Source organism: Meles meles, chromosome 1, assembly GCF_922984935.1.
Source record: "Meles meles chromosome 1, mMelMel3.1 paternal haplotype, whole genome shotgun sequence".
NCBI classification, from domain to species: Eukaryota; Metazoa; Chordata; class Mammalia; order Carnivora; family Mustelidae; genus Meles; species Meles meles.
The window spans coordinates 199,275,925-199,346,797 of NC_060066.1; the positions used below are offsets into that span (position 1 = coordinate 199,275,925).

The 70,873-nt window shown below is 50.4% G+C and overlaps 1 protein-coding gene across 1 annotated transcript; it reads right to left on the reverse strand.

Moving 5' to 3' along the window:
* Positions 1 to 2,505: 2,505 nt before the first annotated feature.
* On the reverse strand, positions 2,506 to 36,302 carry GRHL3 (grainyhead like transcription factor 3). Its single transcript, XM_046018220.1, has 16 exons — positions 36,245 to 36,302; positions 24,127 to 24,313; positions 21,036 to 21,097; positions 19,308 to 19,653; positions 18,978 to 19,051; positions 18,363 to 18,516; positions 18,041 to 18,152; positions 16,515 to 16,609; positions 14,249 to 14,407; positions 13,605 to 13,683; positions 13,350 to 13,483; positions 11,977 to 12,011; positions 10,740 to 10,828; positions 9,527 to 9,612; positions 7,011 to 7,075; positions 2,506 to 2,814 (listed from the first exon to the last, which is right to left on the reverse strand). Exons 1-16 carry the CDS (start codon positions 36,259 to 36,261, stop codon positions 2,700 to 2,702), a joined length of 1,809 nt encoding a protein of 602 aa, XP_045874176.1. The 5' UTR covers positions 36,262 to 36,302; the 3' UTR covers positions 2,506 to 2,699.
* Between the last annotated feature and the right edge of the window lie 34,571 nt (positions 36,303 to 70,873).

Consider the following 70,873-nt stretch of genomic DNA (forward strand, 5'->3'; position numbering starts at 1 on the left):
TCCCAACTCCCCGGGATCACGACCTGAACCGAAGGCAGGTGCTCAAAGACTGAGCCACCCAGGCTCCCCAAAACAAACAAAATTTTAAAAAATAGATAAAGGAATGCTCCGAGCCAGGGGTCTGGGCAGTGGGGGGGGGGGTGAAAGCTGCCCAGGTGATTCCCAGGGGCAAACCAAGGGGGAGAAGTGCCACCTGCCTGCTTCCCAGATGCTTCTGGGAGGCGCGGTGGCAGGAAGCTCAAGAAGGAAGGAAACGAACAGGTGCTGAGCACCCCCAGTGCTCCTGGCAGGGTGCTGGCCCTCTGCACACACCCAGCCATCCCATCTTCCTGCGTCGTCCTGAGCTGACAGCTTGGGTGACGTCATAGCTGTAGTGAGGCCCGGATGGATGCAGGCACTTGGATGCCTACAGGGTCCCTCGAGCTATGCCATGTGAGCCCTATGGGGGTCTGAGGCCCCAGGAGACACCAGTAATACTGATCCAGGCATCAAATACTGATATTTTGTTAATCGTGGATTTTTTTTTTTTTTTGCCTTTATAAAAAACCAAACCAAACAAAACATTGCATTGGTTTATCATAATTGCTGGCTCTTGACTCCTAAATTTTGTGCCTGAAATTTGCTGGCCTGACCCTAGTCCTAGTCAGCCCCAGCCCTGACTCCAGGCAGCGCGGTGGGAATTAGGACTACTGGCTCTGACTGTCAGAGTTGAGGGGCTCTTGGAGATACCTGTGGTTTACAAACGTTTTAAAAGTTTTGTTCAAACAAAAGTTGATGGGAAACCCTGATGTATAAAAGGCGAAAAGCTGATCTGCCAGAAGTGAAGTCAGGAGGTTCCTCAGGGTTGCAGCTATCCCTTCCCCCACATCGAAGGGGCCTCTGAGACCCACCAATCAGCTCTGGAGCTTTAAAGATGATAGTTACAAAGACCCATGTAGATCCAGGTCCCGCATTCATAGCCAAAGAAACTGAGGCCTACAGGTGGTGGTGTGCTAGGAAGCTGGCGAAGGAAGGAAGAAAAAAGGTAGGGAAGGTGGGATGGAGGGAGGAAGAAAGGAAGGAAGAAGGGATGGAAGGATGGAAGGAAAGAAGGGAGGGAGGGAGGAAGGAAGGAAGAGACGTTCTCATTTGTCACTTGTTTCCAGAGGAAATAAAAACCTTGCTTTGTAGGTTTTTAAAAACGTACAATTGACAACTTATCAGTTCTGGGGTATAAATACTCCCCCTGGACCAACATGATGTCATGACCGCAGAGCTGGGAAGAGAGGGGAGCACCCATTTCTGTAAGCCGCAGAGTCAGCTGCAGGGACTATGACTTGGCCCGGAGTGTGGGGGCAGAAGTGGCATAAGAATTCAGGTCACGTGGGGGCGCCTGGGTGGCTCAGTGGGTTAAAGCCTCTGCCTTCGGCTCAGGTCATGGTCCCAGGGTCCTGGGATCGAGCCCCGCATCGGGTTCTCTGCTCAGCAGGGAGCCTGCTTCCTCCTCTCTCTCTCTCTGCCTGCCTCTCTGCCTACTTGAAATCTCTGTCTGTCAAATAAATTAAAAAAAAAAAAATCTTTATAAAAGAAATCAGGTCACGTGGCTCCCAGCCTTGGGCTCTGCCTACTGGCCCCAGTTCTGCAGTCCTTGGCAAGGCCATCCTGGAACCTTCCTGGGACTTCTCCATTTCTAGTCAATGGTCCTAAGGTCACAACATTCAGCCTGTGGGACTGTGTGAGATCCTGACATCAGGATCCTGCTGGCTTCCGGTGGGCACCTCTGCTTCTCCAGTGCCCAGCATGCACCACCGGCCTTGGAGTCCAGGGTAAACTACCCACAGGACGAGAGGAGGTGGGCCTAATCAGCTTTCACCCTCTCCTCCTGGGAAGACTTTCACAGAAGGAACAAGTGTAGTATTTGAAGTAATACATACGTAGAATTTTATTACTAAATACCATGTGAGTATACAAAATGCATAACTGAATAACAGCTAAAAAAAAATAGTCCAAGAATGTGTAATACACATTTTTTGAAATGATAAAAATGTATCCATGAAAAATATAAAATGTTGCATGTATATACAATATATACTTCTATATATATAACATAAATGAAAATTGTAAATAAGAAATGTGTACATGAGCAAACAGGTATGGAAGCTGTTTAGAGCAGCTCTTTGTTCCAATGAATCAGCTTGATTATTTACATCTTCTACCGAGGAATTCCATGAGAAAGAGAGTGTTTCCACTCTGGTAACATTTAAAAATTGTTTGCACTGAAAATCGAGAGTTTTCCAGTTAATCGACCAAAGGCCTGAAGTTGATAGAAGAGTCAAGAATGAAAGCTGGATAAGAGTCAAGGAAGCTCTGGGAAAGAGGGTCTGCTTCCACCATCTGAGCAGCCAACCAGGAGATGGACTGAAAGGACGAGCTCTTCTGACGCGGAGGCAGGCTGTGGGGATGTTAGCCAAGATGGCGCTGACTCTGGTGGGTGGGCGCTGGCAGGAAATCCAGCGTAGATTCAAGCATGAGTTGGGGTTCAGGTCAGGACACTTCCCAGGTCCCTTCCTGACTTGGCATCTGTGAGTTTGCAATGTGAGGGCATTCAAGTAACGGCACTGAGGCACGAAGACAGGTTGTGTGCAGTGTGGGGCCACTTCCCAGACGGCTCCTTGCCTGGGGCCCACCCCAGGGGTCCCCAGGGGGTGGAGGCCTGCGCCTCACAGCTCCTTAAGGATGATCTGAATCTTGCCATCAAGCTCCCCCATGTCCAGCAGGAAGGCGACGTGGTTGCTATAGTGCTGAATGATGTTGTTGTCCATGTTGACCAAGATTCTGGAAGAGAAGAGGAGATGCGTCCAGAATGTGGCAGGCCCCTTGTTTTTAGGGCCTCTGGGTGGTAAGGATGACAGTACTGGTTCCTACCTATTGGGTGCCCCCCAACATTTCAGGCACGTCATGAATGGGCTCCTGACCATCGTGACAACAGAGGTCGAAGGCACGATCCCCAAGCGGCCAGGCCACACCTCCAATCACGGCCCCTATGGCACCAGACTGACTGGGGAAGACGCAGTGCTCCTTCGTCCCCAAGCCAGACAGAACTCGGACACGGAGTGAGAGTTCAGTCACAAGAGGCGTGGTGGGGGGACCAGCATGGTTTGGCTTCGCTAAGAGGCTGTGATGTGTCGCTCAGGTAGGCCTGCCTGAGCCAGCGGCAGGTGCCACATGAGGCCCCTCTTGGTTCCACCCTCACTAAGCTGAAACCTCACTGACAGAGCAAGAGACTCAAAGGGCTCAGCCCTCTCTCCCCACACTCTCTAGGCAGGGACTTGGGCCAACCCAAGAGGGAAAGGGCCTCCATGCTTGGCCCTCGGCAGGGCACAGGTCGTCAAAGCCACTGTGTATGCAGAAGGGCACCCTGCTGGCAGCTGATTCCCTGACAAAGGGTTTCTCAGGCCCGACCCCATCAGCGTCCCCTTTGTCATGGAGGTGGGTGTCTTCATCCATCCCCCACCACCACTAGCATTGACTGAGGCCTCTCCACCGGCAGGGCCCTGCTCCAAACAAAAACAAGGGCCACTCAGAGATCCTAGACCTTGCCCTCCAGGAGCTTAGAATCTAGTAGAGCCTGAGAAAAGGAATCCTTAGAACCTTATTACTCTGAGTGATAGATGGGGAAGCTGAGATTCAGAGAAGCAGTCATTTGCCTGAGGTCACACCATTAACAGACGGCACATCTGGGACTTGCGTCCAGACTTTTGTCTCTCTCCACTGTACCATTTTTTAGAAAGAAAAACAAAAAATCCTATACATAGAAGTTAGGAAGTGGCGTATATGAGAAAGGCAAAATCCAGGCCTGGGGAAGAGTTCAGATGAGAGTTCAGAGTTCAGTTTCAAGTGGGGCAGGAGTCGGGGGCTACGGGTCTTAGACTACTGCTCTTGACGGGTAGCCGTCTGTTTTCCAGGGGACCCCCCACCACAGGAGGCAGTAGCCCTGTCCCTGCCATCCCCCAGGTCCAGAAGAAGGAGACCTTGCTGAAGGAGTGAGCCTAAACCTCTGGCCTACATCCCGGCCTCTGAGCCGCTGTAGCCGGACGCAGCTACTTTCTGGAAGCAGGGCTGGTCTCAGGCTCCCAGGCCAGGGTGCTGACTGCCGGGGCCTAATTACAGGTTCCCACTTTCTCAGATCCCATCAGCCATTCCTTCATCTCACAGAGGGATCTCTGTCTGGGGGCTGCAGGCTGGGACAGAGGGGTGTGTGCTGGGTCAGCGGGCCAGGTTTATGTGGGTTTCTGATGGTGATATTTCCGGGGTGCTTCTGGGTGCTGGGCACCAAGAGCTTTGCCTGCATGAACTTGAAGGCGCCTCCGCCCACGTCCCAGCAGAGCTCCCAGCGGGCCCAGCGGGCACGCCTCCACACAAGGTGCCCCAGACAAGACCCCAGACCCTTCCCCCTTGAGGGCAGTGACAACTGGGCCCTAGCAGCTGGGCTTGCTGGGAACCGCTGCCCCAGAACAGGGGCCTCTTGTCCCTTGCCAACTTCTAGCTGTCTTCTGTCCTGGTTTGCCGGAAACCCTTGGCCGGCTACCAGCCAAAGAATGTATTTGTTCATCTTTCAAGCATTCAGTGGTGCTTGTAAAGCTGATTGTATCTACCTTTGTCCACAGGACTTTCAGGAGGGTTCTGTGAAAATAAACGAGGCCGCTGATTGGAATAGAGTGTGATGCCGTGGGAGGTGGTAGATGACCTTGGCCTCTCCTTTCCCAAAAGGTTTTTTCTTTGCAGACTCTTCTCATTTAAGCATCTCGGATGACCCTAGGCCTGAGGTCTTCATGGTAGGGGGTGTGTATGGGGTGTAGGGTTCCTCTGAAGGGTGGCTGAGTGACGCCCTGGGCCATGGGGCCAAGCGAATGAAAGGCCTGGCCACGGCCTTTATTTGCACATTGCTTAGCGGTCAGAGGAAAAAGCAGAAGGCAAGGTAAAATAGTGGGTGCCTGCACAGGCTTTAGACAGGTTGCTAGGTACTCACTGGGACCCTGGGACTCCCTGAACGTCAGTTTCCTCATCTCTAGAAACACAGAACTTCATACCAAACTCAAAAGGTCAATGAGATGATGTTGGAGAGTTATTCAGCCCAGCGCCTCGCACACAGAAGGTGCTCCACACATGGGAGCTATTAAAATTTGGATTTAAATAGCTGGCTAGGGCTTAAGGGAAAGATTCTGCCAGTGGGACCCAGGCATCCTTGTAGGATTTCCCCACCACACACACACACACACACACACACACACACACACACACACCCATTGCCTAGCCCCGTGGTCCAGACTGTGGGACCCAAGGGAGGCCGGCTACAAGTAGGGCTGCAGCCAGGGGCGCAGGCACTGGCATCGAAGGGGAAGTGGGGCTGGGCTTGTCCGGGCAAAGCAGAGCCTGCCCTCTGCGAGGAGGATTCCGCTCCAGAGAGCGTGTGAGCCCCGGTTTGAAACCGAAACTTGGAAGGAAAAAACACACAAAACCCTAGATACTCATACAACCAAAACCAAACGGGTCCTTTCCCAGGGGCTGCAGGACAGCCCCCCTCCCCCGTGCCCTTCTGTGGGAGGCTGGGTGGGAACCAAGGAGGAGGGAGGGTGGGAGGCCAGCCCCTGGGCCTGCCTGGATGGGGCCGCTGCCTGGGTACAAATCCTGCCTGCCTTTGCAAAGCCTTCTAAGAAGGAAAGCCCACAGACAGTAGCCACGGGGCGGTGCCCAAGCACCTTCCTGGGGCCACAGTAAGTGTGGCCAGAGTTACACTGTTGTGAGCAGGAGGACAGGGTCTGAGCTGCAGGCAGGGGGCTGGGAGTGCGTCCTCTGGGCAGGGAATGGTGCAAACAATTCCTTATGGCCTGGAGGCCCCACGCTGGGCTGGTGCAGGGACTCAGTTAGCAAGGGCTATGAGGGTCCAGCTCAGTGGCTCTGACCAGGGGACAAAAATCTGGGGGAGGGGAAGCAGTCACCACGTGACCCTCCATCTCCCCATCCCCCGCCAAGGGCTCTCCTGGACAGGTAGCCAAGGCTGCTGTGGTGGTGTTCAGCACTAATCCCCAGTGACCCACATTGCCCTGCCCTCTGGAAGGTAAAGCTTTGCTCCCTCCTGCCTCATCCAGACCTGAAGGTGGAGGCCTGTGGAGCATCCCAGGGTGGGGGTAGGGGAGCACTCCCTCAAAACCACACCCGGTCACCGCTCCCTTTCCAGACTCCTCCCCAGCCACTCCCTCCTTGGGCCCCTGACTCAACCGGAGGCCCTACTGGGCCCTTCAGCCTCCTTGCCTTTCCTCCGCTGTTCTTGCTCCCGAATATTGCTTAGAGCCTCTGAGCCTCAGTTTCCCTATCTGTGAAGTGTGAGTCATGGTGTCTACCTCGTAGCGTGGCTGTGAAAGTTAAGTGGGATATGTGTAGTCTCACATCTGCCACACGGTAGGCAGACGAGGGGATGGTAGTCACTAGGGCCAGCATTATGATCTTGGCTATCCCATGGCCTCGGGACTTGGGTCTGGCTCTTCTTCTTCTTCTTCTTCTTTTTTTTTTTTTTTTAAAGATTTTTTATCTATTTATTTGACAGAGATCACAAGTAGGCAGAGAGGCAGGCAGAGAGAGAGGAGGAAGCAGGCTCCCCCCTGAGCAGAGAGCCCGAAGTGGGGCTTGATCCCAGGACCCTGAGATTATGACCCGAGCCAAAGGCAGAAGCTTTAACCCACCGAGCCACCCAGGCGCCCCGGGTCTGACTCTTCTAATCTCTGGGCCTGCACTGGCCTCCACCTGTGGTCTCTACAAAGACCCTTCCCTCTGTCTGCCTCTTCTTTCCTTCCCGGTGTTGGTCAGTGTCTCATCTCTACAAGTGGCCTTGCCTGACTGGGGGCTTTCGTTCCAACCCCACAGCCCTTGAACTCTCCACAAAGCCAATGCATTGGGAGCTCCCTGAGCCAATATTTCAGAGGGAAAGGGGCCACGAGGGGGTCACGGGAGGGAGAGCTGTTCTGAGCACTTACCCCCGCTTACATTTCTTGTAGACTTTGTAAATGTTCTCTTCAGGGAAGCCATACTTCTCAGAGATCTGGAAGAGAGCAGTAGGGGGTTTGTTATCTGCTGCCCAAACTGGATCCATTCCAGCCTTCTATACCCTGACTTCTAGTTCCTGGTTATAAAAGTAATACACATCCCTACTGTGGAAAAATGCGAAGAAGAAGGTCACAATTGTCCATAATCCTGTTTCTCAGAGACGAACATGTGGGCGCGCTCTTGCCCATCTTTTGGCCACGGGGTAGATTTTTTTTTTATCTTCCACATGGGTAGCTTTATAGAACTTTTTTTGCTTCCCGTTGTATGTTATAAGCTTTCCCGCAACACAGCAGACCCTTGACAGACTACACGTTTCGTGACTGTACTATATCCCAAAGAGCATCCCTCAGGTTCCCCAGCCCCTGTCCAAAGCCAGTGCCCAAGGCCCCCCACTCAGCCCCTGCCGACTCTGGGTGAGCTAGCGGCAGAGACGGTCATGCGCCTGGCTTGTAGGGCTGCTAGAGGAAGGGACCAAACTGGCCCGTTTGAAACCCTCAGGGCAGTTCCCGGAGTGAGGAAGACCTCCCTAAATGGTCACTGTTGTTTTCGAAGGGGAGCCCTGGAGAGGTTCCTGTCCCGTCGTGAGGGGGATCGCCTGGGTAGTGTCCCCCTTGAGGCAGGCATGATGAACCCCATCGGATGGGTGAGGAGGCCGGGTTCCACGAGGATAAACCATGCACCCTAGGCCCAGCCAGGTCCCAGGTTTCCTGCCCCATCATATCCCAGGACATTGGTGTCCTGGGGAGCCCGAGGCTCAGAGGCCTGTGAGTGGCCTGCCTGAGCTCACGCCACCAGAGCCAGCTCACTTGTCCCCAGACAGCCGGAAGTTACCTCTGGGGCTGACAGACTTGGTCTGGTCCTAGCTCTACCACCAGGAGCGCACACTCTGAGCGAGTCCCCTTACTTCGCTGAGCCCCAGCTTCCTCTTTATAAAACGGGAGTGAGCATGGGAGGTCCACACAGTGTGGTTCTCCTCGGGAACTGAGAAGATGATGTGAAGGGCCCAGCCCAGGGTCTCACCCTGGTGAGAGGCTCAGTCAGAGGTTGCTGTCTGCTGTTAACTGCCTTGAAGCGGCAGCAAGCCCCAGACCAAGGGCTTCAGGCTGAGGTCCTCTCTGGGCCTTTTAGGAAGAGGATCAGATTCAGCTTCTCACTTATTCTCTATCCTGACAGAGATCCTTCCGAGCCAGAAAAATTCTTAGACTATTTACGTGGATGGCGATATGGCTGGAAGCTACCAGGAGGAAGATCTCAATTCAGTCTAAAGAAGAACTCAGGAACTTCCTAACCATAAGCTGCACAAAGACAGCATAGGCTGCCCTGTATGGTGGTGAGCTCTCCATCCCTGGGAGTATACAAGTCAAGAGTGGGTATCCACTTGGAAGAGCTACTGGGAACAGAGCTCAAATACAAGATGGGGACCCTTTTAGGTACAGTCCAACCCAAAGACGCTGAGTTAATGTTCAGGTAACATTAACAGACTTTCGTGAGGCCAGCTTCTGGGGCTGGTGCCAACCAAGCAGGGAGGACGATCTGTAAAGGAACCAGGAGGGTAACGCAGAGTGGAGAGAGCCTGAGCTGGACTGCAGCTCTGTGACTTCTAGACACTTGGGTAAGTCGCCTGACTGCTGGGAGGCTCTTTCCTCATGGAAATGAACAGATAATAACAGTACCCACTTTTGGGGGGTGTTAGGAGAATTTGGTGAGCTAGCAAACGCTGCATGCCTGACAAAATGCCTGGCACATAGTGGGTCTTCAGTAAAAGGTAGCTGGTGTTACTCTCTGTTCACTCTCCCTTCCCCGGCCCGCCATCTTGGAACCCTCTGGCTGTCCTGTGTGGTTCAGCCTTCGAGCCCAGCGGGCCCTGGTGGAGGCTCATGTTTGCTCAGTTCTTCGCTGAGCCACAAAACTGCTGTGGGTCTCATTCAAAGCTGTTTCACCCGCTCTCTGGTAGTTTGGGGGAGGGCTAGGGAAGGTCTCCTTGCGGAGACACCACCTTTTGCTGCCACCACCCCCACCCGGCGCCCCCCAGCCAACCACAAGCTGCAGGAATGAGGCCCCTCTGGAAGAGAAAGAAGAGTGTCTCTGGGGCCTGGCCTTTTTGGGTTTCATTCCCATTAAAACAGAAACAGGTTTGCAAAGCCAACAAAAAGCTCTGGCCTGTCAGACAGCAGCCATCAGATTAAGGAGGATTTATGGTGTGTGTGACTCCCAGGGTGGAGCCAGGGTTCTGGCTGGGAGATAACATCACAGAGGCACGCCCCCACCAGCCAGGCCTGGAGGCCCCCCCTAAGTGGGGTGGGACATCAGAAAGCCAGGGTTCCAGTGTATTCCTCCTCAGAGCCTTCCTGTGCAAAATCAGAACTGTGGCATGAGGGGTGGGGGACAGGAACACAGAATGGGGGTCTGGCCAGAGCTGGGGGCAGGGGGTCCCAGAGCCTCTTACCGCATTCCTCAGCCCTTTCAGATCTGGGGTCTTCAACATGAGAGCATCAAACACTTCCTCAGTCTCCCTCCGCACATACAACAGAACTGAGAGGCAAAGAGGTGGGTTTTAGTGGTAAGGGGAGGACAAACGAGCCTGGGAATATACCTCAGGGGATGGGAGAATCTTCAAAAATATTATTTTTTAAAGTTTTTAAAAAAATTTATTAGAGAGAGCACAGAGGGAGAGGGAGAAGCAGACTCCCCATTGAGCAGACAGCTTGATGTGGGACTCGATCCCAGGACCCTGAGATCGTGACCTGAGCAGAAGGCAGACGCTTAACAGACTGAGCCACCCAGGCACCCCCCAAAATGTTATTTTTACCATAAGGCTGATGTCTGCAGAAAGGGCAAATTCCTGCTGAGTGTCTGTACCCTGATGGGAAATACCACCCAGCTCTGCAGGTCCCACTCTCAGACTGGGCTGATTTGGGCAGCCTCGAATCCCTCCCTGCTCTGCTGCCTGCCAGCTATAGGTGACCTTGAAGACACTTTCCCATCACTGAACCTCACTTTATCCAAATGGGAAATGGAGGTGGCTCTGCCCTCTATTTCAGAGTTGTTGGGGAATTAATGACATGACATTTTAAATACCAAGTGCAAAAAAAAAAACCCCAAAAAACAAAAAAATAAGTGTAGTACAAGGCTCAATTCAAGGTTGCCAGAAGCTTTTGATCTTAGTTGCTGATTGGTTTCTTCTTGATAATCAGCTACAGCCTCCCAGAGGTTTGGGCATGTCCCCCTCTCCCAGGAAGTCACAGATTTAGGCTGTCAAAGCCAGAAAGCCAGGTATGGAAACCCAACTCTTCTCCATCCCCCCGCCCCCGACCCCAGCAGAGAAGGCGGCCACTTGCCCAACGCAATGAGCCTGTTGCCTTTGCCAGCTGCCACAGGATGCCGGTGTCCAGCAAAGCCAGAGGAGACAGAAGCCCTCCAGCTCCATGGACCTCTCTCCAAGCACCGGGGGCTTTCCCCTGACCCCCACCCCACTCTCAAGCCTTTGCCCAACTCCAGCTCTGAGGAGTAAGGGAGCCCCTTGCGCCTTCTCTGCTGGGATGGATGCTGCCCTGGCTGCCTGGGCCCTGGTAGGTGTTTGAGGCTTTGGGGCCTGTTTCATGGGGAGCTGGGGACTCTGTGGTAGGCTCCAACAACGGATGGGCCGGGAGTGAAGGTACCTCTCTGAAGATCGTCTTCCTTGGTCTTTTTGGAGGGCAGAGGCTCAAAGTCCTCAGCGAAGGGTGAGCAGGTGCGTTTCAGAGGAAGCCTGGGGGGAAGGAGGGACAGAGGGGAAAGGGAGGGGCTCGTGAGAAACCCAGGGGGATCCCAGAGTCCGAAGGGACCCCAGAGGCACAGAAGATCCCATGAGGGCAGACCCAAAGCAGTGGGATGGCGGTGAAAGCAGAAGGTTCTAGAATTGGGACAGCCTGGGTTCAAATCCCACTCACTAGCTGGGTGACTCCGGGGAGTCCCTTAGTCCCTCAGGGCCCCCATCTATCCAATGGGGGTGATGAAACAATGATAACAAGACTTCATAAAGTATGAAGTCGTGAGGCTGCAGGAGATTACGCAGACAGCTTCCAGAGACGCATGTGGGGCGCAGCGGGGCCTCGGGGAATGACGACTGTTTCACCATCAGTAGGATGGGTTTTTGAAAGAATCCACTTGGATGGGCAGTGGGGAGAGGGGGCAGGGCTACGGGATTTGGAGTAAGGCACACTGAGGTGCCAGCCTGCCAGCGCTGTGTGAGCTTAGCCAAGTCACTTCACTTCTCTGAGCCTTGGCTTCTTCATCCATCAAGGAGAGCAAAAACCCCAGCTTGCCTGTCCCGTGGGGGCTGTGGTGGGGGGACAGGTGACCTAATTTGGTATGGAAGCCCCTCCTGAAAGGCACCCCTTGTTTATGGGGGCAGGACACTGAGACCAACAACAAACGAGCTTTCCCTTTCACCCACCACCTTCTCATCCCTGCCTTGGGCCCGCGAGGCCATGCTCCCCCTCAGACAGACCTCCAGGCTGACAGAGAGAAGGACGTCAGGAGGGGACAAGTCACCAGGCCCCTCCCTCGCCTCCTGGAGTCTTGGTGAGGTGTGGACCCCCCAATCAGTCCTGCGGCACAGCGTCCCCTCCTTGCTCCCCAAATCTGCTCTACCATCTCGGAGGCTTCTCCTTTCGCTTTTTACAAGCATGTGTCTCGCCAGAGATTCGCCAACTTTTCACATAAAACAGACCCATAAAAACGTGGGCAGTTTCAGTGAGAAAGGAGCATGAATCTAGCTTGAGGGCTGGGGGCAGAGTCTCCTGGCTGCTTCCTCGGTGCCCCGGCCCTGGCTTGGGGGGTGTGCAGCGCAAGCAGTGGAGGGCCAGGTGGGGGCGGGGAGGGGGTGAGGAGGCCCCTCGCTGTCTCTCTCCGTACCTGTTGGAGCTGCTCTGACCCGCCGAGGGCACTGCCTGCAATGAAGACAAAAGACATTTTCCATCAAACGCAGGAAGATGAGAGGGGCCCTCCACTGCTGGAGGCCTGCTGGGAGGAGGGGGCCCAATCTTTGATGGGGGGAGGTGGGAGGGGAGATGCAGTTGGAATGCCTTTCCAGCTCATTCTGCTCAGACTAAGTCCTCTTAAGTGAGCTGCGATGGTGAGACGAAAGGCCGCATCCACCCCAGGGAGAACCAGTCGGGGACTTGGTGGACACAGGAGATGCCGAAGAAATATGGCAGACCCCGTGCGCCCCACCTGAACCCAGCTCGCCCAGAAGGGCCAGGACTGCACACCACCCTGCAGCTGGGAACACGTCCCCTCTCTTCCCCACGGAGCAGCTGTCCACTTGGCCACAGGGCCCTTAATCCCAGGAGAGTGGCCATCTCCTGACTTGGGGCCTCTGTCTAGGGAGAGGAACTGGGGTCATGCAGCCATCAGATTATGGGGCCACAGAACTGCTTCTGGGGCGGGGGGGGGCAGTGATGGGAGGATGGCGGACACAGGAAGGGCTTGAAGTATGTGCCACTGGCCACATCAGTACTGGCTGCCCTTTCGGTTCCATAACCTCTTATAGTTTGAAGTCAGAGCACTGAACGCATCTTGGACAGCAAGAGCTATCTCTGCAAACGTTCTCACCTGCATGGCAGTGGGGGAGGGATCCTTGATGGAAGGAGAATCAGACTGTTTATATGGAAGCAAACTACTAGCCAGGCTCACCCATCCTGATTCCCCCACTGACGTGCTGTGCGGATGGCTTCCCAGCCTGAGAGCGGCTGTAGGGTTCCTGGGCTTGGCTTCTGAAGCCAAGGTGCCTGGGTCCAAACCCTGGCTCTGCCTGTGCTGTGGGGTGTGGTCCCTGGGTCTCAATGTCCACCCCACGAATCCAGGGAGAAGGACAGCATCCAGCTGATAGGGAGGCAAGGAGGGAGTGAGAAGGTGGTGCGTGGGGGGCCTTGAGAGCAGTGCCTAGCGTGTAGTGAGCGCTCACAAGCGTTGCCATGACCACCCATGGGAGTCAGCCACCATCTAATTTGGGGCTCAGAAACTAGAAACCTCCATGAGTGCTCCAAGCATAAACATTTTGACAGTTATGAAGTCCTTCTCTTCAGTATAAAAGGTCACTAATGTACGAACATGGGTCCATTCTTTAGTCCCATGGAATTCTATAAAAGTATCTTTGTTTTGATGTAAAAAGTATCGGGACCTAAGCTCGTCTAAGTTGGCCTGTTGTGGCCGTGTGGCAGGGGGCTCTGCACCCTCTCCCCGCCCCCGGCCAGGGGCTGAGACCCTCTCTGGCCTGAGACTCTCACCCCTCCAGGACGCTGCAGGCTGGAGAAGTGCACGTTGGGGATGAACAGCACGGGCGGGGTCTCCAGGTCAGCCTCGGGCCGCAGGTATGTGGTTTCATTGCCCCTGAAGCCAGACAGCAGGCAGCCCTTGATGCCTGATGGGAAAAGGAAAGCACTGTGTCTGGGACCCCTCCATTTGCACCCCAGCCTCTGCCCTCCAGTCTCCATCTCCCCTTTGCCCCAGGCCAGCCCAGCCCCTGGCCCATCCCCACTGACCACTGCTGCTGGAGTCCGGGCACTTGACCTTCCTCCGGAACTGCTTCCGCTCATCATCCCTCATTTTCCTTTCTGCTCCCTGCAGGGAAGAGGGGAACAGGGGTCACCAAGGGTCTTGGGAAGGGCTGGCTGTCTTGCATCTTAACTACGGGCCAGCCTTCCGGGGCTGCCAGACTTCTAGAGCTGCCGTCTTCCCAGAGTGAGACCAGGAAATGGGAAAGTAGCAGTGGCCAACCCGCCGGGCCCAGCCCAGCCCAGCCCTGTCTGAAGTCAGTCCAGGCCATGAGAGACAGACAGACGTGGAAAGAGAGGAACAGACAGAAAAGCATGAGGAAAGTGAAGTGAAAGAGGGACAAGGAGAAGAAAGAGAAACATGAGAGTGACAGACACAGAAAGACACATGGAGAGATCTTCAGAGAGATCTAGAAAGAGATCTTCAGAAAAAGAACGGGAGGGGAGACAGCAGCATAGAGAAAGGGAGGAAAATATACTTCGAGGCCAGGACAGACAATGACAAGCCCACAGAAGAGGGAGACGGGCTGAGAGCAAGAAGCAGAGAGAGACAGACACACCCCGCATGGCTGGGGAGGGCACACCAGTGGGGGCTGGCCCTTCCCCCTCCCAGAGCCCCCAACCCCGGCCACCTTGTCACAAAAGATCTTGATCTGGCAGATGGCTCGGTGCACCAGGCGCTCGGCGCCTGAGCCGCAGTCATAGGTGTCGATCTGCAGATTCAGGGGGACACCCTTTACCCCCTTCTGCGAGGAGAAGTCTGTGCTGAGGCAGTTGACACCGATGAACACCTGGGGACAGACAGGGGAGCTGGAGAAACAGCGGGCCCTGCGCCAGCCCTGCTGTCCCTCGAGCACTGCTCACTGAGCCTACTGTGCGCCCGGGCAGTGGCGCCCCTGGAAGGCACCCATCACCACCACCGATGGCCAGACTGGGGCTCGGGGTGGCGCGCCAGCCTTCCCCAGGGGACACAGGGGTGTGGGTGCGGCCCAGGGGGTGAGGCAGCTCCCACTAGACTGCCCAGGGCAGCCCAAAGGATCAAGGCCCTGAGAGGGAGATGAGGGGTCCCTCAGGGGCTTTCATGAAAGTCCAGAGCCTCATTGTTCTGCCACCCAGAGTGAGGAGGTATGGAAGGGCCATAGCCCTTTCCCCCTGGGTCCGGAAGACCACCTTCCCACTGACCTCGAGCCACAGAGGTGAGACCCTGCCCCTCTGCGCCCTTGCCTACCAGCGCCAGCCATCACTGGACCTGTCCCCCGCCTTTTACAGCCAAGGAAACAGGGGCTCTGAGTAGAGGGGTCAGCTGCAGATGTTTCCACATGGCAGCAGAATGAGCCTGGACATGGGGCCACCCGGACTGGAGTTGGGAAACTGGGCTCGGCCACTCACTGGCCATGTGGCTTTAGAAGAGTACAATAACCTCACAGAGCCTCAGTTTCCTTACCTGCAAAATGGGGATAATTAAACCTACTGCGTGTGGCTGTGAGGGCGCATGGAGCCCCTAGTGGGCTTGGCATGTTATGGCCTGTTGTGGTGAGTGGGACCACAGGAGTCTCAACCCAAAGCCTAGGAGGCCCAGTCTGGGGTGAGTCCCAGCCCAGAGACTCCCTGGCAGGCTCGCCTGGTGACTCTCTACCTGACTGACTCCTCCCTGGGGTGCCAGAACCAGACCCCACTCCAGACTGGCCACTGTTCCTTGGGACGTTTCCCTTGGAAGTGATCCTGACCTGCCCAGGTAGGGGTGGGGTGTGGGGCCTTTGTGGACCCCCTTCCCTCCTCTGCTGTGGGGGCCAGGCCCCCAGACGCATACCAGACATACCTCCCCCTCAGCCAACTCAGCCCTAATGCAGCTCCCACCCAGCTCACACCTGAGAAAGACCCACGCCTGGGGGCTTCAGGGGCTGTGAGAAAATCCCAACCGAAACCCACCGCTCCCTTCCTACGAAACTCTTTCCCCGCCTCCCTCCCGCTCCTCCTCCAGCCCCTGGCATCTGTTTGAAAACTAATAATCCCTCACTTTTGTGCCTTCCTTTGTGTTTTCAGAGCCCCCTTCAGCTCTGTTTTCTCCAGGCAGCCTCGGCGGGGCAGCCAGTGAGGCCAGCCCTCCAGCTTGTCCAGGCCAGAAATGCCCTTGCCATGAGCTGGACCCAACCCTGGTCTGAGATGGTGGGCCTGGCCCAAGGAGACAAAGGACAGGCCCAAGGTCACCCAGCCTGGGGTCTCAGACCAGTGCCCTTTCCACAATGCTGGCTCTCCAAACAGGAAATCAAGGCACAGAGAGGCCCAGAGGCACTCGGTGAGTTGGCCTTGGGCACTAAGTGGCTGGGATGAAAAAAATCACCAGAGGCTCCACTTTCAGGCCTCTCAGATGGGTCTGGCACTGGGCCTGTTTCTGAGACATGCATGATCCCAGGGAATCTTCACCACAACCCTCGGAGGCAGACTATTGTTCCCTTTTTATGGTTGCCTTTTTAAGAAGTGAAGTCCCTGGGACTTCGGCCTCCTCTAGCAGAACCCAAAGCATTCTTCCTGCACCCCAACTGGCCTGCAAGTCGGGAAACCTGGCTCGGTTTTCCCTTCTGGTGAATGGGTGGGTGCCATTCACCACAACTGCCCCTATTGCTGAGCCAGGCTGGCTTCTACCCTTTACTTATCGCACGTGACCCTCATGTGAGCCCCTCAGTTGGTGCTATCGTTGGATCCCAAGTTTACAGGCAAGGCGCTGGTCCAAGGTCACAGGGCTGGGACATAGGCCTAGCCTTTCTGGAAGTCTGCACTTCTCTTTCACTCTGTATCCTGCCTCCTCCACAGGTGTTCTCATCAGAGCAGCTACCACAATTCTCGTTCCCTACCTGCGGACTTCTGAGGGGCCCAGCCCTGCCACAGCCATGCACTAACCTTGGCCTCCTCGTTGACATTCCACACGAAGGACAGGGCGTTGTAGGCTACCTCCTCAATGTGCTGCACAGTGTTGAAGTTTTCTTTGCAGTCAGCTGGAACCACAGGGGACCAGAAGGAGAGTCAGGAGGAAAGGGATCTGGGGACATGCTGGGAAAGAGGCTTTTAGGAGCCGGGTCTAATTCCTGGCAGGGACTTTTACCCTCTCCCCGCAGAACCATGCTTCAGTCTGGCAGGGGAGACTGACGGTCGTGCCCTGGGTAACAGATGGGAAAACTGAGGTCCAGCCTGGGAAGCAGATGTGCCCAAACCCCACAGAGAATCCCTAAGTTGGCCAGCTAGGCCTGGGCCCTCATCACTTTTGGGTGGAGGTTTGTGTTTTCCGTGGGATTGGGACTTAGAGGGTCTCCCAGACACAGTAGGAGCAGAAGGAGTAAGAGCAGTGCCGGTGACGGTAAGGGGACTGGTAAGTCCAGGACTCCTCACGCCGAGCTACTGGCCGGACAGTGAGCAAACCGTGGGACGGCCACCACTCACTGAACAGTCTGGCAAGCCCTCACTTAATCCTCACAAGGACACAATGAATCCTCAGTTTACATGTGGAAAGAAAATGAAGCTCAGAGAAGTCTGGTCACTTGGCCAGGGTCCCCCGGCTTTCACAAAAAGGCACAGCAAGGACTGGAGCTCAGCTTTGGCCCCTGGACACAGGCTCCTGCCCACTGGCTGTGTGGTCTCTCAGACAAGTCATGCGAGTGTCCCCAGTGATCCGTTCTCCGACGCATGAGACTTTAAGGCAGAGGAAACAGCACTGGGCGCAGGCAGGGCAGCTGGCCCTGTTCTACTTGACAGCTCAAGAAACTGACGCCCAGAACGGGGAGGTGACACAGGTCTCACAGTCAAGAAGAGTGATGGAGCCAGAACCTGGAGGCTGGAGGATGGGCGCTGCCTCCCGCACAGCCCAGGGCCCACGACAGGGATAAGGTAGCACCCTTGTCCCTTCCCCCTGTCCCTTCTCCGGGCCCTGCTGACAGAACCCCAGGGGCCCAGCTCCCAAAGCAAAACTGCCTTGCACTATCCTTCCAACTTTCCAAATCGGGCTCTGTGGTCTTAGGCATTTGTATCTCAATGGGCTAAGCCCCGACCCCCACCGGGACACAAAGGCCAGCCTCCCAGGGGTCTATTTATCAGACACTCCTGAGGTCTCTAGGGCACTGTTTACCCCAAAGCAAACAGAAAAGAGGCCCCTGCTTCCAGCCCACAGATGCAAATCCCTGCAAACGCCCCCGCAGTGCAGGATCTGCAGACCCGGGCCAGGCAGACAGCTGGGGTGAGAACTCAGTTCTGCAGAGATCACAGGGGGCTGGGGAAGGGGGCAAGGCCAGAAAGGCCTGATTGGGCTCTGTGTGTGTGTGTGTGTGTGTGTGTGTGTGAGAGAGAGAGAGAGAGACAGAGAGAGAGAGACAGAGAGAGAGAGAGAGAAAGACAGAAACCGAGAGACTGGGAAGGGGGTCTGAGGGGACTCTCACCTACGTCGATGACACGCTGCTTGGCAGTGGGTTGCCGGGAATGCCAATGCTTCCAGAAACGCAGCTGCTCCACGGGCACCTTCTCGTTGTCGAAGACCACCATCACCACACTCTGCAAGCACAGCGGGCCGCCGTGACCCTCAGCCTCAGGAGAGACCCAGGCAGTCCCAGTCCCCTCCCAGAGCCCTGGTCCAGCGCTCCTGCCCTTTCACCTCCGCGTCCCCCATTCCATGGCATTGGCACCCTCTCCCTAGGGTCCTTGTCAGTCCGGGCCAGCCCAACCATCCTAGCTGCTGCGCGAGCTGCTCTGGGGACAAGATACCTTGACTTTGTTGGAGGACAAGGCAAGGCCCTTGCCACCTGCCGGGGTCCGCAGTGTGATGGGGTAGAACTGGCCCTTGTTGAGGTAGGCCATCGGCGACTCTCCTGACTTGATATGGATGGCTTTGGGGGAGCCCAGGGTATATTCAAAGTCACTGCAGGGAGGAGAGGGAGAGGACAATGAGGCTGAGCAATCAGGCAGGAGGATCCCAGAAGGCAGTGCGGTAGGAGGCAGAGCTGTGCTGTGGATTTGCTGTGGGACTTCGGGAAACCATTCTACCTCCCGGGGCCTCAGTCTCCTCATTTTTGGAGTTTCTATTTAATGGTTTCATTGAGCCACAATTCTGCTGAATAACAAATAAGAGAGAGCCCTGAGGGGAGACAGAGTCCTAGGGGAGATGAAGGGCAACAGAACTTCAATTTTTTAACTGTTAGGGCTCCAAGCTCCCTGTCACAGCCCAAGAAAGAAGCGTGGAAATCGGCCTCTTTCCTTTCACATGCCTTCACTCCCCTCTTTCCATTCACTGATGATGCCTGCTCTGGGGATGGTGTGAGGCTCTGTCTGTAGTCTCTGCCTGCAGTCCAAGGGGCCAAGGTTCCAGAGGGGCTGAGTTACCTCTTGGGGCTGGGATAGTCCTCTGGACACGGGGGTTCTGGGGATGTTTTCAGGATATCTGGGAAGAGCAGCGACTGCAGAGAAACACAATTCAGAGAGAATAAATGGCCACGTTCAGGCAGCTGGAGCCTCATCCCAGAGCTGTCCCATATAGCCGTGCAGGTTATGCAGTGTACAACTGGGACAACAGTACATGGCAGACCTGCCTTGGATCTAGGACTTTTTATCCCCAGGATTCCAAACCTCTGATCTCCTCACTGTCTTCTCTCCTTCTGCACAGGCATGCACATATCCAGGGATGCTGTGAGGGGTAGGGGAGTGGGCCCTCACCTCCTGTGGGTCATCTTTGAAGGTGCTGTCAGGCTGCCAGCGCTGTGTGGGTGGCACCCCAGGAATGCTCTCAAACAAGGAGTTGAGGGAGCTGTTATCGTACATATCACTGGCGGGCAGCAGGTAGCTGTCCACAGAGCCAGCTTCCAGCTTGCTGGGGCCAGCGGGGAGGGGAGCTGCCTTGCCCGGAGTGGGCACGGACCCCTCCAAGCTCATCAGGTTATTCTTCTTGAGCACATCTGGGTACTCTGGGGTTCCAGACACATTCTCTGTCAGGAATTTCATGAGATGCGTGGGGCTTTCAAGGGGAGCGAGGTCCATCTCATATTCCATGCCATGGTAGTACCTGGGGAGAGAGGAGGGCTGGGTGAGTGCACCTCTTCTCTCTGAGGGGCGAGGGGACCCTCAGCTGGACTGGAGGGTGACCATCACGCGGACCCACTGACCTTTAATCCCACGTAATGTTAGATCTTCCCAACATGCATGAAGCAAGACATGGTAATAAGCCAATTTGTCACAGGGATGAGCAGGGAGGAGGGCTCAGGGTAGAGCGGAACAAACATCTGCTTTGTCTTTTACAGTACTTGGTCGTTTTAAAAACTGAAAGATCATTTATTTCTTATCCAGAATCAAATGTCCCCACCTTAAAACAACTGCACTGAGTCACCTACACAGTATGTGTATGTGTTGGCGGGGGGGGGGGGGGGCGGCGGCGCAATGGATATTACAGTTAATGTGGTACAGTTAATATATGTTAAGAAAAAGGTCTAGAAGGATACACTCCAAACTGTTAAGGTGGGCAGGGAGTAGGATTACGGGAAACTTTTACTTTCCACTTTATACATTTCTATAGAGTTTGAATACTTTGTAACCAATGGATATTACTTTTGTAATCCGCAAAGCTAACAACATTTTTAAAAATTAGTTTTCAGAAAAAGCCTATGCACAACCCTATGGTTCGTATCCTGGAGGGGCCCTGAGCTGGCTTTGTGAGCAATAATGCCTGCCTTAGCAGCTTGGATTTTCCAGAAGGCAGAGAGGGGCCTAGATGTTTTCCCAGCAGATGTGGGCAGGGGAGGGGCGGGGGGGCGGTGATTGTGGGAGGAAGAGTAGAGAAAGGGCAGGGTCCATCTAGTGTGATCTAGTCATAAGCCTGGCCTGGGCTGCCTTCTAAGAGGAGGGGAACATCAGTGCCCCGAGGCGCTCATGCCAGGCAGAGGCCCAAGAGAGCCGGAGGAAAGAAGTACCGGAATCCAGGTGCCCCTCCCCCAGGCCAGGTCTCCCTCCACAGGGAGGCAGGTTTTGGAGTTAGGATAGAAAAGTCGCCTTCAGGGCTTGTTCTGGACCTTGGCTTTGAAGTTTGTTTTCTGTCAACTCTAGCCCACAGGGGCTGCAGGCTTCCTATGAGTGTGTGTGAGCTCTCACATGGACCAGGGTCTCATCATCCGCTTGGCGGGCCCTAGGCTCTTGCCTTCACAGACTCCTTCCTCCATAAAAAATATTTTAAAATTCCTTTTACAACTGCACTGGTATAAAGACAGATAAAATCCTGGTTGGATTATATTCATTGTTTTCTTCTGATTTTAAAATAAATTCTAACACTTCCATGGGCCCTAAGAGTCCCATGGGCCCTAGGCACTGAGCCTTCTGTGCCTGATGGTTAAGAGCCCAGTGGAGAGGAGAGGAGCATGAGAAAAGGGCTGAGATGGGGAGTTGGGCAAACCTCACCTCTTTCCTTGGTCGTTCCGGCCCCCAGTGCTAGAGGACAGGATCCGCTTCTCCTTGGGGCCCTGAGTGGAGAGGAAAGAGGGATTTATACATTTATAGCAAGATAATCCCTGTCCGGTGGACTTGGCCAGACGGAGGAGCTACCTTGGTCACTGGGCGAAAATCTGCCAGTCTTTGGAGTGGGCAAGCCATCATTTAGCCTGAGTCCCAAGTTAGAGAGTGAAAAGTAAGCCAGGATCGGCAGCTGGGCATCAAGGAACTTGAAGTCAGGCAGATCTGGCTTAGGTTCTAACTTTTCCAATTAAAAGTACTATGAATTCATTCTGAATGAATGACTCTACCTTTCCGAGACAGTTTCTTCATATTTCAAGTGGGGGATTATAATACTTACTTCAAGGGTATTTGGAGATTTACTAGTAAAAATAATGCTCGCTGTTTTTTGTTTTTTTGTTTTTTTTTTTTAAGATTTATATATTTGAGAGAGAGAGAGAGAGAAAGGGAGGGGGTGCAGAGAGACAGAAGGAGAGGGAGAGACAGAATCTCTAGCAGACTTCCCACTGAGTGAGGAAGCCAATTCCACAACCTTGAGATCATGACCTGAGCTGAAATCAAGAGTTGGCTGCTTAACTGACTGAGCTACCCAGGTGTCCCTTGCTGGTTTTTATTTTTGAGATTTTATTTGTAAGTACTCTCTACACCCAATATAGGGCTTGAACACATAACCCCAAGATTAAGAGTTGTATTTTCTACAGACTGAGCCAGCGAGGTGACCCTTGCTTGCTGTTTTTCAGTCTAGTACTTCTTGTGTACTTGACCCTGCATTAAGTGCCTTCTGTGTAGTCTCTAATTTAACCCCTACACCACTCTGTGATAGCTACTAATGTCATTTCCATTATATGGATGAGGAAACTGAGGCCCGGAGGGGGTCTGTTGTCTCAGTGGTTAGGAGCGTGGACTCTAGATCCAGATTTTTTGGGTTTCTTGGTTCAATTCCCAGATATGCCACGTACTGGCTATGTAACCCGGGGGGCAAGTCCCTTAATTTCTCTCTACCTCATTGTTCTCATCTGTATAAGGATAATAATAGTAAAATAATAGTAAAAAAAATAATAGTAAAACCCACTCCAGAGATCATTGTGCATGCTTAGCCAGCACCCAGCACATGGAGAACACTATCTAAATGTGAATTTCATAATTATAATGTTGTCACATCTTAGAGCACTCAGGTCATTTCGACCTCTGGCTAATAAAGCCAGAACCAGGTCTCCAACCCAGCCTAGGGACTCCAATGCCTGGGCTCTTACTCACTCCCCGTGGGAGAGCATGCAGGAAGGCACCTGACACAGAGCCTGGCTTTCAGGAAGAAACCAAACACTGTTTCATTTAGAAGTATTTTACCCAAAACCACATTGCCTGTTTGTGGCCAGATCAGGTCCTAAACTCCCAACTCGGTACTCTCTGTACATCATGAGATCCTGTCCTTATTACCCACAGGGCTGTTCAGAACCCAGAGTCCTCGTGAAATGGAGAGGTGGGACAGGTGTTTTCACTAAAACCATGACCTCCAGAACCTGTCCCCACCATTCTGGCTCTAGGAATGGCCCAGGAAGATGGTACTGGATTTTACATTATGGTCCAACCTGTAAATCCCAGACTGGGGGTTAAATCCAGGCCAAGGATTCTGGCTCCCACCACGTCTCCAGTCTGAGATAGTCAATTCAAATTTCTTTTCCATCGGCCTGGGCCAAACACTATCAGCAGGCTGCTGGTCTACTGCAGAGGAAGTACGGTAGGGTAACCACACCGCTCCAGGGTGAGAACCAAAGCCAGAAAGAAAATTTGGGGCCTTCTTGTATCCAAGACCACACTTCTATCCTTGGCCTGTGAGTTTACACGGGCAGGGTGAGTTCCCCCTTGGGGTAATGTAGATAAAATATTTCTTGGGTCAGTAAATTTGAGGGCTTATTTACAAGGTGGCTTTCAATCTTCAAGTTCAAAGCCAGCTATCTCAATAATTGGCTGTTTATGTTTCCCATTCTCAATTCTGGCAAAGTCTCTTGGAGCAATCACCCGGCCCAGGGAGAATGAGAAAGTTTGCTATCGTGGGATAATTCAGACGGATGGGTAGGGGCTGCGTGGAGTACTAGCTTGAGAAAGATTCTTCAGTCTCCTACGCCCCAGTGAGAAGGCAGGCTGGAATCCATGGGCAGTGTCTGGCACAGGAATGGGAAGAGGGGCTCTGGAACTGTGTTATGCACCTGTGATTGCCCACTGCCCAGATAGAGGAGGGTCTCAATCCTGTTCTCAAGGACTGACAGTCTCCCAGAATCAAGGCCAAGGCCCTGGAAACAATTAGAGAACCATAACGACGGTCTGTCAGGAGGGGTTACATTACATATAATGGCAGCAAGGATAGGGAGGAGAATCAGACACTCCAGAGAGGGACAGGTGATGTGACAGCCCAGCTTCCAAAGGAAAGTGACCTTGAGAAGAAAAGGAAAGGATTCGGGAGCAGAAGCCATGTTCTATGTGGTGGGGTGGGGATGACAGGGCAGCTGGGATGATCTAAGGGACAGGGGCAGAAAGAAGATGGCAGGCTGCGCGTGCTGCTGGGAGGGGCTGTGTGTGGCCAAGGCATTGAGCCCTTCCATCGATACACACTGGGTGCTGCGCGTGTGGCAAGCAGGATGGGGTGCTGAGGACTGAGTAACGATTACCACATGCTTCCTGTCCTCCAAGAGCTCAGTCATGGGGGAAATGAAGGAAAAAATGCATGGCCAGCAACTTTCTAAACACAGAGTCAAGGACAATGATGGGAGTTGCTGAGGGTCCCCAGAGAAACAGGATGGGAAACTCAAGTCTTCCCTCTTCTCAGTGAAGGAATGAAGTGACCTTGAAACTGAGACCCAGAGTGGAGAGGAAGGTTTAGTCAGGGGAAAGGGGAGGGGGTCAGGCCGAGGGAAGAGCTTGTGGGAAGACCCAGAGGAGAGAAAAACATGGTGCCGGGCCGGGAGTGGGCTGTCGGGCCAGGAGGCCTGAGAGCAAGGGTGTGTGTTCAGTCAAGGGGGAAAACACAGTGGGGCAAATGTACCATGTAGTAGTCATAGAGGAAACTCAGGGCCGCAACACTGTCATCATCCCCATTGACTCTCATCATGGCCTTCGTGGCGGCTGTCAGTGGGTTTTCCAGGTAGGTTTTCCAGGCCTCATCCTCACTCGTGTAAGGGAACTTCTGGAAGTTGACTGGGTCATTCTTCAGCAGTCGTACAGACCTGAAGCTGGGAGGCAAGTAGGGAAGGTCAGATTTAGGCTGTCCCAGAGGAAGGTCCATGGATGGTCAGCCTCCAGCCAATGCCCAGGAATTCAAAGAGTTACCAGTCTCGCAAGCTTGAAACCCTTCTTCTGCCCCATTTGGACAGCTTGGGGCAGTAGAACATACCCGAAGTTGGGAGCTAGATGCTTTCGGTCTATAAAAAATGGGGCCACGTAAAAGCTGTCGACTTGAGGCCTGAGTCCCCTCATCTAAGACACCAAGACCCTAATCCCAACCTTGCAAAGCTTCACAGAGGATCCAATAAAATGCTTCTGTGTAGATACTTATTCAAGGTGATTTAGCATAAGGATAGGAAATCATGACAAGCTGCAAAGAACAAAGTTTCTAGATAACCCAGCGTGAGAAGTTCCCCTCCAGACCGTGAAAGATGCAGAAGGCTGGCCATCGTTGCAAATTAGGGAGTATGGTGAGGAAGCCGGTGGGCAGAACCTGGTCTTGGGAAGTAGTGTTTCAGACCAACATGGACTGCAGAGGGCCCGGGCAGCTGTCCAGATATTGGGAACTTGTGGGGGAGGGGAAGGGGATGTTGCAGGGCACCGGACGAGGCAGAACCCAGCCCTGTGCTAAAAACTCAGATACATACAAGGCAGGTGGCCCAAGAGACAAGCCACATGGGCTCAAAGGAAAGAGTTCAATGAGAGGGTCTTCGGAGGAAACAGACATTTTACTTGGGGGCCCTTAGCACTGGGAATGAGATCATGCAGAAATGTGAAGGGGGGGCCATCGGGATAGCGACATGATGCAGAATAATGATGATGTCATTATTAAAGGTCATACCTAATCTTTATCAAGCATCAGTCATGTTTTAGGTGCTGAGCTAAGCATTTTCCATGAATTCTCTCCCTGAATTCTCACAACAACCAAGGAAGGCAGGTGCCATTCTTGTCCTTATTTTATAGACAAGGAAGCCGAAGCTCGAAGAAGTTAACTCGCTCAAGCTCCTAGTTCGTGAGTAGCCCCCAGGGCACTCAAGCTCCAGCAGAATGAGGCTGTGACTGGGGATGGGGTTCTCAAACCTGAATGGCATCACAATGACTTGGAAGGCTTGTTTTTAAAAACAGATTTCTGGGCTCCACCCCTGGTGTTTCTGATTGGCTGGAATTTGCATTTCTAGCAAGCTCCCCGGTATGGTGCTGCTGATTCTGGTAGTCTGGGGGACCACCCTTTGAGAACCACTGCTGTAAAAACGTGCTCTTGATGGTGAGCAGGGGCCACAGGTGGGAAAGTTCCAGTGTGTTCACTTTAGAGTGAAGAGTATATGAAGGGGGGTGGCATCTGAGAAGACGGGAGTGGCTAGACTGGGACAAGAGAACCCCAGTGATGAAATGGGCACTTCACGGCCCGATGCCCCCCTTCCTAAATGAGCCTCTTAGACTCTCTCACGTTAGGGACACAGGAACAATGTCACCTGCCGTTTACCAGAATATGTTAGAATGCTTTCCATCCCTAAACTCTGCTCCTTCTAAGAACACTACTGCATAAGGATCATTGGCTTTGTTTTACAAATGAGGGAGCCTGAGACTTGGAGAGGGCAAGAAAATGCCCAAGATCACCCAGTTGGTCCACAGCACAACCAGGATTTAAGCCCAGGCTTGTCTAGTACCAAAGTTGTGTGCTTTCCACTGTGCCGCACTATTTTACCATAATGCAAGAAAGGGTGACATTTCAGGCACCGTGGCAGAGTTGTGGGTGGGCAAGGAAGTGTCCCCATGCTGGCCTGCAGCTCGGGCCTACATTCCCAGACACAGAGTGGGAACAGCAGCCAGACCACACCCAGGCAGGATGAGGGCAGGCCACGGTTCTGCCAGGGGCTTCGCCCAGGGCCTAGAGCACCGCCCCACCCCTGTCCCCATCTCCCTGGGTCCCAGGGTGCGGGACATTGGATCTGGGAGGGAGAGAGAGCTGTCACACAGGAGAAGAGAAATGATAGAAACCTTCCTGCTTCAGAGGTGCAGAAAGGGAGGCACACCCCGAGTTTCTGCTGCAATAAATCAGGGGCATTAAGATGGAGAAGTAAGAGGGAGGCCCTTCCTCCCTGCCTCCTGGGCCTGGGGATAGAAGAACTTACAGAGCAGACCCAGGGTAGCTGGCCCCAGCCCCTCCCAGCCCCAGGCTAAAGAAAACTCCCCAACCAAGGGGTCATGGGAGAAGCAGGGAAAGGTGGTGGACCCCTCCCCCACCCCACCGTGTCAGCTGGGATCCCCAGTGCGGAGCACTATTCCTCATTTGTAAAATGAGTCTCATAAAAGCATCTAACATGTAAGATTATGAGATTATGAGGACTGGGGGCATCACCACATAAGAAATTAGAACCGACCCTGCCAAGTAATAAGTACTTCATACAGGAAAGCCATTTTGGGCTCTGGACCCAGCTTGGAGCCAGACATCAAGGGGCTGTGAAGTGGTTTCAGACATGGTCACCCCACAAGTCAGTGGCAGATCAGGGCCTAGAGCTGCAGTCTGCTGATTCTGCTGGAATGTCCATCATCAGCTTTGATGAGCTATTAGTTAAGTTTGAAGGCAATGATGAGGTCACATCAGGAAGAAAAGGCCAGAGTTTACTGTTCATCTGGGAGGTTTTTCTGGCCGATGAGGGACTCCAATCCATCCTGCTGGGATCCCTGAGTCGAGTCCTAGCTACATGGTTGCAGTTGGACCTGCCGTGTATACCATAGGCAGACATGGTGCCAACTGTTTTTCTGTACTATCTCATCATCTCTGGGCCATAGCCCTGAGAGATAGGTCTTGGGGAAACTGAGACTCAAACAGGTAATATTAGCTGCTCAAGATCACTCAGCTGGTAGGTAGTGGAAACTCAGCCTAAACCTGGACCGGTTGACTTAAAGACATTTTTCTTCCCTTGCTAGTCTCCTTTCAGGATGCCTTTCTTATTCTGGAAATTCCCCTCCTCTAGACTACATTGAACCAATGGTCCACTGACAGAGAGACAGGGATTTTCCATCCACACAAGGCAGGAGGGACTGAGTAAAAAAGCAAGAGGACTAAAAGTTTCTGGCCAGGCGCTGGGAGCCCCAGTGTCCTGGTCCACATGCCTGCTCATGCTATCGATCAACTTCATGTTCCAAAGCTAAACATTTGGCTTCCAAAAAGTCTTGACTACGGATAAGATTAGCATGGTCTTGTGTGCCAAAGAAATCCAAGAACTTCTGGTACCCTGTTCTCTTAACGCTGGAATTGAGGATTGAGGGCCTGGTGGGTGAGAGATGTGAAGAGTTCCAGGGACTGAGCCCTTCTTATGGGTGACAAAGCCAGAACAAAGAGGGAAGGCCAAGAGATTCCTTCCCAAGGGCCTCCACAAACTGTCTGTTGATGCCCCTGTCCAAGGCAGAACTCCTCAGCTACCCGAAGGAGGAAGGGAAGTGGGGGAGGAAGGGATGGCAAGAGAACTTAGCTATTTCCTCGTCTGTTAAATAAAGATGAGTGTCTTCTCTGTGCCCAGTAGAGAGCTCTTCTAGGCCCTGGGGAATCAGCCAAGAACAAGACAGATAAGGCTCTGCTCCCATGGAACATACAGTTTAATTGGGGAAGACAGACCATAAACAAGGAGGTAAATGAGTTAATTTTAGTCAGTGATAAGTGCTGTGAAGAAAATTAAAACACAGTCAGGTGATGGAGTCACCAGGGCTGGCTACTTCAGAGTGGGGCTAATCTCATGGGCTGTTAGAAGAATTAAGTGCATTAACGTAGGAAATGTGCTTAGCCTTGAGCCTGCCAGAGAATAATCACTCGGTAAATAATAGCCATCATCATCACCATCATCATGACCACCATCATCTCAGAAGCCCCAAATGACAGTCAAGGAAGGGGAGACTCTGCCCGAGGTTCTTAAATTAACATCCTCCCTAAGCCTCCGGGCTGTGAACAAAGTTCTATGTCAAAAACAAAAAAGAGACAGTGTAATAACCCCTTGCCTTGACTTTCACATTCATTATCTCACGGGGCCTCCCCACGTACATCATGTGTTATTATCTCTACTTTACAGACCAGGAAATAGACAAGAGAGATGTATGGGGACCTGTTCTAGGTGACTGGCCAAGTGAATTACAAAGTCAGGCTTCCTGGTATCTAACTCCAGAACTAATCACTTTTCCACCAACCACTAGGTTCCAAAAAGGGAAGTAGAAGACAAGAAAAATCCAATAAATAGGGGTGGCATCCCTCCCTCATTTTAACAACTATTTGTCAAGTAACTACTATGTGTCAGGCCTTGTCCAGGGCCAACAAGATAAGACGGTCAGTCCCAATGTCATGTTGTTTGCATTTTTAATAACAGCAAGACAGACATGACCACAAAAACAAACAAACAGCTAAGGTCAGATAGGTGAAGAAAGCTATGGAGGAAAGGAAGCAGAAGCCTGACCTGCCTGAACTTTGGGGAGTGATAGGGCGTGGTCAAGAAGAGGACTGCAGGGGGAAAGAGAGCCGGGAGGTGGTGGTGGTGGGGTGGGGGGGGACCTTGGATCGTCCAGAGGAGAGGAGCAGCAGGATCCAAAGCATAAGCCTGGGACAGTTCCCAGAGCTTGGCTACCTACTGTGTGCCAGGGTTTTTGCATACATTGCCTTGTTTCGAGAAAGGCCAGCACGCTAAGGAGGAAACTCAAGTCAGAGATTTGATAATCCCTCACATTTGCATGGCGTGTTGTATTTTTCAACATGCTTCTCATACGTTTGTCATCACCTCTGATCCTGCAACGCCCCTGTAAAGTAGGGAGGGAACGTATGACTCTCCCCCATGTGATAGCAGGAAAAATTGAGCCACAGAGAGGGCCACTGGCTTGCCTAAGGCCAACCAGCCACTATCTCATGACATCAAGCTTAGAACAAAGGTCTCTGGTTTCTAGCATCAAGAACCTTCTCAAGACTGTGTCCTCAGAGCCTCCCTGGCCCAGCTTCTCCTCTATTTGGGAGAGAGTTAAATCCAAGATCATGAGAGAGGAGCTGGAACATCTAGCTGATAAGCCTCCCTTCCTGAGGCCTCTGTCTCAAGCCTGTGGGGATGTGCAAACCGCCTATGAAGGGGCTCTCATGTGGGTGGGGCTTTGCTCCAGCAGCTCACTCTGGGCCCACAGCATGGGAGGGGTGTGGTACCAGCTGTTCCACACCCAGCCAGACTCTTGGCCTCCTGACTCTACCATGTATCATTCTGCGCACCAGGATGGAGGAAGCCCAGGGTGGTAAAGTGGGTTTCATCCCAAGTCCTGTTGGACCCTCGATGCCCACAGCTTTCTGGCTAAGTGCCACTTGAAACTCCCAATGAGACTATGTAAATGTGTCTCATCCATCATTTGAGGACTTTTGGGTTCCATGTAGGGTGCAAAGGGACTTTCAAACTCTTGTTTCTCAGAGAAGGTGTGACTTTGCCTAAGGACACAGCATAGAGCAGGATTGAGATTCGAGTCTTTTAGCTTCCTATCTGGTACCAAGTTGAATCACTGCCCTATCCCAAAGGCATGTCAAAAATTCGGAGATGTAAAAGGAAGGACTCTTCCTCAATGTTGCTGAAGGGAGAAGGAAACTCACCAAGGAGGGGTTCAGGGAGCTCAAGTCTGGCCAAACGAAGGGCCTGGCACAGGACAGATCTAGTGGAAGTGAACCCACTTCCCTCCAGCCTGAGGAGGAAGAGTTCCAGGGGCCACCCAAACTGGGTGTTGACACCCAGATACACCCAATAACTTGCCGTACCCTGTCATGAGCCACCCAGCCTCCTCAGCAGTGATCAATCACACTCACTAATTACCCACAGGGAGGCCCTGCCACAGCCGCTCCCGGAAGAATCATTTTTCAGTCAGCTCCATGCAAGGTGTTCCCTAGGCATGACAGGAGCACTCTGGGGTTCTCGTGCTTGCCAGTGACCCATCTGGTTTCTGGACGCCCAGGTTGTGAAATGTGCCTAGTCGCCGGTGCCTAGTCGCCGGCTGGGGGCCCTTTGGGGGCCTCAGCGGAAACAGGGTGAAGTCCATTCTAGGTCCTGGCTCTGTAGCGTCTCCACTTTGAATGAGGTAGTGAGAGCTCCTGGCTACCTGGTGGGCCCCAGAACTTCACAGACCTGGTTGCAGTTTCAGCTCTGCGAGCTGTGTGACTTTATGCAACTTGACCTCTCTGTGCCCTGGCTTTCTTCCCTGTAAAAGAGGGAAAGACGGGAGTACTAAACTCACAGAATTCTTACGAGAGCTGCTATTCACTTGAGGGCTTACCAAGTACCGGGTGCTGGCCCAACAATGTCTAGTCATTGTTTCACTCCATCTTTACAGCTTTGTGAGGTATTACTGTTGGAAAATGCAATGAGATAATGCAAGTAATCAGCAGAGTGCCCGTGATAATGTGAATTATTGTTATTATTATTACTAAAACTCACTTTGGAGGGTAGCCCCTCCAAAAGCAAATTGCATGACAACTCACAGCCTCACCTTCTCCCACCTGTAAATGGGTGGGAGAAGCTTTTCCTAGCAGCAGCAGGAGACCTGAAGCTTGGAGATTCCCAGATAAGAGGGGCAAACATTCATCATCTGGCTTTGGGTGGGCAGGGTGAGGGCAGTCAGGCCCTAGCCAACGCTTCTAGTTGCATGTAAATTAATTATGTGCCATTTTCTAATTATACCAGAAACTCACTTTCTCCTCTTTGAAAAACTCTATTCTCTACGGGAATTCTTCAATCACGCTATGCTCTTCTTTTGGTTTCCTGTCCAATTTTCCTGTGGTTTTTTTTTTCCCCCCTCTTTCAAGTGAGATGTGAAAGAAATTGAAATCTACCTGTAAACCAGGGGTGCCACATCCCTTCATTCATTCATTCACTGATTCATTCAACAAACATTCACTGAGGATTACTCTATAATAGGCCCTGTGCTGGGTACTAGGACAGAAATGTAAATACCACGCTGTCCCTGCCCTCGAGAGTTTCCAATTCTTGCCACCCAGGTGCTCCACCCACCAGGGAAATAACACCAAACATTGCTGAGATAATTGCCCTTCCGGACATTCACTAGGTCAGTTGCTCTGACTTTTTAGAAGATGAAAGGAATGGAGGGAGACAGTCAGCCAGGATTATGTTGCTCTATTTTGCAAACGTTGAGCTCTTGAGAGGGAAGGAAGACGGAGAAGAAGGGAATGGAACTGTTATTTAAAAGCAGCAGGCACAAGGCGGACTGGAGCTCAGTCGGTTAAGCGTCTACCTTAGGCTCAAGTCATGATCTCGGGGTCCTGGGACTGAGCCTGCCCAAGCAGAAGGCCTCCTTGCTCAGCAGGGAGTCTGCTTCTTCCTCTCCCTCTGCCCCTCCCCACTCCTCATGCTCTCTCTCTTGCTATCTCTCCCCCTCAAATAAATAAATATTTAAAAATAAATAAAGAAAAACATCAGGCCTCTTCATTCTCATACTTGCCCTGTGTGTATGTGTGTGTGGGGGGGGGGTGGGTATTAGCGCCAATTTACACATAGCACTGACACCTTGAGAGGTTTAAGGAGCTTATCCAAAAGTCACCTGGTCCACATGTGGCAGAGCTAGGCTCAAACACAAGCGTGACCCCCACAGCAAAACTCTCAGCCTGCTGACCCAGCAACTACGTGGCGGGTCAGAAGATCTGGGAACCTCCTGCTTCCCAATCCTCTGCCAGGTCTTCTAGGCCAATGGTTCTTAAACTTGAACATGCATCAGAATTGCCTGGAGGGCCTGTTAAAACACATATTGCTGAGCCCCACCCCCAGAATTTCTGATTCAGTAGGTCTAGGGTGAGGCTGAGAATTTGCATTTCTAACAAGTTCCCAGGTGGTGAAGATGATGATGCTGGTCCAGGAACCACATTTCGAGAACACCATTTTTAGATGAACCAATAATTCTCTCTTTGAAAAATAGTAACTCCCTCTCCCCACCCTCCCCATTTCACGTAGGTATGGAAAGGTAGGTATGGAAAACACAATATATAAAATGTAAAACAGAGAGAAAAATTAGAAGCAGAGCTAGATTCCCCTGCATTCCTCTACTCAGATAACCACTGTTAACAGTTGGCATATGTCATCTTTTTTCAATATCTGTACAAATAGGAGGTAGGATGACATATTGGTGTAAAGCATCCTTTTAGCTCCTCGGTTAAGACCCAGTTAAGATCTCAGCTCTTTCCTGAGATCGTGAGCAAGCCCGGGGCAAGTCTCAGAGCCCTCCTTGGCAAAACTGAATTTATACTCCCATCCTCACTGGATCTTTAGGAAGGTTAAAGGAGATAATGTATTTATCAAGCACTGCACACTGAGTCAGTTCTCAATCAGTGCTTGGTTGTTATTTTTTTTTCAACCAAAGGAAAAGCTTTCAGTATATGCTATTTATGTCTCAGACCCGTTGCCTTTCCTCCGGCTGGCCTTCCTCTGTGTTGATCACAACGCCCATCCCCCCACCCCCCAGTCAAACTCTGTGTGGCTCCAGGTACCCGACCGACCAGGACTTCACTGGCCAGAGCAGCCAGTGCAGTGGCAGGAACCTCAGCAGTGTCCTGCACCCCAAGTCTCCGCCGTTAGGGTTGTCTCAGTCCCAGTCCGCCTGTTTTACAGGCGGAGCTTAATGAGGGCTTTTAACTTTTCATTCACCAGCAGCGTAACTCCGACTTTTAATAACACACCTTGTGCACGACAAAAATTTGCTCCTGGCAATCATGGTTTCGACCACAAAACCACAGCAGGGAGGCGTTCCTGGTTAACTCTTTCAGCGCTCCAGGCAGTCTGGAGCCTGGCACTCCTGGAGATCAGATGGAGCAGCGACAGAGGCCTGTGGTCACCCACTGGGATATTCGTTGTACCCCCTCCCAGCCTCAGTCCCGTCTCTCCAAGGCTTTGGGGAGGGAGATTCCAGACGGCGGGTAGGCTCCCAGTCTGCAGACTGAGCCACACTGTAGAGGGGAATCCTGGCATGCCTCACTCACTTCTCTCTTCCACTCGATAGACCTACTGTGTGCGTATCACTTACTCTCCCAGCCCCTCATTTCCTCCCAGGAGGAGCTAGCCAGCGCTGCTGCGCCTAGCACACAGTAGGTCCTGGAGCACCACTCTTCTTGTAACTCCAGAGGTGCGGTGAAGACCCACAGAAACTGTCCTAAGACCCCGGCGTGCCAACACCTCACCCCCAAGAGACCCTCGTAGGCAGCGCGCAGGCGCGGGCTGTTTTCCCGCGAGAAGACAGCCACACCGGACTAGAGGGACTTCCGGCGCCCGCCCAGGATCCCTTGCGGGCGTCTCTAGCCGCGGGGAAGCCGACGGTGCTGGCTGGCGGCAGCCAAGGCGTGCTGCGTTGGCCCAGAGGCTGGCAGACGCACCCGGCAGGCGCTGGGCCCAGCCACATGAAAGGCAGAGCGCTCCACCCGCCAGCTGCCTTTAGCTGGGTTCTGACGCCGCCGTCATGCACCCCAGGACGGGGCCTTCGATGGGCCGCCTTCCTCCCCAGGCATAGGGATCGGGCTGTCCTTAAGGAGCTCCAGCCCCAGGGCCGGGTGGCCCACAAGTGGGAGCACACTGTTTCCCCTGCCAGGTAGGTATGCATATCCCCTATTGGACAGAGGGAGAAAGTGAGGACCAGGGAGGAGAAATAAATTCACCAGATCCTGGAGTTGCTAAATGGCAGAAATTATGCAAGCGTGGCATTTCCCACCACACCAAGGCCTAGCAAGATTTCATCATTCTGTCGGAGCTCAAGATGGACGCAGGGACCAACCCACTTCACTCGGCACTGTGGGGGGAATTCCACAGCCAAGACAGTGGCCACAGCAACAGGAGCAGCTCAAAACTTGCAAGCCAAGCACTTGATCCCCCCATCCCCCACTTATCCGTAAGGGTGGCTGAGCCCCCAGGCCCTGAGGCTCTGTCATTGTAATCTCAAATGGTGGCTTCAGAGTCTGTCTGCAATTACTCTGCGGGGACAGGTTCCCCTCACCCCACCCCAAACAGAGAAGCCTCAGCTGTCAGCGGATCTGACTTCAAAACCCAAATCATTAAGGAGGAGAAAATCAGGAAGCTTTCTGTTGGAGTAACCCAGCTTCAGGACGCTTACTCCTTGAGGGCCACCAAAGAAAACATTTTGTCTGTAGCCTCTGCAGTTTTAACCAGAGAATTGAAGTGGGATGAAGACACATCCTAAGATTTTTGTCTGTTTTCAGAGTGTGGAAAAATAGAAAGCAAGAGGTTCAGAAATGCTCACTGGTTATTTCTGTATGAAGTAACAAGGGTATTATTAGCTTGCTCCCTACAGGGCTTTAAACCAATCACTTTTCTAAAGTGGTTGGATCCCCCAACAACTCCTTGAGGTGGGTAGCACTATGGCCCACAGCCTATAAGTGAGAAAACTTGAGACTCAGATGAAGTGACTTCCCCAAGGTCACACAGCTCATTAGTGGCAGAGTGGGGGCTTCAACCTACTTCTTGCCTCCTGTGCCCCTGCTCTTATTCTAGTTGTCAACACACTGTCAACCCCAGAGAATTCGTTCAAGAGAAATCTAATGCCCAGTGACTGTACTGTGAACATAGTTGGCTAACCTAGAACTCAAGAGCTAGGAGGTATCATGGAACCCTGTCTGCAGTTAGGGACCACCAACAGCCCCCTCCGGTCTCGTGTTTTTGTTGTTTGTTTGTTTGTTTGTTTTTAAAGATTTTATTCATTTTATTTGTCAGAGCACAAATGGGGAGAGCAGGCAGAAGGAGAAGCAGGCTCCCCACCGAGCAAGGAGCCTGATGTGGGACTCCATCTCAGGACCCTGGGATCATGACCTGAGCCAAAGGCAAACGCTTAACCCACTGAGCCACCCAGGCATCCTAGGTCTCATGTTCTTAAAACAACCTATTGAAGAATAGCTAGAAAAAAAGATCATTTAACCCTTGTCTCTGCCGACACACCTCTGAGCATGGCAAGAGGAGAAGAGTCTGTGTTTTAGAAGTTTGGCTTCTCCCAACTCCCTGAGCCCAAGCTAAAGCAGCCCAGAATCCCAACCTCATCCCACCTTCTCTGAAGTCTGGACGCAAACCAGGGGGTCTGTGGTGAAAGCATCAGCCAGTGGAGAGTCTAAATCCCAGATACGGGAATGAAGGCACCTGCATCCTGCCAGGCAATAAAGATGACCTCACTGAAAACCACATCTCAGCTTCTCCAGCCTTAGAACTGCCTCTGAATAAAATCAACCTCATTTTATTAATGCATCTTCAGGCCTTGGCTCTGTGCCTAGCATTTTACAGCTTTTATCACACTTAACTCTCTCAGGATTCCTACAAAGCATTCTTGTACCCATTTTCTGGATGAGGAAGATGAAGCTCCAGTAAGTTGAGTGAGTTGTCCAAGATCACATGCCCCAAAAGGAGCAGAGTCTTGGTTTGAACTTAGGTCAGGCTGACTACAGAGGGCATATGTTTAAACACCACTCTGTAACCTTCCCACTTGGGACTGTTCCAACCCAACAAACAAGTCCCTTTAGAGAAACCCAACTCTCTGCCTAAGACAGCTCTTAGAACGACCTCAAAGAAGTTCCTTTTGGCAAGAAGATAGAAAGCCTAGATGGGATTGGGGCGGTCTCTGATTTCCAAGTCCCTTCACAGTATCAGAAAGTGGTGCCGAAAGCCTTCACAGTTTCAGTCCGTGTTTCCCTAGTTGGCTCGAAACCGCTCAGCAGACGGGGAAAAAAAAAACCAACCTATTTTCCCAGGGAAGCATTCACCTCTAGCTTGAGATAGGGCTTGCCTCAGCACGCCAAAGTGAAATCGTCAGCCCATTCATTTACCCTTACAAATTGCTCTGTGAATCCTGGCGCCGGCCTCCCTGCGCTTCCCCCTTTTGGAAACCCCATCAAGCCTCCACGCTCAGAGAGCACCAGGCATCCACCAATGTTTACTCACTCAAGTTCATTCGACATCTTCTTGCTCCCAGGCTCCCAGGCTCCCAGGCTCCAAGACGAAGACGCTCACCAGCACCGAGGCTCTGCTGACTGACCGCTTGTCTCTTAATTCTTGCCTGACATAGACATTCCCTGCCCAGGGAAGTGTTTGATTTATGTTGAGGTTTGAGTGTCCGGATTTTGCTGACAGGTAGGTTCCCGGCAGCGCTGGTGCTGATTGGCTATGGGTACAGGTGCCGGCGACAGCAGGTATGCCTCAACAGGTGCAGCTGTTAACTCTTGGCCTGCCACGTTGGGGGTGGAGCCAAGGGGGCCGGCTGGGTGGAGCTGGCCAATTCCTTCCTAGGTGAGGGGGTGGGAGGAGGAGATCTGGGAGGGCGGAAAAAAAAGGTTGGAGAGAGGAGAGCTAGAGGAAAAGTACAGAGACAGATACTTGGCTAAAGGAAATCTCGATTTCTGTTCCTAGTTAGTATGCCGGATACTCAGGAATACCTCCCCGCCCCCCGCCAAATTTTGTTGCCCCTTTTTCTATCCACCATCAACTACATCACAGCCACTGGGGAATCCTCAAAGGAGAGAACAGATCCCCCAACCCCGACCCCTGGCCGGGGGAGAGTTGTCTCTCTGTAAGAGTCCATCCTCTTTTTGAGAGCTTTCCCCTTAAAATATTAATAGCTTCTTTCTGAATAATGTTTTACAGTTATTCAAGTGAGCTCTTGGATTCTCACGGTAACCCACCATGGTGGATATTAATGCACCCCTTCCTTCCCAACACACCTTACAGGTGAGGAAATGGAGGCTGGAGAGGTCAATTTACTTGCCCAAGGGCAAAGCTAGTGAGTGACTGAGCCCAGATCTGAATCTTCAGTCATCTCTGAGTCTGGCTGTCCCTTCAGTCATCTCCACTGACTGGCTGTCAGTGGCCTCAATTCAGCAGACATTTATGGGGCACCTGTTGTGTGCCAGGCCTTTTTCTGGGTTCGGAGGAGACAGAGGCCAAGAAGACAAGGATCACTGTTTTTTGTTTGTTTGTTTGTTTAATTTATTTATTTGACAGGCAGAGAGAGAGAGGGGGAAGCAGGCTTCCCGCTGAGCAGAGAGCCTGGGATCACAACCTGAGCCACCCAAGCGCCCCAAGGATCACTGTTCTGGAAGAGTCTATAATCTGGAGTGTGTGTGTGTGTTGGTGGCAGGGGGGCGGCTGGGGGTGGTGTGGGAGGCAGCCCTTTATTTGGTGTGATACAGATCGGAATGAGATATGAGCAAACCAAATGCCTCTGGTCAACACAGAAGGGATGGAGGGGTTGAAGCCGGCCACCTCCAAAGCCTTAGCTAGCTGGTCATTTCACCCTCTAATAAGTGCTTTCTTCCTCATTGGAAACGCAGGAGAATCAGATACCTGTCAGACTAAGAAATTACAGAATAATTGCTGTGAGCTGCCTCTGTAAAGAACAAGGTTGGTAAACCCAAAAGATCCACAAACACAAGTAGGAGAATGCTAGAGCTGTTTTTAGAGCTTCCACCGGGATTAATTTGAAATTAAATCTAAGCCAGAGATCTTGGTATCTGTTTTTTTCCCTCTCTCTTTCTGTTCTCTGCCCACCCCCTCTTCCCTTTTAGCCAATTATCTCTTTGCTCTGTCTTCCTGGGAGCCTCGCCTTGGCCCACTCCTTTCTCTCTCAGGGAAGGGTGAGGTTTCAGCTACTCCTGCCAATACGATGGAGGTTTTCAGGGTAAAGTCAGAATCCACAGGAGAGCCCTCTTGGCGGGCGGGGTGGGGGTGGGTAGGCCTATGGAGAAGGGCTTGAGAACTGTCAGAGGTTGGCTTCTCACTGGAGGCTGTGTGTGTGGCAGCCAAGGGGGCCCTGACAAGTAACAGTAAATAGTAGTAGTGATTGCTAATAAAGCCACCAGCTCAGAGCAGGGCTTCTCAGCGGCCCTTGTTAAAGTAAACTGTATCACACAGTCAGTCACTGTATCACACCACTTCACTGGGTTCTCTGCAAAGCTATTAAAACTTTCTGATATTTTTCTAATTGTTCATTGTCTGTCTCCTCTTCTCTTGGAATGTGAACTCCATAAGAGTAAAGACCTTGTCTGTCCTGCCCGCCGGTGAATCGCCAGTGCCGACTACAGTGTCTGGCAGACAGCCGGTGCTCAGCGCACCGGGGAGCAGGCATCGTGCTGCGCCTTGACTCGCAGTGTCTCATGTACTCCTCCCAGCGACCCTGTGAGATAGGCACTGTGGTGATCCTTGTTTTAGAGCCAAGGAAACTGGAGTACAAAGTGAGTAAGTGAGTCATTCAAGCCGCCGAGCTTAGAAGTGGTAGAGCTACGGCTGGGATTTGATCCAAGAGCAGAACCTGGTGTCCAACCACTTCACAGATGTTATTGGTGGCAGGAGAGCCACTGGGTGCCAGCTGTAACTGCAGAGCTCACTGCAGCCCCACGGATGGCACACGTGTCTGCCCGCCTCCTGGGAGGCTGGGAGTTTCTGTCGGCTGTGTTGCAACTCACAGGTAAAGGGCTGTGGAGGTGACTCATGTTGGCTGGGCTCAGATGGAGGCTGGGATTCCAGGCGGCATGTCTATGCTCGCTGGACTTTTTTAAATGGGTCTTCTCTCTCTCTCTCTCTCTGCTTCTGGGTTTTGCCTCTTTAGTCACCCGCACCCATCTGCAGAGATTGGCAGAGGCCCAAATCACGGGGCAGAGGGGTCCCATGTCTCCAAACATGGGAAGGCACCCTGGGTGGGATGGAGGGATTAGTGGTCTAGGATAAATAGGGAAACCAGGGGATTATTTACAAGGTTACCAGACCCTTAAGCAGGAGCTATGGCTCCCAGTTGTGAAGCATGGACTGTCCCAGCCCTTCCTTAAATGAACGAGAGATGCCAGGGTTTGAGAGAGACACTAACCCAGCATTGCACCCACCCCCTTTGCCTTCCTATATAGTATGGGCATGGCCCAGGGCTAGGCTGGGCTGCCAACTCTTCCCCTCTTTGGATCCGTCCAATTCTTGGAAATTTTGGCTGAGGAGAGTGAAAACAGAGACCACCTGATCACATGTGACATGATAATTATATATGCACGATAGCAGTTGTAAACAGTGGTGGCTGTTATTTTGCCCTTTGTATGTGGGGAACACTGCTGAGAGTTATCTGTGTTAGCTGGTAGTGTTGGTCTGAGTCTGGCAGATCCGGGTTCACGTCCCAGCCCAAAATGTCATGTTGGGCAAATGACTTAGACTTTCTGAGCCTCCGTTTCCTCAACTGTAGAGTGAGGGTCATATGAGGATGAAATGAGATGGTGTGTGTGAGGTGCACTGGGCCGTGCCTGGCACGTAGCATTCCATCATTGTTTGGAAAGACCTTTTTTTCTCACTTAATTTTCACATAAACCTCATGAGGAAGCTCTTCCCTCATTTTACAGGTGAAGAAACTGACTCAGAGATGACATCTCAAAAGTGAAAAGCTGGTAAGTAAAAGAGTTGAGATTTGAACCCACATCTTTCTGCCTCCATTCTTGTAGAGCTAGATGAAGTCAGGGATTGTCCTAGGTTCAAGTTCTGCCTGACACTGACCACTTTCTAGCTGTATGAGTAGGTACATTTCTCTCAGGGCCTCAGTTTCCCTCCATCTGAGACAAGATTAATGAATCACTGTACGGGGGGAGCTGCATATCAGATCATCTAGGTTTCCTTTTCTAGATTACTTCTGGAAAAGAAATGCTCCTCTTCCCAACACATGATCTGCTCCCTCTGGAAGATAGCATGGTCCTTCATTTCTCCTTTTCCTTTCCCGGATTATCTCCAAAAAGAGTATTACACTCTTGACATGTTAAGGAGGAGTAAAGGTTAGGACTACTGAGTTAAGCATGTGCTAAGAGCAAGGGCTGTTTTGTTTGTCTGCAGAGGTTGTGCACTGCACAATCACACTGCCATTGTACAGTACGGGACTTGTGCTGTTGGACACGATAGCACTGCTAACAGTCTTTTTTTTTTTCCTAACACATTAAGACTTCGTGGATACCCAAAACTTAATGAAAACCTGTTGACCTACGTAAAAATATTGAAAGGGCAAATTCCCAGATGTTAACAGTACTTCTCTGTAAGTGCTGAAATGACAGAATTTTAATTTTTTCCCTCTCGCCTACTGAGTTTCTGCACTGATCTTGCATTGCTAATTAGAAATGCTATACAAAACCCCAGTTTTGTTTTGCTTTTAATATTTTTATTTTTTAATTTTTTAAAGTAATCGCTACACCCAATGTGGAGCTTGAACTCACGACCCTGAGATCAAGGGTCACAGACCCTACTGACTGAACCCACCAGGCATCCTACAAAACCCCAGTTTCTTTTTTTTAAGATTTTATTTATTTATTTGACAGACAGAGATTGCAAGTAGGCAGAGAAGCAGGCAGAGAGAGAGGAGGAACCAAGCTCCCCGCTGAGCAGAGAGCCTGATGCGGGGCTTGATCCCAGGACCCTGAGATCATGACCTGAGCCGAAGGCAGAGGCTTAACCCACTGAGCCACCCAGGTGCCCCTTCAAAGCCCCAGTTTTAATGCCACTAGGTGGTCCTTGTGTCCCCACTCTTTCAGGAGTGAAAGTGGAAATAGAGCTAGTAGAGATTCAGAGTCCTTGCTTGGAGCTTCCCTGTGAAGGCCGTGAATGGAGAATGGGGGCTGGCCAACTCACAGCTCCTAGCAGGGAGTTCAAGAATCAGCCCTAATCTTGCCTTCATTCAATTTATTATCATTTATCAAATTATCATCATTTATCAAGCACTCATCCTATGATGCTTGCTTAAGATGCTTTATCCCATTCCTGCCTGTCAAATTCGGTGACCTAATCTACTCCAGACAGACTTGGCTCCTGGAGTATTGCCAAGTTGCTAAAGGATATCAGCTCCACAGTCAACACCCAAGACTTTGGGTGAGCAGCTTTCTTCCTTGTTACCTGAGTTTCCTCCTCACTGAAGTGATCACTGTGAGGACTGAAGGAGATAAGGTCCTTAGTGCGCGCTGTTGCTGTTGTCGCTGTCTGGGTCAGGAGCACGTCAAGGTGCTTTCTGCGCATATCCTGTCATTCTCCTGAGCTCCCCATTTTCCAGAGGAAAACCGGCTCCAAAAGGTGAGGTAACTCAGCTAAGGTCACCTGGCTGTCTCCTTAGTGACAGAATCAGACCAAGGTCTGCCTGACCGTAAAACCTTGGAAATGGTTCTTTCAGCCTCCTGAGGGCCTTTTTGGAAAAAAGCCTTGGATGGAGGGGTGGGGGGAAGGAGAAAGGGAAGGAGGGAAGAAAGGAAGGAAAGCAGATAGATTGGCTGATAGGATTTGTAAGGTAGGAAGGATTTATAATCTTCTGGACTGTGGAAACCACACCGGAAAAACTAAACTTTACAGGGCATCTGTCCCAGGTCTCAACATGTGGCCATATCAGCTGTTGCCTTCTGTCCCCAGTCCCCAGAGAAGACTTCCAAAGTTTGAATTGCTGTGCTCCTTCCTAGTAGCATATACCTTTGGACCAGTGACTCCCTTCTGGAAGTTTCAGTTTTCCCATCATCCCTTGATGGGCTTGACTTGAGGATTAAGTTAAATAAGATTTCAGGGAAAAACCAATGGCAAGTAAACCATAGGTACCCAATAAAGCCATGATTATAGGTGAGCACCCAGCTTAGAAAGGGGTCCTCCTCAGCCGCTTCCTATTTCCAGCCTCAACACACAGCTTAGTTCCCAGCACTCGGCACTCCACCTCTGTTAACAGCCTGTTTGATGAGTGAAGCTCTTTTCAGTGGAGAACGTGTTTTCCTATGCTTTACCTCCTCTGGTGAGCCACAGTGGACGGGGGTAGTCAGAGGGTGATGTGTTTTTGGCTCCATTTGTACTCAATGTTTGAGAAAGCGTCCCTACTTAAGCAAAGGAGTTCGGATTGGAACCTCAGATTTTGGATAAAGCATCACCCTAGATACCAATCCTAATGGGTCCCAAAAGCATGATCCTGGGCCTGCACCTAAAGCTCCGCGAACATTCCATCGCAATATTCCTCACTATCCCATCACTGGGCTTAAGTAGGATAGGCCCCACACCCTACGCAGAGAATATACCCCAAATTTAAAAGCCTGGAAGGACCTGGAAGTTGTGCTTGTGGAGGATCGGGGTGGGCAGCATCCAGATCCTTTTGTGTTCTGTACTTGAGATTTTTAATCACAATTCTGCCATTAACACGACCTATATGCCTTCTTAGAAGTGCTTTGGACAGGAAGAGTCCTTATAGGGTCTGAAGTTGTCCTTAAAGCTTCTCTTAAAAAAAACAAGAGAGGGATGCCTGGGTGGCTCAGTGGGTTAAAGCCTCTGCCTCCGGCTCAGGTCGTGATCCCAGAGTCCTGGGATTGAGCCCTGCATCCGGCGTCTCTGCTCGCTGGGGAGCCTGCTTCCTCCTCTCTGTCTGCCTCTCTGCCTTCTTATGATCTCTGTCTGTCAAATAAATAAATAAAATCTTTAAAAAAAACAAAAACAAAAAAGAGAAAGTCTCTGATTACCTGGATACAAACAAGCAATTGTTTTTTGTTTTTTTTTCCCCCCCACTTACCAATCTGATAAAGATGAAAGATAATGCCAAACCCTGGTGTTGGCAAGGGTGAGGGAAGACGGGCTCCCTTCTTGCTGGAGGGAGGGTGAATCAGTCCAAACGTGGGCTTTAGATTTTAGCTCATCTTTGATCTAGCAATTTCACTCATAGGAATTTAGCCTAAGCAAGCGATCTCTGTGCAAAGAGTTATCTGTGAGGATATGCATCAGAGCATTGTTTATAATAAAATGATATATATATAATATTATAATAAAATATTATATTTTATATAATATGATATATAACATATATGATATGATATATATTATTTATGATATGATATATGATATGATATATAATATTATAATAAAAAATGAGAATTAATATAAATGCTCTTCGACAGAAGCTCAGTGAAATAAGTAAGATACCCCACTGGAGTGGCACGCTGAGCTGCAGTTTGTGCGGTGCTGCAGAAAGACCCTAGTGCATTGCAAGTTATTTATGGAGTTTACAGCACAGTTGTTCGCGTTTATGACTCCTTACAGTATGCCCTGGGCTTAACTGTTTAATTTCATTTAATCATCACACCAACCCTATGAGGTAGCTACTGTTCTCCTTTTACAAATGAGAGGAGGGAGGCCCATTCATGATACAGCTTACCCAGGGTCATTCCAGGGAGCTTCTGGGTCTTAAAGCTGGGTCTGGGTTCCTCATTTTGAGTTTTGAGTCTCAAACTCTACTTTTACTAAATTAATCCATTCCCCCCCCCCCTTTGTTTTAATATAGGGTCCACACCCAACATGGAGCCTTGAACTCAAGACCCCAACACTGAGACCTGAGCTGAGATCAAGTGTTGGATGCTAAGCCGACAGAGCTACCCAGGCGCCCCTAATCCATTCTTGTTTTTAAAATCCATTTATATGGGGACGCTTGGGTGGCTCAGTGGGTTAAGCCTCTGCCTTTGGCTCAGGTCATGATCTCAGGGTCCTGGGATCGAGCCCCACATCGGGCTCTGCTCAGCAGGGAGCCTGCTTCCCCCCGCCCCCCGACCCACCCCGCCGCCTGCCTTTCTGCCTACTTGTGATCTGTCAAATAAATAATATCTTTTTTAAAAAATCCATTTATATGAATAGAAAGAATAGGAAAGCTACACAACAGAGAGAATCATGGGTAATGGGATCAGGAGTCATTTATATTTTATTCTTTTGGTTTATCTGTGGGCATTATTTCTTACATTAATAAAAGAAAGAAAGAAAGAAACTACAGTTATTAAAAAGTAACAGATCAGAGAGGGCTTGTCCCTAAGCTGCGAAGGAGGAAGTAGCCAAAGTACTATCTGGAGACTCCGTGTTGCCAGGAACTGGTCAGAGCAGAAGGCAGTCAGGGAAAGCAGCTTCCACCCTAGAAGGAGAGGGGCCCTGGGAAGGACAGAACCCAGCAGGCCCAGCCCTGGGGGTCCACTCTTTCCAGGGACCCGGACCCACCCCCATTGCAGGCCACCCCCAGCCTGCACCCTAAAAGGGCCATTAAACAAGATACTGCGCACTTCCAAATTTAAAGAGCTTTTCTGAGAAACACCTGTTAATCCCCACCAACCCCATGGCTAAAACATATTTCCCCCTTTCATCTACCTGCAGGGGTCAAACTGGGGGCTTGGAGGGTTCAGATGAGGGTTTCCTTGCGCAACGACAAGGAAAATGTCCAAGGCCTGGCGTGGACACAGGGAGCCCCGTGATGAACAGGAGTATCTGGGGTCAGTGTGATGCATTCCAAGGTCAGAGAGGGGTGGGGCGGGGTGTGATGGGGCCTGCTCCAGGCTCCCAGAGGTTCAGGTAGGCAAGATAAACCAACCCATAAGGTCTGTTGTTGCTATGTCTTTAACAGGTTCTCTTCAGGGTCTGCTCCTGGTGTTTGCTGAGATCTATCTCACTGGAGAAGGGGTTGGGGAGGGATATGTTGGGGTCTCCTGGGCCGTGTAGTCCCAGGTTAAGTGCTCAACTTTGGACCCCAGACATTGAGGTTTGGATTTTGCTGAGTCCATAACTGGTCTGCCCCTCAGTTTGGTGGCAGGTGGTCAACATCAGGGAGTGGGAAGGGGAAGAGCTTCTGTGGCCTACTGGGGAAGGCAGCTACTCAGAGGCCGTCATCATTCACCTCTCCCTCATGCCCCTGCTCACCATTCCCGCCTGTGCTCAGGACAGTCTGCGAGCCCTGCCTGGGACCCTGCTGCTCGGCTGCCGGCTTTCCCTCCGGATTCGGTCCATTGATTTGGTTCTGTCACCCCCTCCTTCCATTTTCCGATTGTTCTGGGAGCTTCTCCACCTTAGGACCCGCCGTCTAGATGTGTGCATTGTTCATTTAAGGAATATGAAGGTGTATTTAATCATTAAAAATTATCATGGAAGCTCTTTGTTTTTGAGCACTTAAGTATATGCCGGACTGTGCTAAACACTTATCCTGCCCTGTTTCACTCAATCCTTACAACTGCCCAAAGATTTAGATCCAATCACCACCTCTAGCTTATAGATGTGGAACCGAGGCATGAAGAGGCTAGGGAACTTGATGGGGTCCTACAACCCTAGGGTGAAGGGGCTGGGATTCTCAACTGAAAAGAGCTTCACTCATCAAAGCTCAAGCCCTGCACCTCCAGCCTTCCCCTCCCCTCCCCTTCCCTTCACCCTCCCCTTCCCTTCCCTCCCCCCTCCCCACCCCTTCCCTCCCCCTCAGGGTGATGTAGAATCCGCACCCAGAGCACCGGCCCTGAACACGTGCATGCCCACACAGGGTAGGGCCCCTCTAGCTGAGATCTTGGATTCTGGAACCAAACTATTTGAGTTCAAATCTTGACTCTACCATTTCCTACTTGTGTGACCTTGGGCAATTTCTTTGATCCCTCTAAGCCTCAATTTCTTCATCTTGAAAGTGGGCACAGCTCCTGCCTTGGAGGGAGTTAAGTGATTTCGAGCATGTGAAGCATTTCGCACCGCTCTCGTGCACCAAGTCCTGGCAATGTCAGCTGTTGTTGCTGTCATTATGGATGGCTCATCTTGCCTCCCAGGGAAACAGTGAGTTCCTTGTCTTGTCTCTTCTGCTCTGGCCCCCACGGCTCTCAGCCCAGGGCAGATTCGCCCAGGGATGGACATTAGTCACCAAGCTCCTCCTTCTCAGAGGGGATGTGAGCGTGAGTGTTCTCTCTGCCCAGACTCTGCCGAAATCTGAGTCATGACTTGATGGCTGTCCCTGAAGAGATGCCACAGCCTCAGCCCCCTCCCCTTCCACAATGAGCTCTGTCATTGACACCCTCCTCAGGCATGAGCAGACACCCCTGGGATTACCCATTAATGGGCCCCGAGGACACCTCCAGGAGGAAGAGTCTTGGTAGACAGATGACAGGGACCTGACTCTCCAGCCAGGGCTTTGGTTGTTTGACTATATTCAGAACCGTCAGTGGCCTCCGAATTGATTGACGATCGCCGTATTTCATCGGGCTGCCCTTGGATAACTGACAACTTTTGCTTGGCCCCATCTGGACAGGACACATTTGGGAGCCTTTTGTTTCCCTCTTGTCCACTCTCCAGGCCCCCGGAAGCCTGTGAGGAGGTTTGGGGGGGGGGGGGGTAGTTAAGGTCCTCAACATAAAGATTTACTGTGCCTTAGGTAGTTCAGTGTTAATCATTCCAAGCTCCAGGTCTCTAGGCAGGCATAGCTTCAAAACCTGACTCTGCTTTTGCTGGCTGTGACTGTGAGCTTCCTAACTGGTTTCTCTGTGTCTTTTTTTTCCATCTGCAAAATGGCAACAGTAGCAGTATTGACTACATAGGATGATTGTGGAGATGAAATGCATGTGAAGCACTTAATACAGTGCCTGGCATGTGGCTGTCACCCATACTGTTGTTAAGCAGTGGGGGGAGAGAGCACTGGACTAGGAGTCAAGAGGTCTGCTGCTCATTGGCTGTGTTGACCTTAGGCAAGTTAAATCCCTTCTCTGAACCAGTTTCTTCAACTGTGAGATGAAAAGTTTGGGTTTGAATGTCATTCAAGTTCTTTTTATTTATTTATTTTTTAAGGTTTTATTTATTTATTTGACAGAGAGAGACCCAGTGAGAGAGGGAACACAGCAGGGGAAGTGGGAGAGGGAGAAGCAGGCTTCCCGCCAAGCAGGGAGCCCGATGTGGGGCTCCATCCCAGGACACTGGGATCATGACCTGAGCCGAAAGCAGACTCCTAATGACTGAGCCACACAGGCACCCCTATTCATTCAGGTTCTTTTTAGCTAAGACTTGTGATCTGTGATTTTGAAGGTGCCCCCCCAAAAGAAAACAGAGTGGTAGAAAGAATTGGTACCAGATGTCTTTATCTGCCAGAATCACATTTCACAAGCCCCAACAACTTGGCACCATCTTCAGATGTCCCCCGCCCCCCACCTCCCATCCAGCAGCCAGTAGGCTGAAACTTCTCAACCCAGAAATGTTTGCAAGACCCCAAGAAGCTTTCTGGAGCCACCATGACACCCCAGGGAAGGTATGGGGTTAGAAAGCGAAGCCTGCATTACAATGAAGGGCCAACCTCAAACATCACACCCCAGAATGTTACCGTCAGTGCCTCTGGCTACAGGGCTACAGTCACTCTTCACTTCCTCAGAATGGATTAGTTTATGACAAGGGAGGGATGTTTCCCCTGGAGCCTGGGGGTATAGTGATCTGTTATAAAATAGGCCCCTCCAGGGAAATGGAAGGTTTGGGGTTTTGTTTTGTTTTTTTCTCTTTTTCTTTCTCTCTCTCTCTCTCTCTCTCTTTTTTTTTTTTTTTGGTGTAGTGACCTCTGACATTGTCCCGTACCCCACCCCCTGGCCTCTCAAGCCGTCTGAGTCACCCCCAGCAGGGGGACAAATCTGGGGCTAGAGGAGGCGTCTGGCATCCCCAGGAATGAGAGCCCTTCCCCACGGGAGTGTCCCTTAGTGCAGCGTCCCACTGAGTTATTCTTATGCCCTGTTTGACCCCAGGGGGATGAGATTGGTGGGATTTACAGAAAATAAAAAGCATTTGGTTTCAACTAGTTCTACCAGTTTTCCCCCCTACAGTAAAACATCACTTAACCATTTTAACGTAACAAATTTCCTTTTACAGAGACAATAGGCTTTGGAGGAATTTATTGGTGGTGACAGAGGCGCTTTTTACGAAGCCCTTGGTGCTCAACACATGCCAAATATTATAGCCATTATCTTATTATTTAAAAAAAAACAAACTACTGATTTCACCGTGAGGAAAAAATATGATGATTTTCATTTTTCAGGTGGGGAAACTGAGGCACAGAAAAAGAAAGTGATTTGCTCAAGGTGAACGGTAGAGTTGGGACTTGAACCTGGGCCGGAATTATTCCAGAACATCTGGCAGCCACAGTCTGGTGTACAAACGTGCTGGAAGCCTTGCTGGTGAAGCCGTGCCTCGATGGCGATGAGACCCAGGTCCGCCCATCTGTCACGACATCTCAGACTCTTCTGGAAGGCCCACCGGATCATCTTCTAGTCTGACAGCTAGGACCGCTGCCGCGCAGGGAGTACAGGTAACTTGTCTGAGCTGGTCCTGGGAAGGGCAGAGCTCAGCCTCTCACTCCTTGTCTGTGGGAAAGAGGCTAGTTCTAGCAGTAGAGCTTGTGATGGGGGACTCGGTTCCCCAATCATTGTCATGTCCAGTGGCCGGTAACCATGAACTCTTTTCTCCTTTTCCTTCCGCCCAGCAAATGCAGCATCCCGATGCAGCCAGTTGTGAAGAGAACATTTCCACAGGAATTCCACAAAATGGATTTCCTCTCCAGGCCCCAGTCCAGTCCAAGCCAGTTCCTCTTCTGGCTGGGAAGTTTCTTTCCTCTTCCCACTTCCATGAAACTGTTAGGCTCAGCTCAAGCCCACTCCTTTCCCCTTTTTCCTCCTACCTTCCTCAGGCAGTAGCTCCCTCTTCTTCACAGCGCCTGGCTCGACCGCCCCATCCCCGCCTCCACGGGGCAGTTTGCTCCACACCCCTGCTGGACGCCAGTCCCTCATGAAATCTCTAAAGTCAGGGAATCCCACAGGTGCATCCTGGACAACACAGGAATGCCAAAGATGTCCCAGGAAGAAAAGGTTCTGGGATCAAACCATTTGGGCAAAACTGCACACCAGACCTTCTTAAAAATTAATGCACAGTCAAGTCCTTGGAAAGGCTAGCAGTCAGGAAACTGTTTCGTTTGCTTTTTCAATCCAGGGTTTCTGGAACTGTGGTAACCACATAATCATCTTCCCTGTCCCTGCCACATACCTGTGACAACAGGAAAACCAGTGATCTACTGGAGAACACACTTCTGAAAATTTTACCCCCAGCCTTCCGCCCGAGTTTGCAGTTAATCTCGCTTTCATTGATTTCAGCCTTTCCTTTTTCTTGGGGCTAATCTCACAAAATAATCTAAGGCGATGTCAGCCCAGTAGGGTCTTCAAGAAACATATACTTAATGGGGATGAAGATTTTCTTAAGATTTGCTGATGATGCCCAGAATACATCAAGGATTTTCTAGAATGTGGGAGGAAGGGGAGTAGAATTTGAAATAACAGCAGATTGTGTTTGCCAAATTTTTATTAGTTTCCTAGTCAGAGGACCAAAGCCAGGGATGGAAAGTAATGGAGAATAATCAAACCAGACCTCGGTCACAGATAAATTGTTTTTGAGTGAATGAGTGAACAGACTTTCTGACTGGTCAGAAAGTTGGGAGGCTGTGAATGAATGCCCGCACGCACGCGTGAATGAATGAAGGAAGACTGAAAAACTGGTCCCCGGATTAGAACCTGCCACCCATGTTCAATGGAAGAAGCCAGACATAAACAGAGGACACTGTGAATGTTTCCACTTATATGAAGGTCAAGAACAGATCAAGCTACTCTCCTGTGGAAAACACAGAGCTGTGGTTGCCTTTGTGGAGTAGGCATTGACTGGAAGGGGCACAAGAGCGCTTTGGGGAGGATAGAAATAGTTTCTCTCTTGATTCTGGGATGGTTACATGACTGTATACTTTTGTCAAAATTCACCAAATTGTACATTGAAGATCTGTGCACGTACCTGTATTGTACATTTAATCTAAAAATAAAAATCTTACCACTTAGGTCTCCCTGGCAATAATTTACTCCGTTGTCCGTTATTTTCTCAAAGCACTTTGTCTACACAGGCAGCACATCACTTTTTTTTTTCTTTGAAGATTATATTTATGTATTAGAGCGAGAAAGCACACAAGCAGGCACAGAGGGGCAGCAGAGGGAGAGGGAGAAGCAGGCTCCCCACTGACCAGGGAGCCCGATGCAGGCCTCGATCCCAGGACCCTGGGATCATGACCTGAGCCCAAGGCAGACGCTTAACTGACTGAGCCTCCCAGGTGCCCCAGCACATCACTTTAATATAGACCACCTTCTAGGAGAATTCTTCATGAGCGTGTCTTTTTGCTTCCCCTGCGGCATGTGAGCTTCCCCCTAGAGCCTGCACATAGCGAGCAATGAACTAACATTGGTGAGACTGAGTTGAGGCCAGATTCATAAAAATCAAGGAAAACAACAGTAGCTATCATAGATTAAGCACCTTCTGTGTGTCAGGCTGTATGCTAAGTTCCTCACATACTTCATTATATATACATTGTTTATGCATCTATATTTATATGTATACATACATAGAATACATAGACATATATGTAACCCCCACGAGATAAATACAGAGTAGCCATTAAGTCTGAAAACAGGCAAAGAATAACAAATGCCAATGGTTTAGCTATATTATATTACATTATAGGCAAAAGCGTAGTATATTTCCAACTTTCTAGTCAGTGTGTGATTGTGTGCAGATGTGTCTGTGTCCGTTTTGCACGGAGACAGACCCACGGTCACAGAAATACGTAGGACAACAGCAGACAAACCCAGGATGCCTGAGCTCCGGGGAGTCGAGCTTGACTATTTCCAAAGTGGCATCACATAAACCCAGTAGAGATGGATAAATCCAGAGATAAATCCAGATGTTGTGAGATCTTCTTGGCCTAGGGACGTGAAAACAGTTTCCTCGAAATGGAAACTGTGTGTGTGCGTGTGTGTTCTGAGAGGCGTAAAGGCTCTAGGGGTCCCATGGCTCCCGGAAGGGGCTGCTTAGCAAGAGGAGTACTTGGGTTTAGAATCCTAACGACCTGCACCATTTATCGGCTGCATGACATGACCTTGGGCAAATTATTCACCACCACTCAGCCTGGGTTCTCCCGCCATCGAGAGAGGTGTGGTAACAGTGCCCATCTCCTGGTGTTTTGAGGGAGGATTCAGTGAGATAAAGCACGTAAACCTCTCAGCATGGGTAAGTTCTCAGTAAATGTTTGTTGAGTTTATTACTATCATTTTGCTGTTTTCAGTGGGATTACAACTCTCTGCCCTCCCACCCGCCTCAAACAACTCTTTGGCCTGCTCCCAGCCTCCTCTTTTCCTCGGAAGGTGGAAGCTCAGGATGGGACCCTCCAATAGCAGTTGTGACAGACGGTTTGAATCAGGAACAGTTATCACAGCAGCCGGTCAGCTCAGGGAGTAGAAAGAACTAAGTCCCTGTGGGGGCGGAGGGGATCCCTAGCTGATTTGGGAAAAACATGAATCCTTGTGTTTTTTTTTGTTTTTGTTTTTAAGAATCCTTGCCACCTGCTTTGGGCTTCTCCTTTCCTAGTTCATTCTGAAATGAGAAATGGGGCTACAAGGACCCAAGGGCCCACCTTTGAATTGCACGTGAGTCCCAGGCCTTGCAGGTGCAGGGCTGGTGGGAAGACTGGACCCCTTTGGCTGGAACCTTGCCCTTTGGGAACTTGTGTGAGAGGGGCTAGCTGGGGATAAGTTTCCCCCTCATTGTAGTTCTGAAGACCAGACCTTAGAGTTTCCTGTTTCTTAATCTGAAACACCCACTGGCAGGTGGAAGGCGTGGCAGGGGAAAAAAACCCCTCTGAACAGTTCAAGCGTTTGATTTTTTTGATTTGTAGATTCAATAAGCCAGTGTTATTTGAAATAAAGTAGCAACCCATGCTCGCTGGGAAAGGGGAGGGGGAAAGCAATGAAAATGCAGATAAATATAATGAAGAATATGGGGTGCCTGAGTGGCTCAGAGGGTCAAAGCCTCTGCCTTCAGCTTAGATCATGATTCCAGGGTCCTGGGATCGAGCCCCACATTGGGCTCTCTGCTCAGCAGGGAGCCTGCTCTCCCCTCTCTCTGCCTGCCTCTCTGCCTACTTGTGATCTCCTCCCTGCCTACTTGTGATCTCTCTCTCGCTCTGTTAAATAAATAAATAAAGTATTTTTTTTTAATTTAAAAAATACAATGAAGAATAAAATAATACACTCAATAAATAACTGATTAATTTTTCATCTGAAGAGAAGCACCGTGTTCTTCTCTACCTCTTTCTCTGCTTACAGGAAGGCCTCGGCCCCGGGATTAAATGCACAGGCTGTCTGAGGTGCACTTTAATCCTAGCTGTACAGGTGTGGGCTAGTCTCCTAAATGATCCAAACCTCATTTCCCCAACTGTAAAATAAAATTAAAAACAGCATTTATGATATTAAAACTTTTATTTAAAAAAAATTAAAGAAATTATCTATGTTGGGGCGCCTGGGTGGCTCAGTGGGTTAAGCCTCTGCCTTCGGCTCAGGTCATGATCTCAGGTCCTGGGATCGAGCCCTGCATCGGGCTCTCTGTTCAGCGGGGAGCCTGCTTTCCCCTCTCTGCCTGCCTCTCTGCCTACTTGTGATCTCTTTCTGTCAAATAAATAAAAAAAAAAAATCTTAAAAAAAATTATCTATGGTATAGGGTTGAAATAATGCTGTGCTCTTATCATAGCAAATATAGTCTGTCCAGAAAAATGACATCACTCCATGGACACTGTTCCCTGTCTTTTTTCTCCCATTAGGGAACAATGTGAATCTCTTTCCAGTATTAACTACTCTGTGAAGACCTTTGTGTGGAAGACCTGGTCTCATTTACCAGTCACCCAAGGATGGATAGTCCTGTTACATCCAGCATTTCATTATTATAACCAATGCTGCATTAACATAACTATAGCTAACTCTTTGCAGCCAGCCACAATTATTTCCTTGGGGCCAATCTCAAGAAACAGAATTGCAGGATTTTAAGGGTAGGCACAATTTTAGGACTTTTGATACCTGTTACCAAAACCGTCCTCCAGAAAGACTGTACCAAGTTCCTTTCCCACCAGCAGGGAATGAGAGTGACTGTTTCTCTGCACCACCACCAACACTGGCTTTTATCATTTTTGTCCATCTTTAAGCAATTATTCTTGAGCAAGGGTTTTCTTTTATCTGTCTGATTCAACTGGGAACTCCCGGAGGGCAGGGCAGGGAGTTAGCTCCTTCATCTCTGTGTAGCTTCTGTGCCTGGTACATGATCTACCCCCAGCAAACACTCAAGAGATACTCGAACTGAGTCTCAGAAGCCAAGAGTGATTTTTGAAGTGCCCCGGGCAGACAATTCTTATTAAATGCAAGACCTAACCACCAAGGAGTCTACCTAGATGCAATTCAGGGACTATACACAGAGGAAGACAAATGCATTTCCAGAAGCACTGGCCTGATATTCAGATGTCAATCAGCCAAGTGATAAATTCTGAGATCAGCCTGGGTTGGGGCCACTGATCTGCCAGCAGATTTGCATGTGTAACGTGAGATCCACTCCAGTTTCAAATACTTAGGGGAGCTCTGAGCCAGGATACTTGGGTTTCGCACTGTCACCATTCTGGCGGTGGCCCAGGACACGTCACTTCATCCTTTTGGGCTTGGTGTTGCTATCTGTTCAGTGGAGAACACAATAGTGTTTCCACTAAAGTGTATCAACAGTCATGGAATGCTGTCTCCCTCTCCCTTCTAGCACCTACTGAGGATTTATTATGCCTCCTGTCTGTGCTGGGGGCGGGTTAGTGTGATGCAGAAGGCACTTCGGACAGCCTGGGTTCGAAACCCTTGCTCCAAAACGCTGTCGCTGTATGCACTTGGCAATGGAACTAATAAAACCTACCTTGGAGGGTTTCGTGGAGAGATTAAATACCCTCATCTGTGCAAAGCACTTAGACAGAACAATCCTTGGTACCTAGTAAGCACTAAGTGTCAGCAACCATTATCTGATTTAAACCTCACAGTAACTTTGTGAGAGAACTATTTCCTATTGACTCCGTTTTTAAAGATGGAGAAACCTGGAGGAGAGAAGTTACACAAAGGGTAAGGAGAAAGTCAGGACTGATCTCACATCTGTTTGACTCAGGACTTTTCCATTTACAATATGAAATATTCATATTTAATATAATATAACTTTATATTAAGTATTTTAAACTATATTAAATATTAAATAATATTAAAGTTATATTAAATATCAAAGCTGGAAAACAGTCCAGATCATCTAATCCAATCCCCTCACCTGACAAGGCCTGGTATGGATGAGACTTGCGCAAGGACACCCAGTAGGATAGTGACAGTGTGGGGCCATCAACCTCCCAATGGCGTCTCATGAGCCAGGTGACTGGTGCCAGGAGCAAGGAGGACTCTCCTGTCGCTGTCCTCGTTGCTGGGCTAGTGAGTGGAGCCCCAGAGCTTGTGGGGACATGAGCAACTCTGCAGCCCAGCCCAGGCAAGGTGCCAGGAGAAGCCATTGTTGCCATCGGCCACTGCAATTACTCCTTTTGTCCATAATTCTAGGTCCGGGGCCCCTCCCAGGGGGGGAATTAATCTACCATCTCCTGCCTGGACTTGCCCTCTCTGCAGCTGCCCCCAGGGCCAAGGCAGGGCGACCCAAAGTGGCTGCTGGGGCGGACCAGCCAACACCTTTCCTCACTTCCTGTCCGCCACTGCATCTGGCGAGCGGGGGATGGGAAGCTGCCCCCCTCCTCTGCAGCTCCCACCTCCCCTGCCTTGTTTGCAGCCCAATTTCCTTTTAAGGATATATTTTATTTAACCCAACAGATTAAAAAAATATGACTTCACCATACAGTCAGTTTAATAAAGTGTTAACGAGGTATCAGGGGAAATGGCTGGCAGAAAGGGAAGCAGGCTCCCTGCTGAGCAGAGAGCAGACCTGGGGCTCCATCCCAGGACCCCAAGATCTTGGCTTGAGCCAAAGGCAGACGCTTAACCGACTGAGCCACCCAGGTGCCCCTGGGTGCTATGTTTTTAAGGGTTAGTAGCCCCAAGGTGGAAACAACCCAAATATCCATGAACTGAGGAATAGATAAACAAAAGGTGGTATATCCATTCAAAGGAATAGTACATATTCAGCCATAAAAATGGGGAAATGCAGCAATGGAGGAAACCTTAAAAAAAATATGCTCAGTGAAAGAAGCCAGACACAGAAGAGTGTATACTAAAGGATTCCATTTACATGAACTGGCCAGAAGAGGCAAATTCGTAGAGACAGAAAGTAGATTATGTCTACCAGGGGCTGGGGGCAGAGGGAATGTGGAATGATCGCTAATAGGTATGAATTTTCTTTTTGGGGTGACAAAATATTCTGGAATTAGTAGTGACAGTTGTATAACCTTATGAAGATACTGACAGCCACTGCATTGTACACTTTACAATGGTGAATTGAGTGGTATTGAATTACATCTCAATAGAAAAGTTCGTGATAAAAATATATTAAAACTATGCAAAGAACCTAGATGTCCATCAACAGATGAGTGGATAAAGAAGAGTGGTGTATATATATACAATGGAATACTATGCAGCCATCAAAAGAAATGAAATCTTATCAAAACCACAATGAGATATCACCTCACACCAGTCAGAATGGCTAAAATTAACAAGTCAGGAAATGATAGATGCTGGCGAGGATGCGGAGAAAGGGGAACCCTCCTACACTGTTGGTGGGAATGCAAGCTGGTGCAACCACTCTGGAAAACAACATGGAGGTTCCTCAAAATGTTGAAAATAGAACTACCCTATGACCAGCAATTGCACTACTGGGTATTTACCCTAAAGATACAAACACAGTGATCCAAAGGGGCACGTGTACCCGAATGTTTATAGCAGCAATGTCTACAATAGCCAAGCTATGGAATGAACCTAGATGTCCATCAACAGATGAATGGATAAAGAAGATGTGGTATATATACACAATAGAATACTATGCAGCCATCAAAAGAAATGAAATCTTGCCATTTGCGTGACGTGGATGGAACTAGAGGGTATCATGCTTAGTGAAATAAGTCAATCGGAGAAAGACAACTATCATATGATCTCCCTGATATGAGGACGTGGAGATGCAACATGGGGGGTTAGGGGGATAGGAGAAGAATAAATGAAACAAGATGGGATTGGGAGGGAGACAAACCATAAATGACTCTTAATCTCACAAAACAAACTGGGTGTTGCTGGGGGGAGGTGTGGTTGAGAGAGGGGGAGGGGGGTTATGGACATTGGGGGGGTATGTGCTATGGTGAGTGCTGTGAAGTGTGTAAACCTGGCAATTCACAGACCTGTACCCCTGGGGATAAAAATACATTATATGTTTATTAAAAAAAAAAAAGAAAGAAAGGATGAATACCCAACTTTTGTAGCAACATGGACGGGACTGGAAGTGATTATGCTGAGTGAAATAAGTCAAGCAGGGAGAGTCAAGTATCATATGGTTTCACTTATTTGTGGAGCATAACAAATGACATGGAGGACATTGGGAGATGGAGAGAGAAGGAAGTTGAGGGAAACTGGAAGGGGAGGCGAACCATAAGAGACTATGGACTCTGAAAAACAACCTGAGGGTTTTGAAGGGGCGGGTGTGGGAGGTTGGGGGAACCAGGTGGTGGGTAATAGGGAGGGCACGTATTGCATGGAGCACTGGGTGTTGTGCAAAAACAATGAATACTATTACGCTGAATAAATAAATAAATAAATAAATAAATAAAAATTAAAAAAAAAAAGAAATGAAATCTTGCCATTTGCAATGACGTGGATGGAACTAGACGGTATTATGCTTAGTGAAATAAGTCAATCAGAGAAAGACAATTACCATATGATCTCCCTGATATGAGGAAGTTGAGAGGTAACATGGGGGGCTTGGGGGTAGGAAAAGAATAAATCGGGGCACCTGGGTGGCTCAGTGGGTTAAAGCCTCTGCCTTCAGCTCAGGTCATGATCCCAGGGTTCTGGGATCGAGCCCCGCATCAGGCTCTCTGCTCAGAGGGGAGCTTGCTTCCTCCTCTCTCTGCCTGCCTCTCTGCTTACTTGTGGTATCTGTCTATCAAATAAATAAATAAAATCTTAAAAAAGAAGAAGAAGAAATGAAACAAGATGGGATTGGGAGGGAGACAAACCATAAGAGACACTTAATCTCACAAAACAAACTGAGGGTTGCCAGGGGAGTAGGGAGAGGATGGTGGGGTTATGGACATTGGGGAAGGTATGTGCTATGGTGAGTGCTGTGAAGTGTGTAAGCCTGATGATTCACAGACCTGTACCCCTGGGGCTATTAATACATTATATGTTAATAAAAAAATAAAGTATATATTAAAAATATAAGGTAGTCCTATGAAAACAATAAAGTTATCCTTAACAGGAAGATATTTTGCATTGATTCATTTTCCAAATCTAAATTGAAATTAATTAAAATTAAATAAAAATGAAAATTCGGGTCCTCCATGGCACCACCCTCCAGTCAAGTCTTGGTAGCCGCACATGACCAGTGGCTACCATTGGATAATGTAGCTCTGTGGTATTGGTGCTTCTGGTGATGGAAAGAGGTTCTGACTGACCATCCTTGGCCCCTCCTAGGTGAATCCTGAGGGGATGGGATGCAGCCTGGTATGAGGACCACGTGGTGGATGAATGAAGTACTAAGAGAATAGAGACTCTTTTCTTCCCACCATGAGTAAAATCGTATCAATTTTATTCTTCCTTTCCAACAACTCTGTCTTACAGTTAAGGAAATCCATAGCATGACAGAACCAAGAGAAATCCTCAAGACGGCCAGTTTTTAAAAATTTACACAGGGGCGCCGGGGTGGCTCAGCCGGTTAAGCGTCTGCCTTCAGCTCAGGTCATGATCTCGGGGTCCTGAGATCGAGCCCCATGTCAGGTTCCTCGTTCAGTGGGGAGCCGCTTGCCGTTCTGCCTACTTGTGCTCTTTCTATCACATAAATAAAATCTTGGGAAAAAAAAAAAAGAGGCAAAGTTGTTTGGAAAAAAAAAACTTATACAGAGTACAATTCATTCTGTGGTGTATAATTCTGTGGGTTTCAACAAAAACATATCTTGTGTCCTCTACTACATTCAAGATACAAAACTTCTCTTTCACTCCCCAAGTCCTGGTGTACAGGGCCCGTCTCTGTACTGCACGTGACCTGTCTTACATAATTCCCCTCAAAAATCCTGCACAGTGGTCGTTGGGTGGAATGTGAACCCCAATCCAGTAGCTCCGAAGTCCACATTCTTAACCACCGCTTTACGGGGTTCGTTTACTGAGTGCCCAGTGTGGACCTGGTCTTCATTTGAGTCCCCTATTTCACCCAGCACTCTGTCTCACGTGAGCCTGGCTGAGGAGCGGAGTACACAATGTCCTGGGAGGTGGTCCCCCTCTGAAGCTTGAAGCCTCCTATCCCCAATAGCAGCTTCGGGGTGGCAGGCCCAGGGGAGCCTAGGGCCGCCCGGAGAGCCCTCCTTGCCCACCACGCCTGGCGGGAGGGAGGCTCGGGTGGACATCCCGGCAGCCTTGCCCAGCAATCAGCCGACACCTGGGGTGGGGGTTGGCTTGGGGGTTTCTCCCCATCCCTGGGAAACCACCACCAGGGTGTTCATACTCAGTTCTCAGCTTTCGTCAGCCAAAAATGTTGTTTTACTCTCAAATGGCCTCTTGTCACCTTCTTGATCTTCCAGATCATTTTTTAAAATTTTTTCAAAAGAGTTTATTTGTTTGTCAGAGAGAGAGAGAGAGACAGAGCGCACAAGCAAGCAGAGTGGCAGGTAGAGGCAGAGAGAGAAGCAGGCTCCATGCTGAGCCAGGAGCCTGATGCAGGACTCGATCCCAGGACCCTGGGGTCGCGACCTGAGCCGAAGGCAGCGGCTTAACCGACTGAGCCATCCAGGCATCCCTTCCAGATCATTTTTGTAAACCCCTCTCTTTCCTCCAAGTAGGGGGATGTTAAGACTTTCCGGGCTTAAGTGCTGGTCTGGAAGGAATCAGGCTGCTTTTGAGGAAGCTGAAGAAAGTACCAGAAGCCTCTCTCTGAGGTCTTGCTCATCCTAGCTCCTGCTGACAACACTGCCCCCCAGACACTCCCCCAAAAAGGCTGAGAAAGAAGCGAGTTCCACACTTGAGGCTCCCATTGCTGCAAGCCAGGTTGAAACAGCAAATTTCTATAAACACCCCCATCCGCCCACCTCAGAGAACCATACAATCGTTCTAAGCCCTGGCCTTGAGGATAGAGCAGAGGCCAGGAGAAACCGCACATTTGAGATCTGTGGAAAGGTCTGCGCATTCTGTGACAGCACTCACTATGGGAAGAAGCCAGGACTAGGGGGAAGGTGTCCCATGGAGGCAAACACAGACTATGAACGGTAATTTCTCATTAGCTTCAACTCCTGGGCTGAACTGAGGAAGGGGGTATAAAAGCAGAAATTAGCTACGACATCTAGATTTTGTGTCTGAGTCAGAGAGATCGTTTGAACCAAGCTTGAGCTGGATTTATCAAGGTTCTCGTGGGGATTACTTTTTTCTCGAATCTCAAGTGTAATGGATGTTTGTTGAAGGAATTCATCAAACTCTCCAAAGACAATTAAATAAAAATTTTAAAATCACATTGCCCCGCCATTCAATGTTAATATTTTCAACCCTCCTCATGATTTTCCTGTCCATAAGTGGACTCTTCCCCACAAAACCAGGATCCCACGCAAGGTGCTGTGTTTTATAAACTTGCTTTTTTCAAAAGAACCAGGTCAACGGTTCTTCTTTGTTGTTGTTTTTCTAAAGGACCTTCTCAATAGGGAAATTATTAGTATAACCAGAAAGGATCCCCCCCAGCCTCCCAGGAGATGACATGATTAAGCACAGCGACTGGAGGGTGCCTTATTAAGGAGATAAATTCCATTTCTTCTTGTTAAGCATGGCTGTTAAACACTCCCGGGCCCAAGATGAAAGGAAAGGGATGTGGCTGAATCAGCACCTTGGGTTCACTGTGCCGGCCACCTGTTTTATTAAGCGTGCCCGTGTGCCAAACCCCGCAGAAGGAAGAGAAAGCTGTTTTTGTTGACTGGGACTGTATCTCCTCACTCTGGCCCTTCCCCTACCCACCTCAGCCTGAGAGAGCTTGAGGCTACTGTTGAAAGCCTCTCATAGATCTACCTCAGAAGCCCGAAGCTCAAGGAAGCAGTGACTACAACTTTGCTATCTCGGGGACCAGTTTCTAGCCTTCTGAATTTTATTTTATAGATTTTATTTATTTATTTGAGAGAGATTACAAACGAGGGTGGAGAGCAGAAAGAGAGGGAAAGGGAGAAGCAGGCCCAGTGAGGGTTCGGACCCAGGACCCTGAGATCATGACCTGAGCCCAAGGTAGACGCTTAACCAACTGCACCACTAGCCCTCTGAATTTTAAAAAATTTACGTACAAAATCTCCCCAGTTCCATGCTAGCTGTATGTATTGGCTTTGCCCTCCAGTGACGGGAAATGGTGAGCCTCTGGCCCTTGAGGACTAAAAGCCACCCCAACGGGAGCTTAAATAGCTCCCACCCGCCCAATGGAATGAGCCAGCCATTTCTGTTCCTCAACCTGTCCCTTGTCCTTCCCAGTGAAGAAACTGAGTTGGCTGGGATAATGTCAAACTTTGCAAGGCCATAAACAACCTATAAAAATCCTAAGACAGAATGCTCAGGAAGGAGGAAACACTAATGGAGGAAATCCTGAATGTCCTAAGCCTGATCATTAATATGAGGGACATAATAACAGACAAAACGGAGAAGCTCATAAATTAGGATGAAGGGGAGCCTGGGTGGCTCAGTGGGTTATAGCCTCTGCCTTCGGCTCAGCTCATGGTCCCAGGGTCCTGGGATCGAGCCCTGCATCCCTGAGCAGAGAGCCTGCTTCCCCCTCTCTCTCTGCCTGCTCTATGCCTACTTGTGATTTCTGTCTGTCAAATAAATAAAAATTTTAAAGAATCCTTAAAAAAAATAAATAAAATAAATTAGGTTGAAGCCTCAGCCTTGTCGCAGGTGGGACCCGGCAGATTGGAACCCGAGGTTCATTTCTGGGGTTAATGGAATCGTGCCTGGTCCTTGGGATTGCCTCATGCCAGGCACCGTGTCTCCTTCCTGCCTCCCCGGGAGAGGTGAGTAAGTCTGAGAGAAGGGATCAGAGCACAGTCACCGCAACTCGGAGTGATACTTGCTCTGGGCCACAGAAGGAAGTGGGTCACCCGGGACGATTAGAATTGCAAGCTTTGTCTTAGAGAGGTGCTCCCAGATCAGTAACTGACATTCCCCACCCTCTCCCCCTCCCTATTGCACATCTCCCCTCCCAGTCATTTATCACCGGAAACCAGGGACAGGAAACAGGAAACAAGGACAGGGATACCTAGGGCTTCTAAAACCCCTTTCCCTCCCAGAGCTCCAGGCTCTACACTGTGGTCCCTATGAGCCTCCTGGCAAAGATCAGCACATTCAGCTGGAGAGAAACTCGTGGAACAGAGAAGTTCATGGATTGGGATCCGCTCACACAGCAAACTGGGGGATCTGTTTCATTGGCTTTCCACTGAAGATTCTGTGGCTTCCTAGAGATCCCACAACCTGATGGCTTAATATAAGCAAAATGGAAACCCCAAGACTCAGGCCACACTTTCATGAGTCAGAATCTGGAGAAAATTGGAAATGTCGCATTTGGCACGTCCAAGACCAAGAGCTTTCCTCACACCCTGATGACTGTATCTAGGTAGAAAGTGATCTGGGGACACTTGTATGGTATCTGACCCCTACTGGACCCTTCTCTATCCCAGGTATTTACAGATACTTCCGTATCTGTGTATTTTCTCTCATCGTCCTTACAACAAACCCGGGGGCAGGGGGAATCCATACTCGGGGAAGTGGTATGACTGCCAGGATCACACAATATCAGAGCCTAGCATCAAACCCAGGGTTTGGGTTCTAGATCCCAGTCTCCCAATTGTTCAGTGGCAACCAGATTTTGGTGTTGTTTGGGATACAAGCTGGAGTGGAGGTTAATTAAGATCCTGGGTCGTGAGCCAGAAAGACCTGGCATCAGGTCTTGCCCACTGACTTTGGGGTATGTCACTTTGCCTCCTTGAGACTCAGTTTCCTCATCCATAAAATGGGGGAAGTAACAGCCTTTGTGATGATTAAATGAGATACTTCAAACCAAGCGCTTTGCTCACCAGGCTGGGAGTGCTGGCTTCTGGCAGCACCCAGGTGGGAGGGGCTGGGAGGGCCCCGGCAGGGCTCTTAGAGGAGCTGTGGAAAGCGGTGTTCATCATATCCACAATTTCGATGAAACCCATAATTATAACCCCTCCTGCCAGTCCTGGCCCTGGGGCAGTGATAGGATCTTTGCCACTCTCCAGGGTCAGGTCTGATCACCACATGGACGGGCAGACACAGGGTGCCGCGGGAGACGGGTGGGGAACAGGTGGGAGGGGGTTCGTTTCTCTGAGTCAGGCAGTGGGCCACACCCAGAACAGCACCGTGGGGCACCCACCCAGACAGAGAAGCTGCCGCTGCCCCTTTCACAAGAGACTGCAGGGCGAGATTCAAAGCCCTGGAGTTTCTGCCCGTCTTCTGGTTTTTATTTTTTCCCCCAAAGCTTGTATGCAATATGCTGAAATATCAGCTCCTGTCCAATGAACTTTGAGCATATCCCAGGCTCTGGGCTAGGCACATTTTTTAAAAAGATATTTATTTATTTGACACACAGAGAGAGATGACAAGTAGACGCGGGGAGGGGGTGGTAGAGGGTAGGAAGTAGGCTCCCTGCTGAGCAGAGAGCCCGATGCTCGATTCCAGGACCCTGGGATCATGACCTAAGCTGAAGGCAGAGGCTTAACCCACTGAACAACCCAGGTGCCCCTGGGCTAGGCACATTTTAAGTATGAATTAATTTAATCCCCTCAGCAACCCCATGGCTGGGGTGAGGGTATCCATTACTACATGTATAGAGTAGTTACTATGTACCAGACACTGTTCTAAGCATAATTTATCCAATCTTATGAAGTGAGTACTCTTATTACCCCCTTTGTACACATGGGGGAAACTGAGGCTCGCACAGGTTAAGTAACCTAGCTTGCTCAAGGTCACAGGGCTAGCAAGTGAGGGAGCCAGACCTCAAAGTAGAGCATTCTGGACCTGGACACATACTTACTGCTACCCTGGGAGCTACTATTATTATGCCCATTTGGCAGATGAGCAAACTGAGGCTCAGCACGCTAGTCAGTGTCAGAACCAGGATCTGGGGCCAAAGCCCATGCTCAACGTTTTCTATCAGACTGGCTTACATCCTGAGTCCAGCTGGTCTTCTTTCAGTGGACATGAATGATGTGGGGGGAGCAGTGGGGGACTAGGGTGTAGACAGCTCTGCCCCTAGGAATAATCACAAACACGGAGACCCACCGAGATGGTATCATTTTCATTTTATGGGTGAGAAAAACAAAGTCCAGAGAGGTGAGGTCTCTGCCCAGCCAGATAACGGAGTTCAGACTTGAAGTGACCTCTGCCACCTGACCCAGAGCCTGAGTGCGCCCTGCCTTGCCATCAAGGTGTCTGAAATTCTCCTCTAAGGAATTCATTCTTTGGGTCATGAAGGTTTGGTCTTCATATCATTTAAAAGACATTTGTTGAGCAGTGACCTTTTTCCCCATGTTGTGCTGAGTCAAGGGCTTTCGGACATTTGTAGAGACTCAGGAGTTCCAAGGGAGGGCCCCAGGCAGGTTCTCAGGTGGCCACACAGGCAGGGGTAACTGCCCACCCACAACTTCAAGAACTTTTCTTCATATCTGCTTTATCTCAAGATGCTCATAGATTTTCTTCTGGAGAAAGAGGTCCAACCCTAAAATTGCTTGAAAATTACCATGTTTAATCCATTACACAGAAATGGTATGACATGTCCCTGGCCTCCAAAAGCTGTCAGGGGATGGACACACAGACAAATCCACTGCAGGCTTAGCAGCCCCTCAGGTAGGTGTGAAGTGTGTAGGCAACTCAGACGAAGTGGTTAGCTCTGGGGCAAAAGTGGTTGCTGAGTGGTCAGGGAAGGCTTCTTCGAGGAAGGGATATTAAATCAAGTTTGCAGGGGTTGGATTCTCTGAGCAAATATGATGGGGAAAAGCATTCCAGATAGAGGGAACAGCATGGCGAAGGCACATCGGTGCCATGAGAAATGGTGTATATTTAGGGAGCCCTACAGAGCCCTGGAACTGAAGATTTGGGGACACCATCATGCTATTATCTGCCTAATGGAGCAGATAACTCCTGGAACAGATAACTTTTAAACTGTCACTACCCTTTACTGTCAAGATATTATTATCTGCAGGGTCAGAAGTGTTTTTGTTTACTATGGTAAGTAACTGGGTTAAGCTGTGGGGACAAAGACATGAACTTCATAAAGCCCCTCGCTGCATCCTGCCCTCCAGCACCCCTACATCTGCAGTGGGAAGGGGGTGTGAACGTGCAGCCCAGGTTGCTGGTCAGCGAGAAATTCCCTGAGTAGGTGATGGGGGTGGTGGATAGGGGTAGGAACTGATCAAGAATTAGCTATTGAAGCCCAGAGGCCGGCAAGGTGTGATGTATTCCAACATGGACAGCCTGGGAGGGTTTCATGAGCAAGATGGCATCAAAGTTTGACTTGGGATGTGGGGAGGATTGCAGTAGACAGGGATGGGAGAACACATTCTGGGCCAAGGAGGGAACAGCAGCAGGGAAGGCCTGGAGATAGAAATGCACAGGGTGTGACTAGGGAACAGGGAACATCTGGGCTGGGCTGGGGCACAGAGTCAGTGCAGGAAAGGAAGGGGAAGGAGATAAGACCAGAAAGGTGTGTTGAAACAGGGTACAGAGAAATGGGAAAGAGGCTAGCAAGGGAGTCCGGACCTACTGATCTGGGCAGTGGAATCTGGGCAAAACCCTACCCTAGTGCTATCATCACCCTATGGGATGTGGGATGTCTATCACCTGGAAGTGCCTCTGAGGGACAAGAGCCATCACAGCCCAGAGGGACAGTGTCTCATAGTGACTAGGGGGGCAGCTTCTAGAACCAGCTGTGTGGGTTGAAGTTCAGCTGCCTGCTAACCGGCCCTGTGACCTTGGGCAATTTACTTTGCTTCTTTGGAGCCTCAGTTTGCTTATCTGTAAGATGGGGCCAGTAATATTTAATCTCCTAGGATTGGCATGGGGCTTAAATTAGTTAATACACCCAAAAGCCACAGCACAGAACCAATCGCACGGCAATTGCACCCATTATGTTAATGTCTGCTCATATCCCCTGGCTCATTTCATTGCTTGCCCTTTCCAGGAATGGTCAGAGGAGGAGAGCTATGCATCTCCATCTCATTCATGTGTTGGTTCACTTGACTGTTTCCTTGCTTGGTTGTCAGGCATTTTGCTTCCTCCTTCCCTATTCCTTTTCGGAAATACATAACAAGCTCTACCACCATTCACTGCCTCCTTCTTTCCCCCCATTACTGTGTTTATTCTCTTCAATATTATAAGTTTCTTATAATTAAAATGTTACGTTCCCATTATTCTCCCAGGTTATATGTTCATAGTTTTGTTAGAATGAAAAAGGTATTTGGGGCCACTTTGGATTTTAGATACATTCAATTAAGCTGAAACTATCAGCAGCACTGGTTACCTCTTGTGACGATAATTGCTACATTGTATCTACTCTCCACAGGTTCATGGCTTTCTACTTCTGTTGGGGGAGGTTTGTGGTAGGAAGCTCCATTCACCCCTGGTCCCTATTTTTTCAATTCAGCTTTTACGGGGCACCGATCTGTGCTGAGCCTGGGAGGATTAAGGGGTATGCAGCCCTGCCCAGGGTGAGTTGCTCTTCTGGCCCCGAGCCCGAGTATACTGACCGTTAACCATCACCCAGTGGGATCTGGCTGAGCTGTCTCGTGGGAATCCCAACGAGAGAGCAGAGCCCCAGGGCAACCCAGAGATGAGAGGAGAGGAGATGGCACCCCTTCAAAGGGGAAACTTCCTGATTTGTCCTGGTATCGTGAAGTCCTTTCATTTGACTATCTTTTTCAAAATTCAGAGTGTTGTCTGGTTTTGTAGGTACAGCCAGAGAGGGGAAGGATGGGCCAAGAGTGTGTGAGAAGGATGCCAGGCTGGTGCTCTGGTGCAGATGGACTTCTCCAAACCCCCGGTGAACCCCCTAGTGCACAGACACAGGATCCTAGGATGATGGCGATTATAGCAATCGTGGCTAGTTTTTGATTCCCTACTATTAATTGTCAGGCACTGTGCCGGGCAGGGAGAGAAAACTGATTTCAAACACTGACAGAACCAAGATCACACAGCCCCCCCGGGGGCTTGGCGCCGGCACCGGGGAGCTTACAGAATGCCACACTGAGCCTTAAAAGCGAAAGATGAGAATTATCAGGGAAGGGGGAGAGGGTGGAATTACATTCATTCAATCCTCATTATTCACAGATTCTGTATTTGTGAATTTGCCGTCTGCTAACACGTATTTGCAATCCCCAAATCAATACCCTGAGGCACCTTTGTGGTCATTTTTGATACACATAGTGTGGGGGAAGATAGGAGCTGCTTAACATGCACTTTCCCAGTTAAGGACAAACAAGGTGATGCTCTGCTTTCTTCTTTCAGTTTTTATGCTATAAATAATAGTCTTTCTCGAGGCCATTTGAGTGCCACTCTTTTCATATTTCTGTGTTTTTTCTTGGTCATTTCACTGTTCAAGATGGCTGTCAAGTGGCGTGCCAAAGAGCTGTCCAGGGTTCCTAAAAGCAACAAGGCTCTGATGCGCTTTACAGACAAAATACGTGTATCAGAGAAGCTTCACCTTGTCTTGAGTTTCTGAGGTTGGCCATGAGGTCAGCGTGAAAAAAATCAACAACTTATATTAAATAAGGTGCATTTACACAGAAATGCATATAGCAAGGTTACAGTTTAATCAGAGGCTGGCAGGAACGTGCGCCCGTGTGTCCTCTAGGAGCGGCAGCTCAGTGTTCGCTGATGCCGTGTCTGTGGTGACTTACAGAAGAGAAGAATGAAGATCCACGGTGTTTAAAAAAATCAGAGTGCATCTCCCCCCCATGCAGAGATATGGACATACATTAATACGTAGGTATATATATGGTCTCCTTCTTTAAAATGCCTTAACAATTCAGAAGAAAATTCAATGAAACATTGAAAGTCCTCCTTTATTTCCCCATCCAGACCCCCAGCCAATAGCTCTTTCCCCATTAATAGTTTTTTGATGGTTTGTTTGCAGACTCTTTAAAAAAATTTTTTAAAGATATATCTATGATTTTACTGGCCAAAGTGCAGTGATTTCTAAATCTTTTACATCAGACTCTTACATATGTTTACAATCACCTCCAAGGACATATGCACGTGTTTGGGTTGTTTTTCAGTGAATCCAAATGAGGTGTTACTGTTTACATAATTGGGCAGTTCCCTTCTCATGTGACAGAAGACAGTGCAGCACTTTCTTTTCTTTCTTTTTTCCTTCCTTTCTTCCTTTCTTCTTTCCTTCCTTCCTTTTTCCTTTCTTTCTTTCTCTCTCTCTTTCTTCCTTCCTTCTTTCCTTCCTTTCTTTTTTCTTTCTCTCTTTCTTTCTTTCCTTCCTTCTTTCATATTTAATTTTTATTTATTTATCTGAGAGTGAGAGAGTCCTGGGGAGAGGGGCAGAGGGCAAGGGAGAGAGAGAATCTCCAGCAGACTCCCCACTGATCAAGGAGCTCGATCCCAGGACCCCGAGATCATGACCTCAGCTCAGATCAAGAGTCAGACACTTAACCAACTGAGCCACCCAGGCGCCCCCGTCCAGCACTTTCTGTGTTCAGTACCTACAGACCTGCCTCACTCTTTTTAAATATCTATGTGGCGCCTTCTCTCATCCGCACCCCCCCCAGGGTCATTTCGGTTGTTTCCATTTCTTGTTATTACCAACATTTTTCTTCATGACCATGGGTCCACTGGGTCCTTTTGCAGATGGGGCTTCCTCCACTCCTTGCTGGAGGTCCTCCACGGTGGGGAGACCGAGCAAAGGCTGGTGCAGAGCTGGGGCTGGGCCAGAAACAGCGCTCTGGTTACTTGCTGTGAGAGGAACAGGTGCCTGGGAGGGCAGGGTGCTGGAGGCTGGAGCCTCGCTGGGCTCTGCGGCAGTGCGTGTGGTCCCATTCCTGAGGCCCTTGTGCAAACACCTGGCTTTGTCACTGGCTGAATAGGAAAGTCAGCCCCAAATTAGCACTAATGTGAGGGTGTTTAACCCTCTGTGAGGGCCCTTTGACAAAGCACAAAAGGACTTTTTCAGGGGCTGGGCTGTCCAGCCCAAACAGGTCTGACTTGGAGACACATGCCCAGCAGGAATGCCAGGCCCTAGGGAGACCCAGCAGCTGCCCTCTTCAGGTAACCCAGCAGGGGGATTTTGAGCACAGCCCCCCCTCCCCCAACACTGATCCTTGCTCCCAGGAGCATAGCAGACTGGGACACCATGCAAGGGGACAGGGGGCAAGGGGCAAGGGCCGGTTAGCCCTTGGATATCAGACAGGCCTTCAGATCCTCAGTTCCCTCATCCATAAAATGGGGAGGACAATAGTAGGAACTTCAGGAGTCTGTTAGGAGGTTGGGGAGAGGATGCCCGGTCACCCGCTCGGGGAGGCCCTTCCTGATCTCGCTACATAGAATCCCAGCATCCAGCCCCACATTTCCTTCCTACTTGATTTTCCTCCCTAACACCTCTCACCTCGCCTGCTGCAGGTCAGCGTCTGTCTGCCCCAGCCTAAGCCCCATCAGGGCAGAGCTTCCTCCCTCTTGTTCACTGTTGCCTCCCAGGGGCCTGCTGTACCGCCTGGCACCGAGCAGGACTGACACAGGCCGGCTTCGGTGGCAGTGACTGCTGGTGGCCTTACTTCCCAGGGCACACCGGCAAGCAGCTTCCCTGTGCTGGGCCCTGCTTCTCAGCATTACCACCCTCCTCAGCTCGTAAGCTGGGAGAGAGAACTGTTTGGGCCCCTGAGAAGCCACAGCCGAGGTCTGGGCTCTGCCCCCAGGTTTTGTTGGCGTGGAATGTGTGCAGATGTGCGTGCATCTGTTGGCACGCGTGTCTCACCGGCTTCCTTTCAGCGCAGGAGGCCGACAGGGCCACACTGTACATCGGAGGCTTCCCTTCCTCTCATCACGGAGACAGGCTGTCACTGCCATGAGGGAAGCGGCCTGCTGTGTCTCCCCGGGCGTGTAGCGGCCTGCGTGCTCTCGGGGTCCAGGGCAGCGTGGGTGAGGCCGTGGGTTGGCCCATCCCCGCGGCCTGTACTTCAGAACAGGCCTGCCTGGGCCTGCCCACCCCTAATCTGACCACAGAATCGGGGAACTGACTGAACCCCAAGTTCAAGGGGAGCCCCTCCGTGGGTCCCAAGCTGCAGGGCACCCAGCCTGAACTTCCAGGCTCCGGCCACAGTCTTCTTGACCTCGGCTCAGCTTTTATCCCACAAGATGCCAAGTCCAAGGGCCTCCCATGTAGGCGCCTGAGGCTTTAGACCTGCTGACCATCTCCCGATTCTGAAAGAGACATTGACCTTCCCTGAGGGCTGGCTACAGGTCAGGTGTGTGTGGGGAGCTGGGGATGGAGGGTCAGGCTCTGCAGACCCAGCCTTCCTCGGTGGAGCTGCAGGTCTGGGTCTGAAGAGGCAGGCATTACCTAGCCAGGGTTCCTTCAGTCACAGCTGGGATGCAGCTGGGGCAGGAATGACAAAAGGCTGTGGGCACTCCTGCTGGGCGTGGACTAGGCTGGCAAGGAAGGGATAACATTGAAGCTGCAGCCGGAAGGATTGTTGCTGTCAGTCAGGTGGAGGCGCCGGGGCTGGGGTGGCTTGAGGTGAATTGTGTCTCCAGAAGAGGGAACAGCATGTGCAAAGGCCCAGAAGCAAGTCTGTCCACAGAGTGCTTTCAAGCACACTGGATTACCCCCCCACCCCACCCCCAAGAGGAAACATCTTGTCTTGCAGATGAGGAAACTGAGTCTTGAGGAGGTTTCGTAACTTGCTGGGGCTCCCTAGCCGCGCCTGTAGCCTGTGGTGGTTTCCTGGGGACTTGATCCGAGTCACGCACCCCTCCAAAAGACCGGTCCCACTGACGTATGGAAAATGTTCCAAAAGGCTCTAGATTTCTGGGGAAGAACCTCACCAGGGAGGAGAGTGTGAGTGGGAAAGAGCCAAGCCCACTTCCAAGGTTATCGGGAAGACAGTTCCGGGATCTGAGCATCCGTTCCCAGCCTGGTTCCTCCTTGGGTACTGTCCCATCTGATCCACCTTCCTGGGATGAGTCACGATGCAAAGTAGGCCAGATGTGTGCAGGTAAGTAAATAAACCAAACATGTGGCCCAATTCTTTGCTCCTGCAGGAAGCGGCTCCATCGGGTTTCCAGGTAAAGCCAAGTGTGTCTTGTGATCACAGTGAATCACACAGTTGATTTTCCCTGTGTTCCCGAATGAGGTCAGCTTGAAGAGGCGGCACGCAGCAGGGGGAGTAAACAGGAGGTGTTCTCTGCGACTCCTGGCATAGGTCTCAGTGAGGCAAGGGTCACTCGCTGTGGCTTCTTGCCCCATGTTTATTTCAAAGTTCTGTGAGATGGGGCACCTGGGTGGCTCAGTGGGTTAAGCCTCTGCCTTCGGTTCAGGTCATGATCTCAGGGTCCTGGGATCGAGCCCTGCATCAGGCTCTCTGCTCAGCAGGGAGCCTGCTTTCCCCTCTCTCTGCCTGCTGCTCTGCCTACTTGTGATCTCTCTCTCTCTCTGTCAAATAAATAAATAAATAAAATCCTTAAAGAAAAAAAAAAAGTCCTGTGAGATGCTCCTTCA

Coding starts and splice junctions, on each gene's coding strand:
- GRHL3 (XM_046018220.1), bottom strand. Junction 18,517..18,977: donor GACTATCCCAGCCCCAAGAG/GTAACTCAGCCC, acceptor TCCTCCCTGCAG/TGACTTTGAATATACCCTGG. Junction 16,610..18,040: donor GCAGCGTGTCATCGACGTAG/GTGAGAGTCCCC, acceptor CTGTGGTTCCAG/CTGACTGCAAAGAAAACTTC.